Source organism: Schistocerca gregaria, chromosome 7 (assembly GCF_023897955.1).
Source record: "Schistocerca gregaria isolate iqSchGreg1 chromosome 7, iqSchGreg1.2, whole genome shotgun sequence".
Classification (NCBI taxonomy): Eukaryota; Metazoa; Arthropoda; class Insecta; order Orthoptera; family Acrididae; genus Schistocerca; species Schistocerca gregaria.
Genome location: NC_064926.1, coordinates 374,425,581 through 374,497,669, shown reverse-complemented (window position 1 = coordinate 374,497,669; position 72,089 = coordinate 374,425,581).

Genomic DNA, 72,089 nt, shown 5'->3' with positions numbered 1-72,089 from the left:
CGGAAGAGCTCTTTGGACGTGAGAATATCCGGCGAATTGACTGGCCTGCTGTTTTCTCCAGCTTAAATCCCATCGAGCGCATGTGGGATGAGCTGGAGAACCACGTATAGGAACACGTACACAGACACCAATGACCATCCAGCCGTTGTCAAACACACTGTTGGAAAAATCGAAGGCCCTACAACAAGGATTTCCTACTAACCATGTAGCTATCTATTAAGTACGTTGTAGAGTGGTCTCCGCCGTCCGTAATGATCACACACCCTGTTAAGAACCAAGTCCCACCTTTTCTAATGTCCAGCGGACTATAGTGAATAGCAATGACTTCAGTGCAGTTATTGTATCATGGTGTATTTTTGTCGGCTAGCTTCTGTAATACAATGTAGCAGTTCTTTCTACTTATGATACAATTTTCATCGAGCTGTGACACGCGGTAGCGACGAATCGGCGACGTATAGCGGCTCCAGACCGTGTGTGTGCGCGCGCGCCCAGTTCATTGCTTTTGACTGAGGAATCAGAGGCAGCAGCTTGGAAGGTGTGGCTGGCGAATATTAACGTGGAGTTGTTCCTGAGATTTCTGGCATTGAGGACGCGCTACTTCATTGCATCATCTGCATGTGAATGTGCGTAGCAAAATAGTACTTCGACAAGGCGCTGTAAGTTGATGTTTTTAATCATTCTGCCGTCTCTTCGCCAGATTAAATGAACTGTGTTGCTTTGTAGGATGAAAAGGTCGCTAGTTATGAGTTTGCATACCACAGAGCCGCCCGCTGTTGCCGAGCGGTTCTAGGCGCTTCAGTCCGGTACTGCTCTGCTGCTACGGTCGCAGGTTTGAATTCTGCCTCGGGCATGGATGTGTGTTATGTCCTTAGGTTTTAGTAGTTCTACTTCTAGGGGACTGATGATCTCAGATGTTAAGTCCCATAGTACTTAGAGCCATTTGAACCATTTCAACATGCCACAGAAGATATATTCACAATGGGCAGTGCGCACTGATATGCACCTATTACGTGTGAGCTTTGGGAGGGTTCCTGAAACTTTTGAGATCTTAGCAGCATCAGAGAGGCGTACGTTAAACTGATGTTAATGTGGTGTGAGATCTTATGTCTAATACTGGACTGTTTCAGGTAAACCTTTGAGTAACGGTTAATTTTTGTTTGAACTATATGCATGGATGATGACTGGTAGTTCAGTTAAGATGATAACTAGTCCGCATATGTAACGGAACCAGATGGATGTTTAATAGCAGCTCGGAACCATCGAAGCTGTTACTAAAGGAAGCTGTCTTTATTTAACATTTGTTTGTAAAGACTGTGCTGTATATCTGTGAGCTCCTGCAATCCTACTGAAGTTCTTTCTTAAAAACTGGTTCTACTACCATAAAGTTTTGGTTTTATACTCACGATTTTTTAAGTTGTTGAGTTAAATTGCTTAGGGGTCTTTTTACAGCTATTAATGCCTTTAATCTTGTTTCTGTTTGTGGGACATATTACAATACATAGTTGTTAATGTCTAAGTCTGAGCTCGAGATAAATTTTGAAACGGGCAAGTGTATTGCTGAGATCATTGGGATTTGTTATGACTTTAAAAGTTCTTTAAGTAAATACATAGATTTTGCAATTTTTAACTCATCTCAATCAACCGGTTCCAGCCTTTCCTCCTATTGTCCAGTAAAGCCACTGTGTGTGTGTGTGTGTGTGTGTGTGTGTGTGTGTGTGTGTGTGTGTGTCTTCAAAGTTTGTCCACTTTAAAAAAAAGTACGAGGAAGGGTCTTCCCGACTTACGCTCAAGTAAGCGAGGGCAGAAGACGAGGATAAAAATTTCATAATTAGAAGGAAGATTCCTCGGCTTCCAAATGAAGCGAGCGACTTTACGGTGCCTGCGGGGTTTCCTTCCGACCCGGCCGTCGGGGACAAGCAGTAGGAGGGCCATTCGGAGGAATTAAACATTTTCCGGCGGCAGTAATGGTGCGGCACCAGAAAGCCGCTTATGAGAGCTGGCCCCCGCCGGCGGACACTGCAGGGGGAACCCGAACAAGGGCGGGCTGTCGAGTTAAGGACCTGCCCGCAGCGGCGAGTCGAAAGTGGGCGCCCTTTTGTGCTCGGATTACGTATCCAGCAGTTCCGGGGCGAGCTGACGTGACTGGCAAGTGCTCTCCAGACACAATACATAAATGTGAGTTTGCTACAAGCCCGAGTAGTGAGATTTCTCGCCTTTTGTTAGCCTTTCCGCATCAGTCATCTGCTCCGTTCAATCTTATTTCGAAATAATTTCGAGGGCTTTTAAACGTCTCTGTTCTTAAATATGCAGAGTAGTCACAAAGGTCTAACTATTACCTCGACTAAATAAAGTTACGTAAACCACTTTTGTGGTACATTTCTGCAGGTGTGGTAGACATTGAAACCCCCATGCTCTAGTACCGTACCACTCCGCTAGAGGAGAGAAACAAAATGGTTGTGCCGATCTCCACTTTATAAGCTGTCTTCAAACTTTTTGTTTTACCTCCTGTAGCGGCGTTCTACGGTAGTATGGCAATGTGTACCACTACTGCAGACACGCACCTGCAAATACAGAAAATTAATTATGTAACTTTTTTTAGGAAATACCTGCCCTTCGTATGATGATGAAATAAGGTCAACAATGCCACTTGTTTATTAAAGCTGTAATACAATTGGTGCTGCTACGTCTTTCTTCACTCTATGACAAGTATTGACAATCTTGATGGATACAACTGGATGAAATTTATGAGAAAATCACGTTAGTACCGTATAGGACCTGCCGAATATCACCCCAAAGAATTAATTCTTTAACATTTGAACGGCGTCCCACAACCTTCGTAAAGTTAATGAACGACATGTCTATCCTATAAGTCCTGAGGCGCATTTTCTCCTATTTTTGATCAGATATTTGCAATTTAGTTGTCTGCAATGTGTCGCTGGAGCATCCCAGACACTGATCATCGCGTTTTCCATGAGCCAGGCAACCGTCATAATGTTTCCGTTACGAACAAAACGAGTTGTAAACAGGAGTTTTAGTGCCCTTTTGCTAGAGCTACCAAAATATTTGTTTTATCGGCATGTATTAACAAGGGCAGTAGACCACGAAGAATTAAAAGTACTGTAGCAGCTACTGAGCAGCGCTGCTGCTTGCAGAAGCAATCAGCGTAGACCTGCACGATGTTGTCGCTTCTGGAGTAGGCCTGCTGGTTATTCCAAACATTGTCTTTGTCTCCAAGCACGTCATGTCTTTTCCCAACATAAAAATAATCGCTTTCCCTTCCCAGAAGAACTCATGCCTGAAATGACTTTTCCTGCCAACCATTGCCTTCACTATTCCTCACAAATGAAGGCTCCAACCATCCTTTACTTGGCAATCTCGAACGCTAGAAATCTAATAACCACATCCATCCAATTAGTCCCTTCCATAGTACACTCCTGGAAATGGAAAAAAGAACACATTGACACCGGTGTGTCAGACCCACCATACTTGCTCCGGACACTGCGAGAGGGCTGTACAAGCAATGATCACACGCACGGCACATCGGACACACCAGGAACCGCGGTGTTGGCCGTCGAATGGCGCTAGCTGCGCAGCATTTGTGCACCGCCGCCGTCAGTGTCAGCCAGTTTGCCGTGGCATACGGAGCTCCATCGCAGTCTTTAACACTGGTAGCATGCCGCGACAGCGTGGACGTGAACCGTATGTGCAGTTGACGGACTTTGAGCGAGGGCGTATAGTGGGCATGCGGGAGGCCGGGTGGACGTACCGCCGAATTGCTCAACACGTGGGGCGTGAGGTCTCCACAGTACATCGATGTTGTCGCCAGTGGTCGGCGGAAGGTGCACGTGCCCGTCGACCTGGGACCGGACCGCAGCGACGCACGGATGCACGCCAAGACCGTAGAATCCTACGCAGTGCCGTAGGGGACCGCACCGCCATTTCCCAGCAAATTAGGGACACTGTTGCTCCTGGGGTATCGGCGAGGACCATTCGCAACCGTCTCCATGAAGCTGGGCTACGGTCCCGCACACCGTTAGGCCGTCTTCCGCTCACGCCCCAACATCGTGCAGCCCGCCTCCAGTGGTGTCGCGACAGGCGTGAATGGAGGGACGAATGGAGACGTGTCGTCTTCAGCGATGAGAGTCGCTTCTGCCTTGGTGCCAATGATGGTCGTATGCGTGTTTGGCGTCGTGCAGGTGAGCGCCACAATCAGGACTGCATACGACCAAGGCACACAGGGCCAACACCCGGCATCATGGTGTGGGGAGCGATCTCCTACACTGGCCGTACACCTCTGGTGATCGTCGAGGTGACACTGAATAGTGCACGGTACATCCAAACCGTCATCGAACCCATCGTTCTACCATTCCTAGACCGGCAAGGGAACTTGCTGTTCCAACAGGACAATGCACGTCCGCATGTATCCCGTGCCACCCAACGTGCTCTAGAAGGTGTAAGTCAACTACCCTGGCCAGCAAGATCTCCGGATCTGTCCCCCATTGAGCATGTTTGGGACTGGATGAAGTGTCGTCTCACGCGGTCTGCACGTCCAGCACGAACGCTGGTCCAACTGAGGCGCCAGGTGGAAATGGCATGGCAAGCCATTCCACAGGACTACATCCAGCATCTCTACAATCGTCTCCATGGGAGAATAGCAGCCTGCATTGCTGCAAAAGGTGGATATACACTGTAGTAGTGCCGACATTGTTCATGCTCTGTTGCCTGTGTCTATGTGCCTGTGGTTCTGTCAGTGTGATCATGTGATGTATCTGACCCCAGGAATGTGTCAATAAAGTTTCCCCTTCCTGGGACAATGAATTCACGGTGTTCTTATTTCAATTTCCAGAAGTGTAGATTCTATATAACATCATTCACGATGCTCTCCACAATCTACTCACCATCCATAGTTGCAGAAGCTACTATCATATCGAGTTCATAATAAAGGGAATATAAATCACATCACTTGCTCATAACCGTGATCATCTATTTAATCATCTTAAATATTTATTTTAAAACTGTAAATTTTACAATATAATGTTTGAAGAGAGACAATTTGGCATCTATCAGCCAGTGTTCAATAGTGGGAATGCAAATAAAAAATAAATGAAAAAGAAATTTAGCTGTCTAACCCCACATAAAAATATAAAAACTGTATCCACGTCTGCCCAGTGCAAATTCCTTTATCTCCACAAATACCGTTTTAACTTGAAACATTCTCTAAAATACTACCATAAGCGCAAAGCCCAGCTCCATCCAAATAATGCACTCCATATCCCCATCCGCTCAGTTAACATCCCAGGCCACTCCACCCACTCCCCCTATCACTACAGGTGAAAGTACAATCAGGTTTCGTGCAAAATGTCTCAAAACTTCTATTCTTTTGAACAGCCCCGAACTACAACTCATCACTTCGATTCCCAGTGTATATTCCAACATAATGCCAATGACACGTATTCCCACATCCAGACCCTCTTTGTCGCTTATCATTTATCAATCATAGTTTAACCTATGTACTTCCCTAACCTAATTTATGAACGCCAGATGGTCTGCTGCTGAGCTTATGTGAATATACCCCATGAATATACCCCACTTTCCCTCGAACGTGAAGCACTCCACGCCCTTTCCCACCGAAATGTCATTCTACTTCCCCTCCCAGTTCGTGTAGTCGTCACTGAAATCTACTTCTCCTTTCAACCATAGCTCTAGCGCAGCCTTCTCATCACAACACAAATGAAGGCTCCAAACACCCCTTCATTTACTAGCTGGCCTACCTTCCATCTCATAATATTTACATCCAAGTTTTAGGTTCCTTCTCAAACATCCATCCTACTTCGCTTTCCGTGTAAGAGCCCCTGCAACATTTCCCACACCCCAGTCATTACCTACAAGGAACCGCTATTATATTACCTTCATAATAAGGAAACGTACATCACAACAGCTTCGTCTTGTCATTAACACTATCACTTATATTCCATAAGGATTCAAGCTCAAAAGATGTCGAAATCTTGCCACGATATTTCGACTAACAACCAATCAGTCTTCTTAGGGTGCGTTTACACTGCAGATTTCCTGTGAACATCACTGAACTTATACAGAAAACTGGTTTGATAGCGGATGCGTGTAGGTTTTCATTGCATGACCGGCCTCTGCCGTATTTAGTGTTCTCTGTCGAATGCGGCTCCATCTAAAGCGCGCTAGTTAATGCTCGTTCGCGCTGGCCTACCTTGCGGTACACTGCTGCACAACCTGGTCCAACACGCCTGCTTGGCAGTTTTTGCACTGCAAATGCCGTTTCCGGCCACCTTGCTTTCACATTCCAGAACATTTCTCGGTTTCTTTTACGACAGGCTTCAACGTCAACATTAACAAACGCTATATCTCTGTAACTATCTTCTCAAGAGCTATCGAGTGCAGTTATAAAAAGTATACGATTCCACTGCGAAAAACGTACTTTCTTCAATATCTCCGTTAATACCAGTGCTAAGAACGTTAACCAAACAAAAAGCTACTTGCCCCTCGACGCTCTAACATTTGCCGAAAATCACGTTTCGATGTGTGTAACCATTCACGAAATGAAATGTGTGTTACGTCTTACGTGATCTACAACTTGTTAAGTGAATTGAAGCGCTCCGCTTTTACTACCGCCGATTTTTCTAGAGGTACAACTACATCTAAAAGACTTCTTTGCATTTCACGCTTAAGTGCCTGGCAGAGAGTTCAGCGAACCACTTTCGCACTAGTTCTCTAACATTATGATCTCCAATAGTGTCCGGGGAAAACGAACAGCTAAATTTTCATTGCAGCTCTGATTTCCGGTATTGTATTATGATGTATATTTATGTGTAGGTGGTGGTCAACATAAAATTTTGCACTCGGAGGAGAAAGTTAGTGCTTGAAATTTCCTGAAAATATCTCACCAGAAAGAGAAATGTTTTTGATTTAATGATTGCGATCCCAACTCGCGTATCACATCCATGACACCTTCTTAAGATGGTACAAAACGAGCTGCCTTCTTTTTTTAACTTTATCGAAGTTCTCCGTCAATTCTGTTTGGTAAAGATCTCATACTGCACACCAGTATTCTAGTGGAGGACGGACGAGCATAACAAAGGTAATAAACACCATTAGCAGATCTGTTGCATTTTCTAAGCGTTCTGCCAATAAAAGGACGTCTTTGGTTTACGTTACCCACAGCATTATCTACACGATCATTTTAATTTAAGTTCTTCAGAATTATAATCCCTAGGTATTTATTTGAATTGACAGCTTTCAGATATTCCTTTTGGTACTAATTTTAATGAGCTCACAAGTTTTAATACATAAGGTCAACTGTTATTTTTAGCACCATACAGATATCTTCTGAAAACCTTTTACAAGTGGTTTTGGTCTTCTGATGACTTTATTACATAGTAAATGACAGCATTATCTGCTAACAATCTAAGAGGGCTGCTGAAATAATGTCCTACATCATTTACATAGATTAGCAACAGCAAGAGCCAATGACACATTCTTGGGATACGGCAGATTTCACTTCTATTTTACTGAGTGACTTCCCATCTATTACTACGAACTGGTATCCTTGTGACAGGATGTCATGAATCAAGTTGCACAATGGAGACGCTTCTCAGTAGGCACGCAAGTTGATTAGATGCCGCTTTTGAGGACTGATGTCAGAAGTTTTCTGGAAATCTAGAAAAATGGGCTCATATCTGAGATTCCCAGTCGATAGCACTATCGTATGATAAAAAAGCTAGTTATGTTTCACAAGAACGATATTTTCTGAATCCGTGCTACGTAGTGTGTCAACAAATTTTCCTCAATGGAATTCATAATGTTTCAGAATCCTGCTGGAAACCGACGTATGTGATATGGACATGTAATTTAGAGGATTACTCCCAGTTCATTTCTTGTGTATTGGTGTGACCTGTGCAAATTCCAGTCATTTGATGAGCGGGCCGTTCTATATGGTTAATAAATCTGAAGCTGTTATATCAGCTAACTCTTAAAGGAACCTAATTTTTTGTATTATACAGGACAACGATACTGTACTTAAAATCTTACATCCAAAGCTTCCTTTTTAACTGTTTTAAAAACAAATACATATTTTATGATTTTAATTGAAAGAACTGTTTTTATAATTTATGAATTCTCTTGGCTACAGAAGTAAGGAAGAAATGGAGGAGGGCAGACGAAGGAGGGAAGAGAGACAGAGAGGAAGAGAGAGAGAGAAAGAGGGGCTGGGGGATAGTAGGGAAGCATAAATTTTTAAATTATCGGAAGCACAAAGAAGCCGAAGGCCATAGCAAAGTTGGCACGTGAACAATCTTGTAAGAATGTTTATTACGGTAGGCTGTGGCAAGCCAGCCACCACGTTCATTCCCAAAGCGGTGGTTTTCTGTGTGTGCTATGGATGAAGCTCCTCTTCTTACAAAAATTGGAAATACGTATTTATGCTCGTCACCTGGTATGTCTTCACATGGTCTTTGGAAACGCGGCTATGCAAATACCAGTATACTCATTTCTGAAATCTGTGCTCCAGTATGTTATAATGCTATAGAGTGGACCTTAATATCTAGTAAGCTTGAAAATGACAAAACTGCACTCGTAATTTAGAGTCATTTAGAGTCATAAGCGGTGTGACTTCATTCGGCCATGCAATCTACTTTACCTATGCTTAGTTTAGATATGCTTAGTTTAGTTAGGCTTTTAGTGCATCATTTGCATTATAGGTGAATGTTGTGGATGACGTTTTTGTTTTTACTCAAATGTGATGCTATCTTTGTGTTCGTCAACTGCCTTGTGCTCACATGGCATCTAGTATGCGTATACCACTATATGCATTTGTATTAAGACTGCTAAGACTGTTTAGCGGCAGGTCAAGACTTAACGTCGCACAGTGACCTTTAAAATACGACTATACGCGAAAATGAAATTGCAGTCGCAATAAAAATTTCCAATAGCCATAAACGAAATTAGTTCAGTCCATCTTACAATAGAGTTATGTTTAGTTTAGTTTCGTGTCCGTGTGTCATTTGCACACATATCATAGTCAGTGGTAACGTGTAAAGTCTCTGTCATCAACAGTAATCATCCTTATGGAAAGGTCGCGTATGCAAGCAATTCCGAGGCCGAAGGCTTGACAGAACAATAACAAACTGCTGAACTGGAGAGTTTTGGCCGGAGCCAAGTCATTAATAAATGCACTGCTATGAAATCAACAGGTGCTTCAACACAATTCACTCATTAAGACAAAGGTAAGACTTGTAACATTCTTTTGACTGTTTTGCTGCTCTCCTCTGCTGTTTCTGCTCTGTTCACTAACAGGGCAACAGTGCATCGTAGCCTAGTCGTAAAACGTGTGTCTAAAGAACGAGAGATCGCAGGGTCCATTCCCGGTTTCACCACGGATACTTTCAGTCTGTCTATAATCTGACCTTCACCGCGTAACGATGTGAGTAGTCAGCAGGAACAAGTGGATCGCATTACACGTTAAACTGTAGATCCGCTTTCCCCCGTTGGATAATTGGTGTGGATTAGGGACGCGCAGGTTTCCGGACTGGCGGCCAGCTGAAAGACTTTCGCCAGGCGCTTGAGTCGCACGAAATTAATTAATTACTGTCAGGGCTTGTAATTGGACAAGAGCTTCTCAGCTTCATGTCAATATGGAAATATCCATTCGAAAAGCAGAAGCACTAGAGCCTCACATCTATCAGAATCGCCTCTGCTCAGATCTCCGACGTTTCCAGTCGTTCCTTCACGTCAACAAATCAACGTTTCCATCTGGTCTCTGATTATACTTTCTTCTACAAAAGCAGCAGTCCTCAATGACACATGTAAGGAAAATAATATAAAAATGGCTCTGAGCACTATGTAACTAAACATCTGAGGTCATCAGTCCCCTAGAACTTAGAACTACTTAAACCTAACTGCCGAGGCAGGATTCGAACCTGCGACCGTAGCTACAGTCACGCGGCTTCGGACTGTAGCGCCTAGAACCGCTCAGCCTCTGCGGCCGGCTGGAAAGTAATACAACAAAAACTTATAATTCCTGTACAACATAAAACAAGCCACAGTTGATTAACCCAAGAGTAAATCGAGCAAACGCATAGTTGTGACGACCACGGCGGACAGAGCCATCACACCGACGTCATTTCAGACGCCGTCGCAATCTGTTCCACCGCGAGACCGTGGCGCGGGGCGCGGACGGCGGAGGGAGCGCGCCGCGGGTGGAGGGTATTTAAATCGGACGCCGCCGCGACCGAACCCTTCCCCCTGAGCAGCCATAGCGTACGGATCTCCGTGCCGGCACGTTCACACGAGCTCAGTCCGTCAGTTCACCTGATGATGGCGACATGTTTGATCGCCGAAATATTGTGCCCGTTGGACACTATAGACCGGCAGTACACCCGTGGATATTTTGATTATCAAATACGCCGGGAGAAACTCAAGAATCACAGTTGTTGTTGTTGTTTTCAGTCCTGATACTGGTTAGATGCAGCTCTCCATGCTACTCTATCCTGTGCAAGCTTCTCCATCTCCCAGTACCTACTGCAGCCTACATTCTTCTGAATCTGCTTACTGTATTCATCTCTTTGTCTCCCTCTACGATTTTTACCCTCCACGCTGCCCTCCAATACTAAATTGGTGATCCCTCGATGTCTCAGAACATGTGCTACCAAACGATCCCTTCTTCTAGTCAAGTTGTGCCACAAGCTCCTCTTCTCCCTAATTCTATTCAATACCTCCTCATTAGTTATGTGATCTACCCATCTAATCTTCAACATTCTCCTGTAGAACCTCATTTCGAAAGCTTATATTCTCTTCTTGTCTAAACTATTTATCGTCCATGTTTCACTTCCATACATTGCTACACTCCATACAAATACTTTCAGAAGCGACTTCCTGACACTTAAATCAATACTCAATGTTAACAAATTTCTCTTCTTCAGAAACGCTTTCCTTGCCGTTGCTAGTCTACGTTTTATATCCCGTCTACTTAGACCATCATCAGTTATTTTGCTCCCCAACTAGCAAAACTCCTTTACTACTTTAATTATCTCATTTCCTAATCTAATTCCCTCAGCATCACCCGACTTAATTCGACTACATTCCATTATCCTCGTTTTGCCTTTGATAATGTTCATCTTATACCCTCTAATGGAGACGGAAGTGCAAGTGTTAAGTCCTATAATTATTATCTGGATTTTGGAGGGCTGGATCTTCAGGAGCCATTGGTTACACCAGGAGGTGAAATTGAGATGGATTGGAAGGGATCATTGGGATGTGTGGAGTATTTGGTAGACATCAGCTTACTGAAGGCTGCTGGGTAGCGGAGATGGTTTGGGCATATTGGCAGTGTGAGAAGATAAGGCAGAGAATAGAGGATAAAGGGCAGAGCCTTGGGGCATTCCTACGGTGGAATGGAAGCTGGGGGTCTTGGTACTGTTAACAGTTACGATTAGATACGGAGGATGCAATAAGGCGGAATAGTTAATTGGAAGTGCGTATATTAGAGTTTGACAATGAGACGCGAATGCTACACATGGTCATAGGCTGTCTCTAGGCTACGAAAACTGAAATAAGTGTAATCATAAAGTGGGAAACCGTCAGAAAATTAAACGGTCAGTTTGTAACGGGGCGTTATTTGTTCAAATAAGTAGCATCCCTAATAGTGGCTGCTTGAAATATTTTCTTCTTTGCAAGAACCGACTCGTCGGAAGAGACTTGACTTATACTACTGCGCAACGTTAATCAACGGAACACAACTTAATTGTATTTCTGACAACGCCATCTATGCAGCGCACCGATAACTTTCCCGCTTGCTCCTGTGCTTACGGTAGCGCGGCAGTGCGCTTCGCCTGCAGCTAGGCAGCACACAATGCGCCCCGCTGCGGCTGGCGGCTGCCTTCCCGCTTCCTGCTGCCGCGCCGCCCGGCAGGCCAGCTTAATTAGCGGGAGGCGCGCATTCAGAACACAGCCCGCCGTGTTTCTGCCCCTGCCCTGCCCTGCGTCGGTAATTCGCCGCACTCCCTGCCGGCGACGAGGCCGACGCCGACGAGCTGCTGTCTGCAGCGTCCGTCCGCTCTGCTCTAGGTCCGGCTGCGGCCCGACTACTGCTAGTGACGTCACAGAGCACCTCGTGACGTCACAAATCGGAAGTTAATGCTGGTCATAGACCCAGTCCCTCGCAGATCCACGTTCAATTTCGAGGTCATGGGAGCAGGGTTTGGGTTGGGGTTGGGAGAGGGGGTGGGTGGGTGGGAGGAAGAAGGGGAAGTTCAGTGTTTGCTACAGATTAACGCCCCCTCCCTCCCCCCCCCCCCCCCCAGAATGCAAAACTTAAGGACGCAAGTAACTTTCACATGATGTGTCACTGCGAACAAGATAGCTTTGTGAAACTTCGACCAACTGTATTGTGGTATCACGTAGAGATGCCACCCCATAGATGTCGTTACGTTGTTACACCAGAATTACAAGTTCCACATTCGATGCCAATAGTGGTCGCTTGGGGGCTGGCAGACCCAATGCTGTGTGACTGCTGAGCAACATCAGCAGCAGCTCTGTACTCGAAGCGCCCTCTGCCGCATCCATTCATGCATCACATTGAAAGCTGGACTCTGTTTCTTGTTGCATTATTTGTCTTCACAAATTTGAAGGAATGCAAGTTAAGTGATCTCCTGTTTTTTGTGTTACTTGTTCGGTTGTGCTCCTATCCAGTTCTCCAAAGAAGACAGTTGCTGCCAACCTCTTCTTACTATTGTGTGCGAAACTCTACCCAACATATACTAAGATCTGCTACAGTATGGTACACAAAGTAACTGCAAGAAATGCCAGTGAGACAAACAGAAATGACAATTTTAGTCAAGGACAGTGATTACACTGAAGTCAGCACGATTCTCTGCACAATACAAATGGCCACGAGAAGGTATGCACTATGTCCAGGAACGAAATCGAACGTAATGCTTTTGGTGGCCCCTGTGTTATGGTGTGGGGAGGCATAATATCGCATGGGTTTATAATTTACTGATTTATTTATTTGTTTTTGAGTCCTCTTGACTTCTGACTGGTTTTATGCGGCCTGCCACGAATTCCTCTTCTGTGCCAACCCTTTCACCTCAGAGTTGTACAGGTTACAAACGTCCTGAGTTATTTGCTGGGTGTATTCTAATCTCTGTCTTTCTCTACACTTTTTACCCTCTACAGCTCTCTCTAGTACCATGGAAGTAATTTCCTGATGTCTTAACAGATGTATATCATTATCTCCCTTCTCCTTTTCGGTGTTTTCAATATGTTCTTTCCTCACCAATGCTGCAGAGAATCTGCTCATTCCTTACGACAACAGTCTACCTAATTATAAATATTCTACTCCAGAACCACATCTCAAATACATCGATTCTCTCCTTTTCTAATTTTCCCACAATTCATGTCACATTACTGCTCAATATTGTGCTCCAAATGTCCATCCCAAAAATTTCTTCCTCAAATTAAGACATTTGGTCTATACTAGTAGACTCCTCTTGGCCAGGAAAGGCCTTCTTGTGAGTGCTGCTCTGTTTATTATGTCCTCCTTGCTCCATCCATCATGGGTTATTTTGCAGTGTTTGTAGCAGACTTCCATAACTTCTACTTCGTGTTCTCATTTCTACTACTTCTCATCACTCTCGTCTCTCTTTGATTTACTCACAAGCCATATTCTGAACTCGTTAGACCGTTCATTCCATTTCTTCTTCATTTTCACTGAGGATAGCAATGTTATCAGATATTCTTATGATTGATATTCATTCATCCTGAATTTTAATCCCACTACTGAATCTTTCTTTAATTTCCGTCAATGCTTCTTCGATGTATAAATTGAACAACAGGGTGAAAGACTATATAATCGTATTACACTCTTTTTAATCCGACCACCTCGTTCTTGGTCTTCCAGTGAAATTGTTCCGTCTTGGTCCTTGTACATGTAGTGCATTACCCGCCTTTACCGATAGTTTACCCCTGTTCTCGTTAGAATTTCGATCAATTTGAACCATTTACATTGTCGAACGCTTTTTCCAGTTCGACAAATCCTATAAACTTGTTACGATTTTTCCACAGTCTCACTTCTATTATCAAGCCTAACGTAAAAAATGCCTCTCTGGTGCCCCTATCTGATTCTAAAGCCAAACTGGACGTCAGCTAACTGATTCTCAGCTTCCTTTTCCGTTCTTCTGTATTTCATTATTGCGAGCTACTTGAATGCATGAGCTGTTAAGCTGATTATTTGATAATTCTCATACTTATCGGCCCTTGCTATCATTGGAATTATCTGGATGACGTTTTTACGAAAATCTGATGGTATACCGCCAGTTCATACAGTATACGTACCAACGTTGATTGTCATTTTCTTGCTATTTCCCCTAATGATTTTAGACATTCCGATGGAGTGATACCTTTCCCTTCTGCCTTATTTATTCTTAAATCGTCCAAAGCTCTTTTAAATTCTGATTCTAATACTGGATTCCCTAAATCTTTTCTGTCGACGTATGTTTCTTTCTCTATAACGTCATTTGACGAGTTCTCTCTTCATAGAGGCCTTCAGTGTTCTTCCCTTTGCAGTTATCAGTGGAATCCCCGTCGCATTTTTGATGTTACTGTCCTTGCCTCTAATTACATCCAAGCCTTTTTTGACTTTTCTATGTTATCTATGATTAGTCATTCCTTTCGACAATCATTGCTATTTCGATTTCTTGATATTTTTGTTGCAGCCATTTAGCCTAAGATTCTCTGCACTTCCTATTTATTTCATTCTTAAGTGACTTCCATATTCCTGAATTTCACTGAACATTTTTGTACTTCCTTATTTCGTTGATAATCTGAAGTATTTCTTCTGTTACCCATGGTTCCTTTACATTTGCTCCCCACCTGCCTTTCCAACTTCTATGATTGACGTTTTTAGAGATGTACATTCCTCTTCGAATGAACTACCTACTGAGCTATTCATTATCAAAGTACACTACTGGCCATTAAAATTGCTACATCACGAAGATGGCGTTCTACAGATGCGAAATTAAACCGACGGGAAGAAGATGCTGTCATATGAAAATGATTGGCTTTTCAGAGCATTCACACAAGGTTGGCACCGGTTTCGATACTTACAACGTGCTGACATGAGGAAAGTTTCCAACCGATTTCTCATCCACAAAATCAGTTGACCGGTGTTGCCTGGTGAAACGTTGTTGTGATGCCTCGTGTAAGGAGGAGAAATGCGTACCATCACGTTTCCGACTTCGATAAACGTCGGATTGTAGCCTATCACGATTGCGGTTTATCGTATCGCGACACTGCTGCTCGCGTTGGTCGAGATCCAATGACTGTTAGCAGAATATGCAATCGGTGAGTTCAGTAGGGTAATACGAGACGCCGTGCTGGATCACAACGGCTTCGTATCACTAGCAGTCGAGATGACAGGCATCTTATCCGCATGGCTGTAACGGATCGTGCAGCCACGTCTCGATCCCTGAGTCAACAGATGGGGACGTTTGCAAGACCACAACCATCTACACGAACAGTTCGACGACGTTTGCAGCAGCATGGACTATCAGCTCGGAGATTATGGCTGCGGTTACCCTTGACGGTGCATCACGGACAGGAGCGCCTGCAATGGTGTACTTAACGTCGAACCTGGGTGCACGAATGGCAAAACGTAATTTTTTCGGATGAATCCAGGTTCTGTTTACAGCATCATGTCGTTCGCATCCGTGTTTGGCGACATCGCTGTGAATGCACATTGGAAGCGTGTATTCGTCATCGCCATACTGGCGTATCACCCGGCGTGACGGTATGGGGTGCCATTGGTTACACGTCTCGGTCACCTCTTGTTCGCATTGACGGCACTTTGAACAGTGGACGTTACATTTCAGATGTGTTACGGCCCGTGGCTCTACCCTTCATTCGATCCCTGCGAAACCCTACATTTCAGCAGGATAATGCACGACCGCATGTTGCAGGTCCTGTACAGGCCTTTCTGGATACAGAAAATGTTCGACTGCTGCCCTGGTCAGCACATTCTCCAGACCTCTCAGCAACTGAAAACGTCTCGTCAATGGTGGCCGAACAACCAGCTGCCACAATACGCCAGTCACTACTATTGATGAACTGTGGTATCGTGTTGAAGCTGCATGGGCATCTGAGCCTGTACATGCCATCCACGCACTGTTTCACTCAATTCCCAGGCGTATCAAGGTCGTTATTACGGCCAGAGTTCGTTGTTCTGGGTGCTGATTTACCAGAATCTAGGCACCCAAATTGCGATAAAATTTAATCACATGTCAGTTCAAGTATAATATATTTGCCCAATGAATACCCGTTTATCATCTGCATTTCTTCTTATTGTAGCAATTTTAATGGCCAGTAGTGTGTCTATAGCCGCAGAGCACTTCAAGCATATCTCTTAATTCCTTAGTACGTTGGTATCCCACTTCTTTGCGTGCGGATCACGCTGACGAGTGTCTTAAACTTAAGCCTTCTTTTCATAATTACTAAATAGTGATTTGAGTAGACGTCTGCTCCTGAGTACGCTCTACACCCCAATAGCTCATTTCGGTATCTGTGCGTGTCCATGATGGGCGTTCTGACCACCAAATCTATGAACGCTGTACACTGGAGAATCCACATTATTGTGAATCTCTAGTCCTTCCCCATGTGCATCTTTTCAGGGGTGCGTTCGGCTCAGACTTCATTATTTTGTTGGAGCATACGCGATTGCTTCTAACAGCACAGGTGGGGAAGCTCTTGAACCAAGTCGATACTCGACGAATGGCTTCGTTTGCTCCTTCCCCTGACTTAAATCCTGTCGTGCGAGTGTGGGACGCGCTGAGAAACTTATGGAAGCACGTCAGTACGTACCATTCACCATCCAGCAGTTGTCATCCACGTTAGTGGAGAAATGGAACGCCCTACTATAAGACCCACGGAGCATGTTGCGAACCATGCGACGATTATCGCTCACCATTTCAAGAACCACGTCCTGCCTTTTGTAATGTCGTCGCGACCATCTTGGCAGTGACTGTAGTGTCGTTATTGTCTTTCAATAAAAATGTCGCTCCTGATCGTATCATTGAAACCAGATTTTCAAGCCAAGTTGGGACAATAGTTCGACTGCAGCCGAGGTTGGCATCTACACGAGAGACACTGCTATGGCCGAGTATCGTCGGACATTTTACACCAGGGTCAGCGCCCCATGTAACCAGCAATGAATACTCAACGTAAAGACCCATATTTAGTGAGTACTGCCCCCACTGCAAACGGTATTAGCAACGCCGCTGATGGAGATGGCAAACAAAAACAGGGTATTTCAGCCGTAACTAATCGTCAGATTCTTCCACTGACTGAGAACGTCTGTTTTAACGAAGGTCAGTTCAGGGTTACACGACTTCTCGGAGGATAGTCCTTGTCTCTATCAACAACGTTATCCGCCATCCTAATGAAACCGATGCCTTTGGACATAAGCCCAATAAAAACAAGCAGCTGCAATTTCCCGTTTTTCATAATATGCCGTTGTGTGTCTCTCAGCTAACACCCAAACCTCCAGACGTCAGACACTCAGATCGGTACCAAACGTTGTATACGGATAATCGACCAAAATTCCGATTTAGTTCTGCTGTAGTCCAGCAGGACCGGCGTAAACATTAATTAAAAGTAACACCAGATTTACGGGGTACACGAAAAGCACGACTAAGAGTAAATAGTACGTATAGCTTTCGTGGGAAAAGAATGCAATAGACGAATCTTTTTTACTGTATCATGGATGAACGTGTTATATGCGTCTACATGTTTATGACATTTACAGGGGCTGTTTGGGGTTCACAGTAATTTTCTCTTGGCAGTTCGGTTTATCTTCATTTCTTTGAAACTAGTAAACCTATAGAGTACATGTTTAGTTTCACAGAACGCACAATCAAACGAGAAAAATAAAGTAACAGTTGCATCACACGTGCAGAAGTTATAATAATAATAATAATAATAATAATAATAATAATAATAATAATAATAATAATAATAATAACAGAAATAATAACAACCAAAGTAATAAGATCAACAATAAGAACATAACTTTCAGCTAACGAAGTAAAAGCAGACTGCCAAATGAACATTGCTACAAGTTCCGAAAAGTCCCTTTACATGGCAACAAAATGTTCTCCCGTAGAACGACCTCATGAATAAACAGTTAAAAAGGATTATCATCAGTGGTATTTCAATGCGAGAACTTTGGTAAAAAGACAGCACGCCCTACCAACTCACCCACGAGAGAGTTACAATACGATCATTGACAGGTAAGACTTCCCTATAGCTCGTAGTTTTGGTGTTTCATTTTATTACTGTTTATGCCTGTTTTACATGACGACAGCACACAGCACGAACTAAATTGGCATTTTAGTTTATACTCAGTCGACATCCAGCGATTGGTACCTACCTGAGGGTCTGAGATCTGGAGGTTTGGGTACAACGCTCCGCCACCACTGATTTTTCGGGTTGTTGTCACCTTCTGTGGCGGCGGTGATCTACACAACTATCCTCAATAATTCAAACATATGCTTTCCCACAGTGCCACAGAAATTATAAACTCCTGCCATCCTTAGCCCCAGGTCATCTTTAACAGAACACAAAAAGGCATTAATCTTGGCCAGTGACCGACACACAGTCTTGACGTTAGAGAGATTCCCTGATTTAGCTGACACTCTTCCATCACATGGAAGCAAAGCACCTGATATTATCTTGTTGTAGTTCCAGTGAGTCCGAAATAAAAGCGCAATGAGACTACTTACCGAATAATCCACTGCGTTGAAATAGAAACTTCAGGTATTCAATCTACAGTGGTAAATTTTACGCATCAGAAACGGTATACCCTTCCATAAGAACCCCAGGACATTAGAAAGGTGCTTGATACATAGTAGCATGCAGAAACCAGTCAGGGGTTAGGTTTGCCGATACTTCAATATTTAACGTGTAACCTAGGCTGAGGAATGAAATAAATAGGAAGTGCAGGGAAGCTAAGACGAAATGGCTGCAGGAAAAATGTGAAGACATCGAAAAAGATATGATTGTCGGAAGGACAGACTCAGCATACAGGAAAGTCAAAACAACCTTTGGTGACATTAAAAGCAACGGTGGTAACATTAAGAGTGCAACGGGAATTCCACTGTTAAATGCAGAGGAGAGAGCAGATAGGTGGAAAGAATACATTGAAAGCCTCTATGAGGGTGAAGATTTGTCTGATGTGATAGAAGAAGAAACAGGAGTCGATTTAGAAGAGATAGGGGATCCAGTATTAGAATCGGAATTTAAAAGAGCTTTGGAGGACTTACGGTCAAATAAGGCACAAGAGATAGATAACATTCCATCAGAATTTCTAAAATCATTAGGGGAAGTGGCAACAAAACGACTATTCACGTTGGTGTGTAGAATATATGAATCTGGCGACATACCATGTGACTTTCGGAAAAGCTTCATCCACACAATTCCGAAGACGGCAAGAGCTGACAATTAGAGAATTATCGCACAATCGAAGCTGCTTACAAGAATGATATACAGAAGAATGGAAAAGAAAATTGAGAATGCGCTAGGTGACGATCAGTTTGACTTTAGGGAAAGTAAAGGCACGAGAGAGGCAATTCTGACGTTACGGCTAATAATGGAAACAAGGCTAAAGAAAAATCAAGACACGTTCATAGGATTTGTCGACCAGGAAAAAGCGTTCGACAATATAAAATGGTGCAAGCTGCTCGAGATTCTGAAAAAAGTTGGGGTAAGCTATAGGGAGAGACGGGTCATATACAATATGTACAACAACCAAGAGGGAATAATAAGAGTGGACGATCAAGAACGAAGTGCTCGTATTAAGAAGGGTGTAAGACGAGGCTGTAGCCTTTCGCCCCTGCTCTTCAATCTGTACATCGAGGAAACAATGACGGAAATAAAAGAAAGGTTCAGGAGTGGAATTAAAATACAAGGTGAAAGGATATCAATGATACAATTCGCTGATGACATTGCTATCCTGAGTGAAAGTGAAGAAGAATTAAATGATCTGCTGAACGGAATGAACAGTCTAATGAGTACACAGTATGGTTTGAGAGTAAATCGGAGAAACACGAAGGTAATGAGAAGTAGTAGAAATGAGAACAGCGAGAAACTTAACATCAGGATTGATGGTCAGGAAGTCAATGCAGTTAAGGAATTCTGCTACCTAGGCAGTAAAATAACCAATAACGGACGGAGCAAGGAGGACATCAAAAGCAGACTCGCTATGGCAAAAAAGGCATTTCTGGCCAAGACAAGTCTACTAATATCAAATACCGGCCTTAATTTGAGGAAGAAATTTCTGAGGATGTACGTCTGGAGTACAGCATTGTATGGTAGTGAAACATGGACTGAGGAAAAACCGGAACAGAAGAGAATAGAAGCATTTGAGATGTGGTGCTATAGACGAATGTTGAAAATTAGGTGGACTGGTAAGGTAAGGAATGAGGAGCTTCTACTCAGAATCGGAGAGGAAAGGAATATGTGGAAAACACTGATAAGGAGAAGGGACAGGATGATAGGACATCTGCTAAGACATGAGGGAATGACTTCCATGGTACTAGAGGGAGCTGTAGAGGGCAAAAACTGTAGAGGAAGACAGAGATTGGAATACGTCAAGCAAATAATTGAGGACGTAGGTTGCAAGTGCTACTCTGAGATGAAGAGGTTAGCACAGGAAAGGAATTCGTGGCGGGCCGCATCAAACCAGTCAGTAGACTGATGACCCAAACAAAAAAAAAAAAAACAAAAAAAAAACCTAGGCCAAGTGTTTTGATAATAATAATAATTTTACGCAACCATGAAGGAAATCAAGGAGAAATTTGGAAAGGGAATTAAAATTCAGGGAGAAGAAAACTTTGAGGTTCTCAGGTGACACTTGAATCCTCTCAGAGATGGCGAAGGACTTGTCAGAGCAGTTGAATGGAATGGTTATTGTTTTGAGAAGATGGTGTTAGATGAACTTCAACAAAAGTAGGACTCTACTTGGCTGTTTGTCTCCCTCCTCTCCATTAATAAACTAACGTGCCTTGTATCAGAACGTGTCCTGTCAACTAGTCTCTTCTTTTAGTCAATCAGTGCCACAACATTCTTTTGTCCCCAGTGCTCTTCAGTAGTTCCTCATTAGTTACATGATATACATTTAATTTTCAGTTTTCTTCTGTAGCACAACATTTCAAAAGCCTCTATACTATTCTTGTCTGAACTGCTTCTCGTCAGCCTTCGTAGAAGACTACAATCCATGCAAACGCATTGAGAAGGCGCTCCCCAATACTTACATTTATAATCGATGTTAACATACTTCTCTTCTTTGAAAACTCTTTTTTGCTTCCCATTGCCAGTCTGCAGGTTACATCCTCCCTACTTCGGCCATCGTAAATTATGTTACTGCCAAAACAGCAAAACTCTACTAATTTGAGTGTCTCGATTCTTAATCTAATTGTCAGCATCGCCTGATTTAACTCCATTACATCCCATTACCCTTGTTTCGCTTTTATTAATGTTCACCCTGTATCCGCCTTTCAAGACATTGTTCATTCCATTCAGCTTCGCTTCCAAATCCTTAGCCGTCTCTGACAGAATTATAGTGTTGTTGAGAAACGGCAAATGTTTTTTCTTCTCCCTGAATTTTATTTCGTTTTCCCAATTTCTCCTTGCTTCACAGATTGCTCAAACTACACATTGAATAAAACTGCAGACAGGCTATAATTCTGTCTCAATTTCTTCTCAACCACTGCTTCCCTTTTGTGCGTATCGACCTTTCATAACAGCCGTCTGGTTCCTGTAAAAGTTGTACCAAAATAACATTTCGCTACCTGAAATTTGCCATACTAACTTTTAAAAGATGAAAAGAGTGATCAATTATATTGACTGTATAACTCAGCACTTAGCTGAAGTGTTTCACGGACAATTGGGAATAAATCCTCCCAACCATCATGTTGTACTGCCCATGTCCCAGTGATGTTGCCAGTGGGCGAGCATTCAGTTCTTTAATTGATTCTTCTCAGTGATATTCTGGGCAGTAGAGTCTTGTACTTTTATTAGATTACCTGAGCGCAAGCAATGACAAGTTCCTAGACATCGTACTTTTATGTCTATGACGAAAATCCCTAATAACGCCAGAAGTGCTTCGACAGGCGTTATACTACAAGCGCCTGCCAACCTGACCAATAGTCTTCCCTGGATGATGCCCAATTTGACTGTCACATGTTGATTTCGTAATGTGGAAGAAGATCATAGGTGTCAAAATGACTTAATATACTTTAAAGTCAGACACTTGTAGCCGGTAACCGTTTGAAAATAGTGTTACAATCTTCTGAACAGCACTAGTTACATTACAACGTAAGTTAGCTGCATTGCGATATGTGTAAATATATATGTTTAAAAGAGATTTAATATGGTGAGAATGGGTAGGGCAGACCAGTGACCTCTGTTCTCCAAGTCCAGCCCACGGAGCTGATGATCCTAGGCCGGAGGGCTCTCCTACCTGATGGGGGACACCTGGTAATCCGGCACTCCAGGCCTCTCTCTCTCTCTCTCTCTCTCTCTCTCTCTCTCTCTCTCTCTCTCTCTCTCTCTCTCCGTGTGTGTGTGTGTGTGGGGGGGGGTTGGTGGGGGGGGAGGGAGGAAGGGGAGAGGGAATGGTCGTCTTCCCCCCCCCCTCTCCCCCGCAGCGGCCACAGGCTCTCTGCCGCCATTAGTGGCCACTGCAGAATTGCTGCCGCAAACCTCCCTCCCCATCCCCTCCCCGTCGCCAGTGCTTCCTCTCGAACTGAACTCAGCTGAGCTGATACACATACCGACTATGCAGGCTCGGACTACCGCCGGCTTCGCCACGAAATTCACCAAGTTGCGGGGGGCAGCCCGGCGGCATGAAGCCCTCATTTTCCACCTGAGGTCAGCTTCTCCATTTGGGGCGCGGCTGTGGATTCCCACCCTGCCTCCATACCGCTCACTTGTTGCGCCATGCGCTGTGCCGGCCGACGTACGGGTCAACTCACAACTGCTCCATCTCTTCGCCTAAGCAGTTACACGCTTTTTAAGACGTTAGGTTAGAGCCAACAGTTGTACTCAGGACGTATTTTTTACAGGAGAGGTTGTCTCAGTCACGATTCTCCTTCGTCCTTCGATTACCCCTGATGTGTGAAATGTAATTCTCTCGGGGGTAAAAACAAACGAATTCAAAGACTGAAATATTGATTACATAAGTTATCAATAACTACATTTTTTTTTCAATACGTGACGCGATTAGGTTCAGGTTACAGCACGCGAAACGATGGCAGCAACATCTTCCTCACACAAGCTACACATTACACACGTACTTTGTACTCTGGTCTATGACAATGAAAATGAGAGATACGGGGTGCAACGGTTATAAATGCCGTTATTTATGTTGGACACCGAGGGCGGTGTACTGAACAATATTACACCAAAATGAGATTTTCACTCTGCAGCGGAGTGTGCGCTGACACGAAACTTCCTGGCAGATTAAAACTGTGTGCCCGACCGAGACTAGAACTCGGGACCTTTGCCTTTCGCGGGCAAGTGCTCTACCATCTGAGCTACCGAAGCACGACTCACGCCCTGTCCTCACAGCTTTACTTCTGCCACTATCTCGTCTCCCACCTTCCAAACTTTACAGAAGCTCGCCTGTGAGGACCGGGCGTGAGTCGTGCTTCGGTATCAGAGGTAGAGCACTTGCCCGCGAAAGGCAAAGGTCCCAAGTTCGAGTCTCCGTCGGGCACACAGTTTTAATCTGCCAGGAAGATTCATATTACACCAGTTTTTACTTCCTTTGCAGACTAATATTATTAGAGCTATTAGGAGTTGTACGTCGTTACGTTGGTTAGTACCTCCAATTACAGCAAACCATTAATGCTTATTTGCCCCTGAGCATCAGATAAGGTGCTGAAGTGTGGAAACGTGGACGCGAAACGCTTAGTCTTTGCAGACAGGCGCAGTCCGCTTAGTGGTATAGTTAACCCGACTGTGCAGAAAAAAAAATCAGTTCATAAAGTCTGTGCCGTGTTTGTGTCAGGACTGCTCAACTCAGAGAAGGAACAACCAACAGACTGGCATGTTTACATACTTTCCACATATAAAAATATCTGCTCTTAAACGCGTTACAACCTGTTTATACCACACGTCTTTGAATAGCTCCCGAAAATATATTCTCCAAGTTGTAGGTAGTTCCTGAAATAAAACATAACGGCTTTGTTGCTGGCTACGAAACAACAAATAGGCACAACGTGCATCGAACTATGTAACTGTTGCTGCGCAGCTGTAGGGTCTAAATACTCTTATTCTTATTATTGTTAATAATATCATTAGCATTTATGGACTCCTCCTTTACTTCCTGGTAGAACAATTCCATATTTAAGGCTCAATAACAAACACAGTGTCCTCCTTCCACTGAGTTTTGTTTATTTCAAACTAGTATTCGGCTAATTACACCACCTTCAGGAAATAAGTGACTAGCGTCTGAAAGGGCACTACTACTTACGTAACCAAACATTATACGCATATGTATGATTTACTTGCATGTAGTTTTGTGCATCAGGCTTGTTTCTTAACGTTGAAATTACAGTTTACACAATGAACAATGTTAATCACAGTAGATAATTACAGTTTAAATGGTCATAGTGCTACATTTTGTTAGGTCTTGAAACATGCTGAGAAACTGTTAAACTGAGCACTCTTCATTTATGTCGTGCATCGAACATTTTTCTTAACATTGGAAATTAAACTTAATACACAAGAATTAAAATAAACAATCTTTCAGTGTTACAGGTTATATGGTTATGATGCCATAGTTTGTGAGGTAGTGGCACTGGTTGAGAACCATATAACTGAGAACCAGTAACTTACATTCTACAACAAACGTCTTTACATTGTAATTTACATTTTCATGCAATAGGAAGTATTGAACACAGTATATGGTTAAAATACAAAGTGTTACAAGTAGTGCAAGTTATATTGTTGAAGTTTGTGGGGTAAGAAATAGGAAATCCTTCTGAATTGTATTTTTATGCAGTTGTATGTGTCATTATGGCGGTTTGTGGGTATTTGGCAGGTTGAGTGAATTACGTGAAGCCTAAAAATGGGCATGTGCTCAATGTAATTAAACATTTAAAACAAGTTGGGGATTTTCAGCTAAATGTCTGTTTACAAATGCTTCTAATAGGCTCGGTTTTCTTCCTTTGTTAGCTAAATGTACCCTGTGATTATGGCGGTTTATGGTTATCTGCTCAGTTGACTGAATCATGTGAAACGTAAAAGTGAGGATGTGTTCAGGTGTAATTGATCATTTAAAACCAGTTGGTGGTTTTTCAGCTATATGTCTGTTTACATCAAGCGCTTCTACCAGAGCTAATTTTCTTCCTTTGTTGGCTATACGTACTATAAGATCTACTTCATCCTTTTCAAAAATTGTCTCCAAAATTCAGGTGCGTCTTATACTCGAAATTAATGTAAAAATGTCCAGTGTTTAATATCAAATTCCCGGTAGCCTTAAAAATGGCCGTATATCGTTGCCGCGGGAAACCTATCTGTATCTGGCGACACTGGCTACAACTGGCTGCAGCAGCGCACCGATGCGACGAACATGAGTTGCGTGCACTCACGACCTCTCTAGCACTGTCTCCCTCCCACCCCAGCGTGACGAATCCAGAACACTGTGTAGCCTAGGATGCGCCATTGCAGTGTACAGTGCCAGTGAACTTTAACTGATAGTGATTTGTGTTATCGGTAACAGTAAAATATTTTTGTTAGCAGCAAACAATCCTGTTGGAAGAACATCCGCAACTGAGCTTTGTAGCAGAGATCAAAAATACCGCTTCAGTTGTAAATTACTTTATTTTCACACGGCCGGTTTCGGGCTGTTATCAGCCTATCCTCAGGTGTCGTAGCTGTGCTGTGGTTCCCGAGCGCCGCGTGTACCAGACGCGGTGTGCTGCCTATGAAGGCCAAACAGGGAGTCTGCGCTCATAGGCAGCACACCGCGTCTGGTACACGCGGCGCTCGGGAACCACAGCACAGCTACGACACCTGAGGATGGGCTGATAACAGTCCGAAACCGGCCGTGTGAAAATAAAGTAATTTGCAACTGAAGCAGTATTTTCAACCTCTGCTGTTAGCAGCTAGTTTTGCCACGTAAAAAAAAAAAATGAAAGCTCTTCACATGATGAGGGATATAAATTGAAAGTAATAGTGTATGCAGAAGAAGTTGGGAGCAGCTGGGCGGCATTTCAGCCCTCCACCAACAGAAAAACCATTCGCGATTGGCGAGTTAGTAAGAAGAAACGGAAAAAAATAAGGAAAACTAAATGTGAAGACAGAGGATTGGATGCAAAATGGCCCAAAATAGAAGATGAAGTATTGAAATGGATTCAAGAACACCCTCAAAATGGCACTGAAATTAATACAAAAAGATTCAAATACACGCTCGTAAGCTAGGACTAGAATGGAACTTAGCAGACTTTAATTGTGGAGGTGGATGGTGCTATAGGTTTATCGAGTGCCATGGACTTAGCATGCGAACGAAAACCCAGATATCTCTGAAAATGCCACAGGAGTATGAAGAGAAAATATCTTCACATAGCTTTATTATTCAGCGTCGAAAGAGAACCAGTGTGTAACTAAACCAAACAGTCAGTAAAGACGAAACTGCTGACATTTGATGTGCCGAGTAACAGAACTGTTGCCATTAAAGATACTAAATTGTCACTAAAAAAAAATGGACATGAAAAAGTGCACTACTCTGTTTTCCTTCCATGTTGTGTTGACGGTACTAAACGTAATGCAATGATCATTTTCAAGCGCAAAACAATACTAAAACCTTCCGAAATACCACTAGATGTTCTTGTTCACGTATACTACAAGGGTTGGACGGACGAGGCTGGTATGTAGTAATACATTAACAGACTATGGGAGAGAAGGGGAAGTGCTTTACTGAAGAAGAGTTCTCTTCTTGTGCTAGATCGGTTTAGCAGCCATTTGAAAAATTCTGTGAAAGAGAAATTGAGACAAGGAAATACAGAGATTGGTGTTATTCCAGGAGGACTTACTTCATAATTGCAACCTCATCATGCCTCGATAAATAAACCATTTAAATTCTAAGTGAGAGAGGAATGTACACTCCTGGAAATGGAAAAAAGAACACATTGACACCCGTGTGTCAGACCCACCATACTTGCTCCGGACACTGCGAGAGGGCTGTACAAGCAATGATCACCCGCACGGCACAGCGGACACACCAGGAACCGCGGTGTTGGCCGTCGAATGGCGCTAGCTGCGCAGCATTTGTGCACCGCCGCCGTCAGTGTCAGCCAGTTTGCCGTGGCATACGGAGCTCCATCGCAGTCTTTAACACTGGTAGCATGCCGCGACAGCGTGGACGTGAACCGTATGTGCTGTTGACGGACTTTGAGCGAGGGCGTATAGTGGGCATGCGGGAGGCCGGGTGGACGTACCGCCGAATTGCTCAACACGTGGGGCGTGAGGTCTCCACAGTACATCGATGTCGCCAGTGGTCGGCGGAAGGTGCATGTGCCCGTCGACCTGTGACCGGACCGCAGCGACGCACGGATGCACGCCAAGGCCGTAGGATACTATGCAGTGCCGTAGGGGACCACACCGCCACTTCCCAGCAAATTAGGGACACTGTTGCTCCTGGGGTATCGGCGAGGTCCATTCGCAACCGTCTCCATGAAGCTGGGCTACGGTCCCGCACACCGTTGGGCCGTCTTCCGCTCACGCCCCAACATCGTGCAGCCCGCCTTCAGTGGTGTCGCGACAGGCGTGAATGGAGGGACGAATGGAGACGTGTCGTCTTCAGCGATGAGAGTCGCCTCTGCCTTGGTGCCAATGATGGTCGTATGCGTGTTTGGCGCCGTGCAGGTGAGCGCCACAATCAGGACTGCATACGACTGAGGCCCACAGGGCCAACACCTGGCATCATGGTGTGGGGAGCGATCTCCTACACTGGCCGTACACCTCTGGTGATCGTCGAGGGGACACTGAATAGTGCACAGTACATCCAAACCGTCTTCGAACCCATCGTTCTACCATTCCTAGACCGGCAAGGGAACTTGATGTTCCAATAGGACAATGCACGTCCGCATGTATCCCGTGCCACCAAACGTGCTCTAGAAGGTGTAAGTCAACTACCCTGACCAGCAAGATCTCGGGATCTGTCCCCCATTGAGCATGTTTGGGACTGGATGAAGCGTCGTCTCACGCGGTCTGCACGTCCAGCACGACCGCTGGTCCAACTGAGGCGCCAGGTGGAAATGGCATGGCAAGCCGTTCCACAGGACTACATCCAGCATCTCTACGATCGTCTCCATGGGAGAATAGCAGCCTGAATTGCTGCGAAAGGTGGATATACACTGTACTAGTGCCGACATTGTGCATGCTCTGTTGCCTATGTCTATGTGCCTGTGAAAATGGGTGATGGATGAAACCCAACTTGAAATGAAGCCGAAGGGAGCTTTAAAATACCTACAGTCAAACAAGTGTGTCATTGGATAAACTGTCGTCGTCTAGAGTGAGAAAAGACATTATTGTTAAATCGTTCAGGAAATGCGGAGTAAGTAAGGCTCTCGATGGCGGTGAAGACCATCTTATAATATGAAGAGGACACTGATGACGACGAAGAGAAAGAAGAAGAAGAGGAAGAAGAAGAAAGATCAGAAAAAAGCTCAGATGACGATTTTCACGGATTTTAAAGATCGGTTCGGTTTTATAAACTAGGAATTTTTTACTCTGTCTTCTCTGTCTAACGGTAAAAATGGTAAAAACGTTATTTCTATAATAAATTATTTAAAAATTAAGGTACGTCTTATAGTTCGTAGTGTACAATAGTCAGTAAAATAGGGTAGTACTTCTGAGTGGACTTCGTATCTGCGGCCTTCCTTCCGTAAATGTTTCGCAAAGTCGGAGTCTTACTTCAGCGGCGTTCGTGTTCAGTCAGCCTAATAGTTATGGACCTGCCTTCTTGACCAGCATGCTGTTTGTTGCTGTCACTGCAAGTGATTTTGTGAACGCAGCTGTTTTGTTCTTGGAGTTGAATAAGGTATCACCTGTAGTGCCCCTTACATAAAATGAAGATACGTTATTGCAGGAAAGTGAGTGCTTTGGCTAATTTGTCGGATAGTATTCCTAAATATTGGATAGTACACCAGTTGGTTTTAGATATTACTGCTGCTGCCGAGGGGGCATACCCTTAGGGCAACAGTTTTCCTATTTGGTTTTTGTGTAAAATGTTGTCAGTTAACTCAGGGGAATATTCATTGTTTGATGCAGTATATTAACTAGTATATAATTCCAGATGAAAATTCGGTTTTGACATTAGTATGGATGTAAGACGATGTACCATGGAATGGAAGGAAGATTGTTTGTGTGATAGTGGGTGTAGAGAACATAACGGTATTATTATTATTATTACTGTTGTTGTTATTACACTTATTAATGGCACAATTCAGAAATAAAGAGTTCAGCAGTTAAATGATTTGCACACAGTAGGCCTAACTACAATGCAAATTTTTTAACTGGGTTGACTTTAAGACGGGGTGTAGGATGTGGGTGAACCAAGTGTCTCTACGGACGTGAGTGGTGCAGAAGAAACATGTTTCGCAAAAAATGTCTACTCTCAATGTTGATGGTTAACTCAATGTTGATGATGTAGGTCGCACTCTCGATGCACTGCAAATTCCTTAATCGGTTTATATAAAAAAAAAGTTGTTACACACAATGAAGAGCCAAAGAAATTGGTATAGGCATGCGTATACAAATACGGAGATACGTAAAATGGCAGAATACGGCGCTGCGGTCGGAGACGCTTAAGTAAGACCACAAGCGCCTAGCCCAGTTGTTAGATTTGTTACTTCTACTACAATGGCAGACTACCAAGATTTAAGTGACCTTTAAAGTGTTGTTATAATCGGTGCACGAACGATGGGACAGAGTATCTCTGAGGTAGCTATAAAGTGGGGATTTTCCTTTGCGACCATTTCACGAGTGTACCGTGAATATCAGGAATCCGGTAAAACATCAGATCTCCGATATGGCTGCGGCTGAAAAAGATCCTGCAAGAATGGGACCAACGATGACAGAAAAGACTCGTTCAACGTGTCAGATGTGCAACACGTCCGCAAATTGCTGCAGATTTCAATGCTGGACCATCATCAAGTGCCAGCGTCCGAAACATTCAACGAAACATTATCAATATGGGCTTTCGGTGGCATAGGCCCACTCATGCATCCTTGATGACTGCATCACAGTAGGATTTACGCCTCTCCTGGGCCCTTCAAAACCGACACTGGACTGTTAATGACTGAAAACATGTTGCCTGGTCGGAGGAGTGTCGTTTCAAATTGTATCGAGCGAATGGACGGGTACCGGTATGGACACAATCTCATGAATCCATGGATCCTGCATGTCAGCAGAGGACTGTTCAATCTAGTGTAAGCTCTGTAATGATGTGGAGAGAGTGCAGTTTGAGTGGTATGGGCCCCTGATAGGTCATGGTACGACTCTGACAGGTGATACGTACGTAGCCTCCTGTCTGATCACTTGTATTCATACATGTCCATCGTGCATTCCGACGGACTTGGGCAATTCCACTTGGATATTGCGACACCCCACACGTCCAGAATTTCTACAGATTGGCTGCAAGAACACTCTTCTGAGTTTAAACACTTACGCTGGCCACCAAACACTCTCCGACATAAACATTATTGAGCATATCTGGGATGCATTGCAACGTGCTGTTCGGAAGAGACTTCCACCCTTTCGTACTACCTCCACCCTTTCGCATTCTTACCGATTTATGGACGGCCCTACAGAATTCATGGTATCAATTTCCTCCAGCATTACCTCAGCCATTAGTCCAGTCCATGCCAAGTCGTGTCGCGGCATTTCTGCGTGCTCGTGGGGGCCCTACACGGTAGTAGGCAGGTGTACCACTTCCTTTGGCTCATCAGTGTATAAGCTGTGTGAATTGCCTCATTGAGTCATTAGTTCGTGGTTTAATAAACATCTAAAATTAAATTTCATTTATTTTTAGTTATTACAAAAAACGAAAGTGTTGAAAGAAAATACTTTTTGATCCTGCAGTTTAGTTAGGAGCTAATGTTGATGATGGTGGCGCAGGAATAGTTCGCTAATACCTGATAGCACTCACGGTTAATGGTTTCAGAAAGGTTGGGAACCACTGGTTTAGGTCTACTGATAGTGTCTCAGTATCCATTCTCCGTAAATCTACAGTTCATCCGAACAATTATTTAATGCTGCATATGATTACATGTCGTCTTTTTTGTGTTACAGATCTCTCTCTCTCTCTTTCACAGTCGCGTTTTACAAGTAACAGGAGGCTTATGACGTCTTCTGCGATTATCTGGACAAGTTCCGCTTTTTCTCAAAAGGTAGTCAGTGGTCAATGTAACACTAGTGTGTTTACGTAAAATAATTTAACGATGTCATAAACAGTTCTCGTATTTAAAATTATTTTTATTACTAACGTTTCCTTGGCTCTTATGTTATTTCCAATCGTCCTTATATACTCTTTTTATGATCTCGCTAAACAGACCTGTGAGCAAATCCTCAACTGTTACTGTGACCACTAATGATGTTTTAAATCAAAGCGAAACGAATCTGTTTTAGATAGTGCAAAAGAGAGAATACCTTCCAAATACTAAAATAAGTTTAGTTCATTCCTCATATCAACATTTCTGATTTTGTCTGTTCTTTTTCACCTCACCGAAACTTCTTACTAAACTCTTTATCGTTCACTGGATGTATATTTCTCACTTGCCGTTTACCAACTATAACCACTTCAGTGTAATAGTGCTAATATCGTAAGTTTCAAGATTTTTTTCACTTACCTGCTGATCGTTCCGAAAATATTCCTGAACTTCCTTACTCATACACACCAACGAAGCTATTCACAAACAAGTATCAATGTAAACGCAGTGGTGGAGCTGAACTGTTTGTCAGTATTAGAAACACTTCTTTATAATGGCTTTGCAGCGATTTTTAAGGAAGGAAATGAGCTGCAGGCACTTGTTCAACAACTGGCTAAAATATGTTGCAGAAACAACCTTCTAATTTTGATGCAAGGAACTAAACCAAAGACTTACATATATACACAAGCAAACCGGTCAAAAATTGTCATCGAGAATAAAATTACAGAACAAATCAAGTATTTCGGCTCTCGTAAAGCAGCATCTGTGAGGCAATGATCTGTGGTCAATAACATTCTTGAAATGGAGTGGCCTTTTCAACATCCCGAGTTGAGCGCAATGGAACATCTTTGTGATGATTTAGAGCGTTGGCTTCGCTCCAGACCCGTGCTCAACATCACTACCTCCTCTGGTTCTTGCTCTTGAAGAAGAATGGGCTGCAGTTTCTCAGCATACATTCTCATACCCCGCTGAAAGTATTTCCAGCAGAGTTCAGTCCTTCACAAAGGCGACGAGCGGACACACTCCATACACTAAAAGGTATCCAAATACGTGTGATCAGATAGTGTATGTATCTTGGGATTGTTAGAGATACTATTACTGTTCCTTAGGGTACATTCGATTTTGCTTTAGTTTCTGCGGAATATTCGCTGTCCTGTGTAGCGTACTGGTTTCTGTTAGCAAATAAGTCATCGAACCACTTCGATACACCAGAAGACAATTGTTAGTGCATAACACTACAATACATTATTTGTTATATTGCGAAATGATATTCTTGCAATCTATTAAAATATAGGGGCCATTCGGAAAGTAAGTTTCGATCTGTCGCAAAATGGAAACCACCTTGAAAATCAAAGCTGTTTTATTTGCTGCAGCTACTTCTCTACATAGTCGCCACTCTGACTTAGACACTTATTGTAGCGTTGTACCATCTTTCCAACACCCTCATCATAAAAGGCACCTGCCAGTATTTCCGTCAATATTCATCGCTCGTCAACAGCTCGTTGTCTGTGTGAAAATGTTGCGTTCAAACCCAGCGGCTCATGTGGGCAGAGATGAAATTCAGGACGAGATTGTTCGGGCTGTGTCATGGATGATCAAACATTTCCCGTCGAAAACGCTGCAGAAGCATTTTGATTGCCCTGCAGAGTGCGGCCGAAAAATGTTACGAAGAATGGAACGCATGACAGTTACGTTGTGTGGGCTGCACGACATCAGGTGAAATCTCTCATCAGGCCCTCATGTTTGGAGGGAGACCATATCTTTTAGATATTTTTACGTGCTCACTGTGCGTCCAGAACTGAAACGAGCGATGTGCCGCAATCGATGGGCCTACTATGAACACTACCCAGCATATCTGTGCAAAACTTTCCGAGTAGCCGTTGTCTGTTTTGTAAATGTTGTAAGTAGAAAAACTAGCAATGTCAGCGACTTTGCATTGTATAGTATCCAAAGAGAAACCCTGAATTGTACTGACATCTGGGAGACACGAGAGAGCGAGTTAGGAATCGGAAGATGACAGTGAAAAAGGATGGACGCGAATTTACTGCAAGAGAACCGCACAAATATAAGTGTATACACGACGGCGAAAAGCTTGTGTGTCCACGCGTCTTAAAATTCATCTAAAACTGGAAGAAGAGTCTTTGTCCACATAATTGCTGTTGCTAAGCCGTTACATCACGCCAACGTAAGCTCGACCACAAAGTAAGACTGTACCATTTCTGACAGTTAGAAATGATGAATACTTCTCTGTATATTAGAATCAGTTACTGAATAACGCAGTGCTTGTAAACTTTAATCCTTATCCAGTGCTAATGGTTTTCCTGTGCCGCTATTAACAATAGTAGGATTCTTTTCCTATCAATAAAATAACTGACTGTCATATTATTAATGGAAAATAAATTTTAATATGGAAATCTTGAATTAACCACAAAGCAAATCTTGAATTTTACTCTTCCAGTGAAAAGATCAGTTTGACCAAGTAACTGACAGAATTACATAAGTTTTGCAGTTTCACTACATTCGTTGTAATTTGAGACAGAAATTCACTAAATGCTAAAGACATTTATTTTGGAAAATGCAGAAAAAGTTTGCACTATTACTCGTATGTATTATTCAGTTATATGAAACTACCGATTTTCTGTGTCGATCTTGGCTTTCGTATTTTCGATGTCGGCTCATCTAACAGCTGCCAATTGTGACGTCATTTAAACATAACAATTATGTTTTCTGGCAAAGAATTTTTATCTCGATACAGAAATGGTTAGTAAAAACACAGTGACAGTGAACCTTAGCTTTGTTTGGGATAATTCTAAAGTGTTCTGTGCAACAGTAAGTTACTATTCAAAATCACAGCCCGTTTAGTTTCTCAGTTAACCCTTTGTGAGCGAGTAAATAGGAGAATGCGAGTGTTTTGAAGTTCGCACCAGAATAGCTAGTGTTCTCGTAGAGTGGTTGAATTCTAGCGCCGTCTTAACTTGTGGATGGTCAATGATGAAGCCACAGGTTGGTCAACGGTCTGGGGGCCGAGTACAGCTAAGAAACGGCTCAGGTTGACAAATGGTAACGGAAACTTCCCTTCCCGCGCCGTGCGACGGGAAGGTCGCCCAAGAACAAGGTAAGGAGACATTCTTCCGCTGGGCTTCGTAAGTGTTGAAAGCTTTTTCTTCCTAGTGCTGCACTGTTATCCTAAACAAAGGTATTCAGCTAATTTAGTTCAGACTTACGTTACAGTTAATTCCTTTCATTTCTTTGCAGAAGTTGGGGAAATGCTTTGAGATTCCCCTTTCTTTATTTTAATTTTTGTTTTATTTTGCAAAATTCTTCATCTCGGAGTACCAATTGCTACATACCTCCTCAATAATTTGCTGGCTGTATTCCAGTCACTGTCTTCCTCTAAACTTTTTTACCTTCTACATCTCCCTCTAGTACCATGGAAGTCACTGAATGACGTCTTAACAAATATCCTATAATCCTATTCCGTCTTGTCAGTTTTTTTCATATATTGCATTCCTCTCCTATTTTACGCAGAACCTCCCAATTACTTACCTTACCAGTTCAGACGATTTTCAACATTCTTTTGTAGCACCGCATCTCAAATGCTTCGATTCTCTTCTCTTCCGGTTCCCCCACAGTCCGTGTTTCACTACCACGTAACGCTGTGCTTCAAACGTCAATTCTCAAAAAAAAATTTTCGTGAAGTTAAGGCCTATGTTTCGTACTAGTAGACTTCTGTTGGCCAGGAATGCCCTTTTTGCCAGTGCTAGTCTCCTTTTTATGTCCTCGTTGCTCCATCCGTCATGGGTTATTTTACTGCCTAGGTAGCTGAATTCATCTACTTGGCAACCGTCAATCCTGATATCTAGTTTCTCGCCGTTCTCATTTCTAGTACTTCTCAGCACTTTTACCTTTCTTCTATTTACTCTCAATGCGTATTCTGTACTCAGTGTTCATTCCAGTGAGCTAGCTTCTAACTCTTCTTCACTTTCACTGAGGAAAGCAATGTTATTAGCGAATCTTATCATTGATATCCTTCCACCTTTAATTTTAATTCCACTCTTGTACCTTTCTTTTATTTCCACCGTTGCTTCTTCGATGAGTAGATTGTACAGTAGGGGCCAAAGTCTACATCACTGTCTTAGACCTTTTTTTCTCCGAGGACTTCTTTCTTGACCATTTTCTCTTATTATTCCCTCATGCCTCTAGTACATGTTATGTACTACCCGCCTCCCCTTATAGCTTAAATTTTTTTTAGAATTTCGAACATTTCGCATCATATGACATTGTCTTACAACGCTCTTTTGAGTTCTGATACTTGATCACCCATGTCTTCTATGTCGACTCCTGTTCCTTCTCTTATCTCATCAATAAAGTCTTCCCCCTCATAGAGACCTTCAATATACTCTTTCCACCTATCCGCTCTATCCTCTGCATTTAAAAGTGGAATTCTCATTCAAGTCTTACTGTTGCCTCCCTTACTTTTGACTTTTCTATATGCTGAGTCAGTACTTCCGATAATAATTTCTTTTTAGATCTCGTCCCATTTTTCATGTAGCCATTTCGTCTCAGCTTCCCTACACTTTATGATTATTTCATTCCTATTTGACTTTTATTACTCTATTCCCGAATTTCCTTGAACATTTTTGTGCCTTCTTTCACTAATCAACTGAAGCATATCTTGTGTCACACATGGTTTCTTTGCAGGTACCTTCATTGTACTTACGTTTTCGTTCCCAACTTCTGTAATTGTCCGTTTCAGAGATGGCCATTCCTCTTCAACGAAATGCCCACCGAACTATCCCTTATTTCATTATCTATAGCCTTAGAAAACCTCAAGCCTATTTCCTCATTGCTTAGTACTTCCGTATCCCACTTTTTTGTGTATTGATGCTTTGTGACTAGTCTCCTAAAAAAAAAAAAATGTTCAAACGGTTCTGAGCAGTATGGGACTCAACTTCTGAGGTCATCAGTCCCCTAGAACTTAGAACAACTTAAACCTAACTAACCTAAGGACATCACACACATCTATGCCCGAGGCAGGATTCGAACCTGCGACCGTAGCGGTCACGTGGTTCCAGACTGTAGCGCCTAGAACCGCTCGGTCGGCAATAGTCTCCTAAACTTCAGCTTATTTTTCATCATTAATAAATTGGGATTGAGTCTTTATCTGGTCCTAGGTATGCCTGACAGTCCAGTATCTGGTTTCAGAATCTCTGCCCTATCATGATGTAATTTACTGAAATCTCCCCGTATTTCCTTGTCTTTTCCAAGTATACCTCCTCTTCTTGTGATTCCTCAACAGAGTATTCGCTACTATTAGCTTATATTTATTGCAGAACTCTTTCAGATTTTCTTCCCTTTCATTTCTAGTACCAACACCATATTCTCCCGTAACCCTTTTTATTTTAATTTTCTTACATAAACTGAGGCGACATAAATCAGTATCTTGTCGGATTCCTTTCCCGGCGTAATGTCGCAGTTCGACATGGAATAGAATTAATAAGAAGTTGGAAGCCTCCTGAAGAAGTATTTAGCCATCCTGTCCATATGGCCGTCCAAAATTGCGAAGGTGTTGCTAGTGCAGGGATTCATACACGAACTGACCATTTGATTATGTCCCATAAACGACCGATGCGAATGATGTCTTCAAACCAATCACGAACAGCTGCTCCCAGTGACATGGTGCACTATCATCAATAAAAATTTCGTTGTTGATTTGTTACATGACGCCCATGAATGGCTGAAAATGGTTTCCAAGTAGTCGAGCATCCAGAGGAGCGAGCGCGGTGCATGTAAACACAGTCTGCACCACTTTGGGGCCGCCAACAGCTTGCAGAGCGCTTTGTTGACAGCTTTTGTCCATGGCTTCGTAGGGTCCGCGTCACACTGGAACCCAACCATCAGTTCTTACCAACTGCAGTTGGGACTCATCTGACCTGGTGGTCTGGATTCAAACCAAATTGTCACGAGCCCGGGAGAGGCCCTGCGGGTGATGTTCTGCTGTTAGCAAAGGCACTCGGGCCGGTTGTCTACTGCCATTGTCCATTAACGTCAAATTTCGTAACTGATACGTTCGCCGTACGTCCCTCACCGATTTCTGCGGTTATTTCGCTTTAGTATTCCTTGTCTTTTAATACTGATAACCCTACACAAACGCCACTGTTCTCAGTCGTTAAGTGAAGGCCGTGGGCCTTTGCGTTGTCCGTAGTGACAGATAATGCCTGAAATGTGATATTCTCGGCACACAGCGGATCGCTGAGTGTTGACTTTTCTATCGATTTCCGAAATCGAACGTCTCATGAGTCTATCTCGAACAACCAGTCTGCGTTCAAATTCTGTTAATTCCCGTCGTACGGCCATAATCACGTCGGAAATGTGTCGTATGAATCACGTGAGTCCGAACGACAGCTTTTCCCACGCACTTCAATTTTATACCTTGTGCATACGATACTAGAGCTCTCTGTATATGTGCCTATCGCTATTCCACGACACTTATTACCTCGATGTATACCGATGCGGTTGATGTAGGTTTGTGTGTAGCGCTTTGTATCATTAGGGACTTTTATGCTTGTGAATATAATGTTGAAGTATTGTGAACAGTTGTATTTGCAATGTGTTGCTACCTTTCAGTCATTTGCGTGCCAAACCTCTCATCTCAGAGTAGCTCTTGCACCTACATCCAACATGCTCAGTTATTTGCTGTGTGTATTCAAATCTTTGTCTTCTACCTACCGTTTGTACTCTCTACAACTCCCTTTAGTACAATGGAAGTAATTCGCTCATGTCATAACGTCCTGTAATCCGTCTTCTTCCATAAATTCCTTTCCTCTCAGATTCTGCGGAGAACCTCCTCCTCCCTAATCTTTCGGCCAGTGCTAGTCTGCTTTTTATCCTCCTTACTCTGACCGTCGTTGGTTGTTTTGCTGCCTACTTAGCAGAGTTTCTTAACTTGGTCTACTTCGTGATCCCCAATTTGGATGTTCAGTTTCTTGCTGTTCTCATTATTGCTATTTGTCACTACTTTCGTCTTTGTTCGAGGTACTCGCAATCCATACTCGCTCATCAGACAGTATTTCTTCTTCACTTTCACTCAGAATAGCGATATCATCAGTAGATCGTGTAACTGATATATTTTCACCTTGAGTTTAATTCCCCCACTTGAATTTTTCTTTCATTTGCATCATTGCTCCTTCGGTGTTCTTCGGATATACTTCAGACAAGAATTTTCTACACTTTCTTCACATTTTTCATGTAACAATTTCGCCTTTCCTTCCCAGCACTTCCCATGCAGTTTATTCCTAAGCGACTAGTATTTCTGTACTTCCGTGAACGTATTTATACTTCCGTCTTTCATCGATCAACTGAAGTATCTCTTCTGTTATCTACGGTTACCTTCCTTGTACCATTGTCTTTCTTTCCAACTTCTGTAATTGGCCTTTTCAAAGATGTTCAGTCTTCTTCAACTGAACTTCCTACTGAGCTTTTCACTATAGCCACAGAGAACTTCAAGCGTATGTCTTCATTCCTTAGTACTTCGGATGCCACTTCTTTGCGTATTGATTCTTTCTGACTAATCTCTTAAACTTCAGCCTACACTTCAGTATTGCTAAATACTGTACTGAGTCGATGTCTACTCGTGGCCACATCTTACAGGCTAATATGTGATTTCGGAATCGGTGTCTGACAACGAAGTCATCTAACTGTAATATTCCTGTATCTCCCGCCCTTTTCCCAGGGTACCTCCCCCTCTTGTGATTCTTGAATAGACTATTTCCTATTACTAGGTGATTTCTATTACAGAACTCAATTAGACATTTTCCTTTCTCAAACCTGCTACCTAGCTCATATTCTCCCGAAACCTTTCTTCTACTCCTTCCCCTTAGTATAAGTATACAGATAAAATATTCATTCATTTCACAGTTCTTTGTAATAGTCTGTCTTTTCACTCTGATACAACCACTCTCACTGAACATGATCATCGCCACACTCCAAAGACGTAGAGTTTGAAACTGATCAATTGTGAATGTAACGCCCACCGATAAGTGTAGAAAATTTCTTTTGGTTACCAGTTTATGTAGATTTGTTCCAATTTATGTTATAACTGTAGATACAACTTATCCAGCGATGTGCATGACACTGTCATTTCCACTCACTCTGACTCTTACTAGTAAATGTACAGTGGAACTGGTGTTGTGGAATATTGGTGCGTCAGTGCATAAATTAGTGAAGATTTTCCGTTTCCTGTATCGGTTTTTAATCCTTAAATGACAGACTATGTTGCATCATGGCAGCATTTGTGTTCTTTGTATTTCGTCAATCGAGTGTTCATTTATAAATCATAGGATAATAGTATTTTCTTATTTTATCCACGTATGATGTGACTCTTCCCATGTCTTGTATTGAGTGATAAGAGATGAATGAAGTCAATCTCAAATGGCTGAAATGGCTCTGAGAACTATAGGACTTAACATCTGAGGTTATCAGTCCTCTAGCACTTAGAACTACTTAAACCTAACTAACCTAAGGACATCACACACACCCATGCCCGAGCTAGGATTCGAACCTGCGACAGTTCACGCGCGCAGTTCCAGACTGAAGCGCCTAGAGCCGATCGGCCACTCCGGCCGGCGAAGCTAATCTCATCCCTAATGAAACTGCTGGTAATTACTCAGATCCCAGTGATCCAGATACTCTCATCCCAGCTATTTGTGACCCCAGCGCACAAATATAAAGATGGCACAAAAAATTTCAAGTCAAGTTCCTTCCTCCCCCCCCCCCCCCACCCCGCGCCGAAACATGTCTGTCGTGTATTCAGAAGGTAGCCATGCTACCTTATAAATTGGACATTGGGCATGAAATTTAGTAAATGTTACCTTATTTATTGGGCCAGTCCCTCTGTCTGAATGTGCCTTGTCTGAAGGGCTTGCCTATAAAGCGCGTGAAGAAAATTCGATCAATTCCACATGGTCCAAACCACAAGTACAAGTTTTGTAGGTGTTCTCTTTTATGGGCACGTACGTTTCATTAAATCGTAGGTAAGTTGAGTTTCTATCCAAGACATTTAATATCAGAAGTATTGTCCTTAAACTAACTGACGACCATAGTACACTGAAGAGCAAATGAAACTAGTACATCTGACTAGTATCGTGTAAGGCGTCCGCGAGCTTGCAGAAGTGCCGCAACAAGATGTGGCATGGACTATACTAATGTCTGAAGTAGTGCTGGAGGGACAGTTCCCATGAATCCTGCAGGGCTGTCCATAAATCCGTAACAGTACGAGAGGTTGGAGATCTCGTCCGAATAGCACGTTGCAAGGCTTCCCAGATTTGTTCAATAATGTTCATGTATGGGGAGTTTGGTGGCAGTGAAAGTGTTTAAACTCGAAGAGTGTTTCTAGAGCCACTCTGTAGCAATTCTGGACGTGTGGGGTGTGGCATTGTCCTGCTGGAATTGTCCAAGTTCATCGGAATGCACGATGGACATGAATGGATGCAAGTGAACAGACAGGTGGCTTACGTACGGGACACCTGACAGAGTCGTATCCACACTCCTGGAAATTGAAATAAGAACACCGTGAAACTTTATTGACACATTCCTGGGGTCAGATACATCACATGAACACACTGACAGAACCACAGGCACATAGACATAGGCAACAGAGCATGCACAATGTCGGCACTAGTACAGTGTATATCCACCTTTCGCAGCAATGCAGGCTGCTATTCTCCCATGGAGACGATCGTAGAGATTCGGGATGTAGTCCTGTGGAACGGCTTGCCATGCCATTTCCACCTGGCGCCTCAGTTGGACCAGCGGTCGTGCTGGGCGTGCAGACCGCGTGAGACGACGCTTCATCCAGTCCCAAACATGCTCAATGGGGGACAGATCCAGAGATCTTGCTGACCAGGGTAGTTGACTTACACCTTCTAGAGCACGTTGGGTGGCACGGGATACATGCGGACATGCATTGTCCTGTTGGAACAGCAAGTTCCCTTGCCGGTCTAGGAATGGTAGAACGATGGGTTCGATGACGGTTTGGATGTACCGTGCACTATTCAGTGTCCCCTCGACGATCACCAGAGGTGTACGGCCAGTGTAGGAGATCGCTCCCCACACCATGATGCCAGGTGTTGGCCCTGTGTGCCTCGGTCGTATGCAGTCCTGATTGTGGCGCTCACCTGCACGGCGCCAAACACGCATATGACCATCATTGGCACCAAGGCAGAAGCGACTCTCATCGCTGAAGACGACACGTCTCCATTCGTCCCTCCATTCACGCCTGTCGCGACACCACTGGAGGCGGGCTGTACGATGTTGGGGCGTGAGCGGAAGACGGCCTAACGGTGTGCGGGACCGTAGCCCAGCTTCATGGAGACGGTTGCGAATGGTCCTCGCCGATACCCCAGGAGCAACAGTGTCCCTAATTTGCTGGGAAGTGGCGGTGTGGTCTCCTACGGCACTGCGTAGTATCCTACGGTCTTGACGTGCATCCGTGCGTCGCTGCGGTCCGGTCCCAGGTCGACGGGCACGTGCACCTTCCGCCGACCACTGGCGACAACATCGATGTACTGTGGAGACCTCACGCCCCACGTGTTGAGCAATTCGGCGGTACGTCCACCCGGCCTCCCGCATGCCCACTATACGCCCTCGCTCAAAGTCCGTCAACTGCACATACGGTTCACGTCCACGCTGTCGCGGCATGCTACCAGTGTTAAAGACTGCGATGGAGCTCCGTATGCCACGGCAAAGTGGCTGACACTGACGGCGGTGGTGCACAAATTCTGAGCAGCTAGCGCCATTCGACGGCCAACACCGCGGTTCCTGGTGTGTCCGCTGTGCCGTGCGTGTGATCATTGCTTGTACAGCCCTCTCGCAGTGTCCGGAGCAAGTATGGTGGGTCTGACACACCGGTGTCAATGTGTTTATTTTTTCCATTTCCAGGAGTGTAGATATATCAGGGGTCCCATGTCACTGAAACTGCACACCCCTCATACTATTGCAGAGCCTCTGTCAGCTTGAAGAATACCCTGCTGACATGCAGGATCCATGGATTCATGATGATGTCTCCATACCCGTAACGTCCATCTGCTAGATACAATTTGAGAGTCCCATGGCGGTGTTGAGGGGCCAGGGCGAGGCATAAAGCTTTGTGTCGTGCTTTCGTCAAGGGTACACGGGTGGCCTTCAGCTCCGAAAGCCCATATCGATGACGTTTGGTTGAATGGTTCGCACGCTGATACTAGCTGATGACCAAGCACTGAAGTCTGCAGCAATTTGCGGAAGGGTTGCACCTCTGTCACGCTGAACGGTTCTCTTCAGTCTTCGTTGGTCCTGTTCTTGCATAATCTTTTTCCGGCGGCCGCAATGTCAGTGTTTTTTATGTTTTGCCGAATTCTTGATATTCACGGTACGCTTGTGAAATGGTCATACTGGAAAATCCCAGCTTCATCGCTACCTCCCATCGCTAGTGCATCGACTGTAACACTACGTTCAGACTCAGTTAAATCTGTTAACCTGCCATTGTAGCAACTGTAAGAATTGCGCCAAGCACTTTTTGTCTTGTATAGGCGTTGCCGACAGCAGTTCCGTATTCTGCCTGTTTACATGTCTCTGTGCATGTACCAGTTGCTTTGGCGCCTCGGTGTATTTCATTTAACAATTACAGTCCCAATAAATTTCAGTTTCATAATAACTAAAGAAATCAACAAACTAAGGGAAACTACTCAACAAACTAAGCGAAACTAATTAACATAATCTCACACTTCTTGCGTATCGTTGTTAGTGCAACATATTTTTCTGTCATTGTAACAGTAGGTGTAGTCTCGTCTGCCTACTTTAGTTAATATTCTTCGGCACAGATACCTTATCCGAAAATTAGGTACACAGTGACATACTACAATCGACTGAAAATACATTGTATGTTGCTTAATAATTGACTATGAAATTCGTGGTCGCGCGTTTTTCGGAAATCTGGAAAGATGGGATATGCTTGATCACCTGCAGCTGTTGTTTAGATGATATCATGCATAGATAAAGAGAGCTGCGTATCATATGATGGATTCGTCCCAATTCCGTCCTGAAACGCTGAAGAAAGATTCCTCTCTTCTAGAAAAAGATACATCAGAACGTTTTAGCTCAGACCTTATCTACAAGTATCTGGCCCGCAATAAATTCCGCATTAATGACAAGGATCTAAAAGATGGAATTAAGCACTCAGTACTATGTAGAGTTCTTGTCGGTGTTAAAGAAATAAATTTAAAAAACTGAACTATTATTTTTTTAAAATTCTGAGTATGTCAAGTGAAGATTTAATCTGTATGTCAATGATGACACGCAAACTTAATTCTCGTTCTACCGGAATGCGAATGCAGTGCCTTAAACACTGAGACGCCTCGTTCATATGACACATACCACACACTATTGGTACCAGGTAGTTGAATTCCAAATATTACGCCCTATTACTGTCACTTCGAACTTATCTTCTCTTTCTTCACATACTTAAAGGTTAAATAAATATGTTGTTGTTGTTTTACTTATATAGTACTTACCTTCGTCCGAGCAGATGAGAATATCTGCGGAAGCTTGTTATTAAATATGACACATGTTCTTGATGTGTTTGGTTAACTTCCAGTCACATACCTGAAAATATAAAAAAAGTTATGTAAGTATAATGCAGCAACATTGAAGCAGGAAGCGATTATAATACTGGAAAAAAAAGATGCACACTGCCAGCAAAAGCGTGAAGGACTCAGAAGGCATGAGGAAAATAAACGGAACTTTAAGCGGCGAGAGAGCATGTGATGATGTTTCCAGGATTAGACAATCAACTCAGATTCACAATGAACTTGGCATTAAAAGCCCATGTATCAACATAATGTTTCACTGTGTCTGGTCTTGGTGTATGTACTGATATGGTTGGGAAGGCAGTTGCATCCTCTGCTCTGACGACCTGGTACCACATCTGCTGCACCTGGTCCTTGACATCCTGCATATTGGTACTGAGACGTCCTATCTGGTCCCACACATGTCGCACTGGGGACACTGCTGGCACTCAGCACGCAGAGAGTCCATACAGACATGCGCCACGTGTGGACGAAAATTACCCTGTTGAAAAATGGCACCCCCATACGGTTGCGTGAGAGTTAACACACGAAGATGCAAGATTTCTGTGATGTACGAGTGTGCTGCCAGAGTTCTCTCAATCACTATAAGACCTAGCGTGAATTCATCTCTGGCAGCTCCCCACAACATACCTCCAGGAGGAACCCTGCTGTGCTGCACCATACCCACAGGAGTGACACTGCTGTGCCGCCAGAGTTCTCTCAGTCACTACAGGCCCTAGCCTTATGTCATGTGTGGAGGCTCTTCACACCATACCTCCAGAAGTAACACTGCTGTGCACTGCTGTGCCGCCCGAGTTCTCCCAGTCACTACATGCCCTAACCTGAATTCATCTCTGGTGGCTCCACACAGCATACCTTCAGGAGTAACACTGCTGTGCCACCAGAGTTCTCTCAGTCACTACAAGCCCTAGCCTGGAGTCATCTCTGGCGGTTCCCCAACCATACCTCCATGAGCAACCCTGCTGTGCCTCACCATACCTCCACAAGTAATATTGCTGTGCCTCACCATACCTCCAGAGTAACACTGCTGTGCCTCTCCAAAAACATCATCAGATCGTTCACATACTCTGCGACGAAAATTACCTGGGGAACTTCAAAATCCCGATGCCTCTCTGAACTCAATGCCTTTCTTCATCAGGCCACGCTTCCCGGTCAATGCAACAGTCCAAATGCAGCCAGCTCTATTGTATTTTTTGTATTGCGATGATAACGGCAGCCTACGCTTGTGCTGGTATTAGTCTCTAACTAAGGATGTATGACGAAGCAGAATATGTTTTCTCGAATGGCTGACGCAGATGCGAAGTGTTAAGATGTGTTAAGTGCACAATGCAGCGAAGCTCCCATGTTGTCCACTAGACCTCTGACGTCGAGTGTGCCTCTTCTCACGTTCCCAAATTGCCTATCATTCGGTCACTACGTTATCTGAAAACCCCAAGAATCGGGGTATTGCGCCATTCCATTAATCGACCAAATGGAAACCCATAGTGAAATCCCTTTCAAACTCTGTATTGCTAATAACGTTATTTTACATGAGTAAGTGGCATCTCCAGGCCTCTGACAGTGATCACTTATCAGCTGACGCTGTTTACGTTCTTTATATTCCTTACGATGACAGGTAACAATACTAAACACGAACAACACTAATGCAGTATTTTGGTCTTTTTACCTGTCACAGCCGGCTTGAGTGGCCGTGCGGTTCTCGGCGCTACAGTCTGGAACCGAATGACCGCTACGGTCGCAGGTTCGAATCCTGCCCCTGGTATGGATGTGTGTGATGTCCTTAGGTTAGTTACGTTTAGGTAGTTCTAAGTTCTAGGCCTCAGAAGTTAAGTCGCATAGTGCTCAGAGCCATTTGAACCATTTCTTACCTGTAACAGACAATCGCACCTCTAATCATTTACATATCCTCTGATGTCTACGTGTACGAACTGACATTGACATCTGATCTTGTCTTTCAGATGTTTCACTTTTTTCTTTTTTTTTTGTCTGGCAATGTGGAACAGCTTTTCTCTCTTTCAGTGCAAACATTTTAAGTTTGGCTTATCCGTTACGGTTATGGATACCGTTAGAGATTATTTGTGGTCACACCAATCTTTTACTTATTTTGTATGCAGTAGAAGTCATATGGGAGCACATAATTCAGCAACATATATTATTCTGGTTTGTATCCTCCAGAAGTAAAACTTCACCTAAGTCACATCTCCGTTCGAGGTAGGAATTGATCTGTGCCTCCACTGTACCAGGCAGTGATGCTACTCGTATCTATAGACCGCGAACGCCTACACTGTGAGTACCCCAAGTGCAACACAAAACTGAAAGGCAAAATATCGAGCACATGGCAATTTCACCTTCATTGCAATGTAAACATTGAATGAAGAGGCTGAAGCCCGTATGAGAACTAACATGAGTTTCAAAATTAGCATTATTCGCAGCCCATTTTGGCAGCGTTTCTCTGCATTAAGTTACTAGATTATTTTTTGACCGGTTAAAAAGAGTCATACAAAAACGAAAAAATGAAATAAGTGATCTGTGGCTTTCTCGGTGTGTATATTGCTTCCAAGGTTCTCGGCTGTACTACCGGATGCAATTTCCGATGGTCCACGATGTCTCGCGGAATAACAGTTCCGCCGTCAGACACGATAAGGAGGTCACTTTCATACCGTTCGCTGGCAATGTGTCGTCAAAAATTCGCTGACTACTGCGGAGGCGACCACATAACTCCGGTTTAGACAAATTACGACCTTTGGGAGAGACAGTGATAGACTACCTTGCTCTCAAGAAAGCGGGATTGTATCAATTTCCGTGTTAATGCGTAAAAACTTTTATTGGACAAACGATTCGGCTGTCGAAGATCGATTTACAGAACATGAGGGCCATACCCTCTTACTGCAGTCCAACAAGTCTGCAATTGCAGAAAACTACACTAAAAATGAACATACAATGAATTACCACCAAAGGGAAGTCCTAGCTACCGTCGATAAATTTTTCAAAGACGCCATTGAAATCCATGTGACTGGTAATTTAATCAACAGCGCCACGGGCTTTCAATTAAGCATGACGCGGAAGGCAATACTAATTTTCATCAAAGCACAACGTGACATCCGCACGCATGACGCGACAGGACAGAGACGGTGGGCGGAAGATAACAAACCCTTTCACCGCTAAAATATCGTAGACCTACGGCGACTGGATCCGGCAACACACCTGAGAAACTAGGAAGCGAAAGAAAGTATTTAAAAGTGCCCACAGCAGACTCTCAGTTGAGTCAAATCAGCTCGATACATTAATTATTTAATGTTGCCCACCAAGAACCAAACATCATGTCTACGGAAGATGATCTCATACCCAAAAACCGTTTTACATTTTACTGTTATATACTTGGCAATCTGGCTGCAGCATTCCTCCATGTGACTCTGTGAAGCAATAGTTTCTGCATCGTTTGTATCTAAAGATGACTACAGAGTGCATTAGTATGTGAGGAATGAATTATCTCCAGCCCTGCAGAGTCAAGAGACGTATGTTGTGTCTGTCAGGGGATGATTTACACCCAGCATGTGGTGTGCAGAAACTGCCTAATGGTAAAATAGGTAGCCTAGGTTTAAATTTCTAAAGAGTGGGATACAAAAAATTTGGAGAAGGCTGCTACGGCTTGTGAGGGGGTCAATAAAAGGTGGAAACCTGATCTAGTAACGAATATTTGAAAGAGAAGTCCAAATAATAATCTCCCTATGGTTAAATCTGGAATCTCACATGAAGAAACAACTGAAAAGCAAGATAGGTATGTGGATTTCCATTTTGAAAGCAGTTGTAAGGAAGGATTAAACAAACTTTTAACGAAACAGAAATTAGGAACCATTAGTGTTTTCGTAGTGCATTAGATGTTAAGTAGTGCATAAAGCAGAAAAAAATTAGAAGCTTAACTGTTCTGATGTATTTAAGGAAATGTAGTGAATGCAAACAGATAAATGTGGATCACACGGGAACATGTGAACAACAGTGAACACACTACAACGACGTTTAGTGTCCAAAAAAAGAACTGAAGGGAATAGAGTAAGGGACATATATCATAATTTGGTTATGCAATTCTGCTAAAATCAAAAGTTGCTGAATTTTTTAACCTGCACCTCATGCTAATTAACTTGTATTAATCCACACTTCAGGAAACTTATCAATGATTTTCTGTTTTTCGAAACTTTTCTACAGTTGATACAACCTAATACGTTAGACTGTAAAAAATCTTCTGAGTGTGTTGCTCATGCTGTACAAGTTTGGTTCTACACTGAGACGACGAGTGATCCTGTTTTGCCACTTGAGTGACTCTCGATTTAGGTAGCCTTTTGGCAAGTACTCACCGTCAGCGATAACGAACTGGGCTCAATTTGTAAGAAATAATTCGAGTTTATCATACGCATGTTGCTTCAGTTGTCACTAACACTGGTATTTATGCAATGCATTCAAAAATCATGCGGGAGGTTTTCCTTTTCTCTTGCTCACTATAAGCAAACTGTTCATCTTACAGAAGAAATGAACAATTCCTTCTCGTAAGAACATTTTTTTCCTGGGATACGTTTTTGCTTGGGACTGTGGTGTTCAAAACTCGTCTGAAGGCCACGCTTGAAATTTTTTCTTGGATAAATAAAAAACTGAAGCCTCTAGCGCAAATGTATTCAAGTACAAAATTTAACTACATTATGTTTCCTAGAAAAGGGACCTGTTCATTCTCTGTAGGACTAATAGTCTGCATAGAGCGAGTGAGAGAATATGAAAATTTAGCACTTCATATTTGAAGGTGTTGTGAGTTGTATAAAACCCTTTGGCAGTCGCAGCTGAATCAGCTTATATTTACGAAGCTACTTTCCTTGTTTATATCTTTGTTATCAACTAAGATAACTCTACGACGTCAAATGACTTCCATGAATCTAGAAATACACTGTCTGCCCGTTTGACTAAGCGTAAGATCTGCGAGTGTTTTGTAACCGCATCATTGGAGTACTGCCCTTTGGAGCAATACTTTTATCTTTGTGAACGTCAGAGTTCAGAATATTTTTTAGCATCAGGCACACACTACTGCTAATGGTTCCTAAAATGAACAACATAGGGTGATTAATATCAAGTATGCTCTGTTTCACGTAATGTGTTGAAACAAAGACCTATCGGGCAATGTAACAACCTTCAGTTTTCGACGCAATGAAAAACAAAGGAAGACTAGGATTAAGCTTCCATCGGAGACGATGTTAACAGATATGGAGCCAAAGCTCGGACTGAGGATGAGGAGGGACCTTTGCATAAAGCCACTTAGGGAACTCATTGGAAACCTAGATCTAGATATCGTCACAGAGACTTCAACCACCATCTTCGCAAATATGAGTCAGTGTCTCACCACTGCTCTCCCCGGTATGTCCCAGTCTATGATGTACATGATCTTCAGATCAAATGACCTTCTGGTTACTGACACTTGACATGGTAGTAACAGCAAGTGGTCAGACTTCAGTAATACAGTATACTGTTTCATTTGCACATATGTTGAATGTAACTTAGAAACACATACTTGGCATGCGAAATCGGTAGTAGTTGTGCCAGTTCTTGTGTCACGAGTGAGTGTGGACCACTTCATCTACTGCAGCATCATAACTGTAATAATTTCCGACTCAGAAAACCATATATAAATATCGAGGTGTGTGTGTGTGTGTGTGTGTGTGTGTGTGTGTGTGTGTGTGTGTGTGTGAAACCCGCCAGGTTAGCCGAGAACGCTAATGCGCTGCTTCCTGGACTCGGGTAGGCTGGCCGGGCCCGGAGCGAATAAGACCAGCGGCTTAACGACGGAGGTCGGTGTGCCGGCCAGCCTGGATGTGGTTTTGTGCAGTTTCCCACATCCCACTAGTAGGTGAAAACTGGGCTGGTCCTCATGCCCCGCCTCAGTTACACGGCTCGCAGACATCGGAACACACTCGCACTATTCCATGGATTACACTAGACACAAACAGTTGGTGTCCACTAATTCCTTCTCTGGGGGTATGGGGTGGCGGCAGGAAGGGCATCCAGCCACCCCTTCAATTAACCTTGCCAAATACGATTAGGCATACCGACCCTGCGTCATTGTGGGAAAAAGGCACAAGCAAAAGAAAGAAAGTGTAAGTGTAAGTGTAAGTGTGTGTGTGTGTGTGTGTGTGTGTGTGTGTGTGTGTGTGTGTGTGTGTTGGACGATAAAGGTATATGACATTGGACCCATACCGTACACAATTTGGTTAAGAATTTCATTCTTATTTCTATTCAGATTCAGACTCATATATTCCCGATTTAAATTCTACAGAGCGTTTGAACAGCTACACTGTTTAATGCAATACACAACACGCCCACATCCTTAAATGACGTAAGGCATAGTAAGGTTACCACAGCACGTGGCCCATTCCAGATACCATGCAAAATCCATGCTACTTGAGATACATAGTAACAAGAAAGCAGGAGAAGGTCCAGCAAATTAATAAGTGGGAGGATACAGTTCTGTCCTTGCCCCATGTAGCGTTTGTGCACTGTGCTTTATTACTTATTCTAACTCTTTTATATTTCCTTAAGTATTTAGCTTCCGAATAATAATAAATAGGAGAAATTTTCATTTATTCTGAAGTTTTCTACAGCTGATTCTGAATAATAATTGCAGTTACGATTTCATTCTCAAATAGCAAGAAGTAAGTTTTTTAATTAAGCTTTACTTTTAATTCCCAAAGAGAATATAATTACTTCATTTACTTCATTTTTATTTTGTTTTCTACTCGTTTCCCTTTTATAAATGGCTGGACCCGACAGGTTCACCGTCAGTCGGATGTTCACGTTCATATCCCCATTTAGCTTATGCTGAACATGTGATGCTGGCTGTCTTCCGTTCTCAAGGTATCTATATTCGTTTCTTATTGTTAGGTAGAATCACAAACAATAGTACATTTTCTTATATTGTTTTGTTACGGCATAACAAAACCACTGCAAGGAATTTTCCCCACAACGAAAATCTACCAACACTTCTTCTTCAGCACAAGCTAAACGTAATTAAAGCAGAGACTAGGCGTCTGATGATGAACCTGTCAGTCAGAAACCGGATATGAAGCTACTTAGTTTTAATAAATTGAATTATTAATAGGATCTGCCAATTGTTTTTACTTTTCTGTAAGAGAGAATGTGTTTTGCTTTTTTCACATATCCATGACCTGACGTGTTAAATATAACTCCTACAACCATCGCAGTTGGCAGTTTCATGAATACATTAAATTCTTCGCACGACCACATATCAAGACAGCGAAATGAAATATAAGTTTTGACACTAAGATAGCACACTTACCAATAACTTCTGGCTTCTACTTAGATGTGTCAAGAGTTTCCAAAACTGGATGTGTTGCTAAAATATCTTCGTTCTAATTTTTGAAATTTGTGATAATGTTGCAGGCAACAACTGTGTTTAAAAACTCTATCTGTATTTAATTTACTTTAGGGACTGAAAACCCTTAAGTCTAAATCGCACTTGAAATCTTCTGTATTTGGGTGGATTACTAGTTTCAGCTAACAATCTAGCCATCTTCAGATCATAAAACATTCTTCATTGGTGTTGGTGGCATTAAAATCCTTCATAAAATGATAACATCAATACATGGTATAGTTCAAAACTCTTCATCGTTAGAGGCCAGCGTAAATTAGCGATGGTCATGTAACAAAAGCGACATACAGTTAACATTACTAACTGACACAATTAGTACTTATATCAACAGTGAGACTCCGTATGTTTGTTTTAACGATGTAATGGGTTTGTTTGTTAACATGATTCATTTACAAAGTCCACGAACGATGAAAACCTGTTTACAACTTCGTAACATGTGGATATTGTCATTTCAAGAAAGATTTTAACCATGTCTGGAGCCATAATGAAACCAACACTAATCAAGTTCTGAAGATCTGAAGATGGTTAGATTGTTAGCCGAAACTAGTAATCCATCCAAATAAAGATGATTTCATGTGTGATCTTGACTTCAAGGGTTTTCTGTTCAAAATGGCTCTGAGCACTATGGGACTTAACTGCTGAGGTCATCAGTCCCCTAGAACTTAGAACTACTTAAACCTAACTAACCTAAGAACGTCACACACATCCATGTCCGAGGCAGGATTCGAACCTGCGACCGTAGCGGCCAAGGGTTTTCTGTCTCTAACATAAATAAAATACGTACAACAGAGAGCGTTTCCCCTAGCTGACTTGACAAAAAATTTGACTATATTTATTGTTAAATGTTTATTTAGGTCTTGTCTTTTTTTATTTATTATTCTTATTGTGTTCCGTCAGTTTGCTCTACTTCATATGGATCTGTCCATTTGGAATAGTATTTTAAAGTCATTTTCACTTGAAACACAAGGCTGAACAACATTTTCTTTTTTACCGTTGCTTGCTTGCGATGTGCGTTAATTTATGAGCCACAGCTGGTGCGCAGTTCAGTTCGTGTCCTGTGTCCATTAGTGTAACCCCAGAGTTTACAGCGTACTGGTTATTACTGTCATTAGGTCTGTCGCAGAAGTCTCGCAGAAAATAACACCGTAATAACGCTGTTCGTATGTACAGCAAACTTCACGTCTGCGCACTTCTTACATTCACTCTGACAACAATGAGTGCATTGATTTTCATTATAAGAACTTTTAGCTTAGACATTACTAGGCAAAGAAATAGGCACCTGCAACGTTCTCCAAAATCTTAGCGTCAAAGTAAATCAGATAGCAGACGGCAGACGAAGCAAACAAACGGTCGGAAATAAGCACTTCATGGGACACGAGATTCTGAATGTGCAATGAGTATGTGCTACGGTTTGTAGGCTACCTATTTTTCGTAACAAGCAACATTATGGCTTATCATAGATAGTAATGCTGCTTAAAAAGCAGAACAGATTCGTCTATAAAATTTGCGATTGATAGCTCATGACATCATTCAAGACGAAATATTCCTCGTTACAGGAACTTGTTTATATGCATTAAATTTTAATGTATGCAGCAGTAGGAAAAAGTGCTCAGAGAGTAAAACGAGTATAAAGGTATACTTTTCGTAACAAACGGTATCCTTACTGAAGGACGTTTACCGCAGAAGAAAAGCAAAATTACGTGTAACTTATGTGCTAATGGGTGGTTCAAGCACCAGAGAACTGGCCAAGGATCCCGGAAAACTATCACGCACACGGCAGAAATCGAGGATTTGGTGTCGGAAAGTGGGGGTAAAGGTTAATCAATAATTACCCGTTAACTTTGAAAGAAAATGCACTTTCAGGAGAGCACAGCGAGAAGGTGAAGCAGCTGGTACTACCTATTCATAAACAACGTCTGAAAGCAGTCACCCCAATATTCACGCCGACATTCAAGTAAGATAGTAAAAAGCAAGCCACTGAATTACAGGCCCATATCATTAATGTCCATGCGGTGCAGGATTTTGGAACATATATTGTGTTCGGCCATTATGAATTACCTCGAAGAGAACGGTCTATTGCCAGCCTAGTGGCCGAGCGGTTCAAGGCGCTTAAGTCTGGAACCACGCGACCGCTACGGTCGCAGGGTCAAATCCTGCCTCGGGCATGGATGTGTGTGATGTCCTTAGGTTAGTTAGGTTTAAGTAGTTCTTAGTTCTAGGGGACTGATGACCCGAGCAGTTAAGTTCCATAGTGCTCAGTCATTTGAACCATTAGAAGGGTCTATTGATATAGTCAACACGAATTTTGAAAACATCGTTCTTCTGAAACAAAACCAGGCCTTTATTCGTACGAAGAGTGCTATTGACAAGAGGATTTCGAACTGATTCTGTGTTTCTGGATTTCCAGATGGCTTTCGACAGTGTACCATACGAGCGACTTGTAATGAAATGGCATTCTTATGGAATATCGTGTCAGTTACGTGACTGGATTCGTGATTTTCTGTCACAGAAGTCACAGTTCGTAGTAATTGGCAGAATGTCATCGGATAAAACAGAAGTGATTTCTGGCGTTCCCGATGTTAGTGTTACAGGCCCTCTGCTGTTCCTGATCTACATAAGCGAATTAAGAGACAATCTTAGCAGCCGTCTTAGGTTGTTTGCAGGTGACTCTGTAATTTATCCTCTAGTAAAGTCATCAGATGATCAACACTAATTGCAAAACGATTTCTAAGTGGTACCTGTAAGGTGCGAAGAATGGCAGTTGATGACCCTAAATTATGAAAAGTGTTAGGTCATCCATGTGGGTGCTAAAAGAAATCCGATAAACTTCGGTTACACGATAAATCAGACATATATAAAGGCCGTAAGCTCAACTAAATACCTTTGAATTACAGCTACGAAAAACGTAAAGGAAAATAACACATAGAAAATGTAGTGGGAAAGGCAAACCAAAGACTGCATTTATTGGTAGAACACTTAGAAAATGTAACAGATCTACCAAAGAGACTGCCTACACCACACTTCTCTGCCCTACTTTGGAGTACTGTTGCGCGGTTTGGGATCCTTACCACTTAGGATCAACGGAGTATATCGAGAAAGTTCGAAGAGCAGCAGCATGTTTCGTATTACCGCGAAGTAGGGGACTTGGGGTAGACATAATGAAAACAAAGGCGTTTTTCTTTGCTGAAGAATCTTCAAGAAATTTAGCAACTTTCTCCTCCAGTGATAAAGTATTTTGTTGAGACCGACCTACATATGGAGAAACCATCATCGTAATAAAATAAGGGAAATCAGTAGCCACTGCGATTCACCATGGATCCATCAAACTGCTCGCTGATAAAGGGGAGTAACAGTCTGTAATCCTCGTGGTGATTTGTGTCATTGTCTACCTGCCCTCATTATTATTTTCTGGTTTGTACCCGACCCTCAGAGTTTTACTCGGTTGGCTCTTTGGTCCTAAATATAGGCTGATAGGCTGTATTACTGTACTAAGACACTGGTTGTCACTTAAAAATTTGTTCCGCTGTAATATTGCCTTTCCTTTCTAGTTTATATCCGATCATTAATGTTCTAATCAATCAGCTCCTGGTTGTAGATACAGCTAGAACGACTGTACTAAGGCACAGGTTGCCATTAAACAAAAAATTGACCTTGTGGTTAGATTCAGATGTTAACCAGTTCAGTTCTTTGATTGTAATTGCATTTCTCAGCCATTATTTATAATCTGAACAACCTTTTGTACTAAGGAGTTCGTTGCTGTGTTTGAAAGACCAGGTCATTATTGGTGTTTACTATCAAAAAAACATTCTTGATCACCACAAATTAGTTATTCCGGTGACCGGTTTCGACCACAACTGTGGTCATCTTCAGGCCAATGAGCAGGAACCTCCTCCTGGTGGTGAGTACTGATCAAATAATTTGGGATCAAGAATGTTTCTGATAGTAAATATTAGTAATAATCACTGATAACTGGCTGCTGCCACAATGTATTCAAAAGTCTACATCTACATCTACATGACTACTCTGCAATTCACATTTAAGTGCTTGGCAGAGGCTTCATCGAACCACAATCATACAATCTCTCTACTATTCCACTCCCGAACAGCGAGCGGGAAAAACGAACACCTAAACCTTTCTGTTCGAGCTCTGATTTCTCTTATTTTATTTTGATGATCATTCCTACCTATGTAGGTTGGGCTCAACAAAATATTTTCGCATTCGGAAGAAAAAGTTGGTGACTGAAATTTCGTAAAAAGGTCTCGCCGCGACGAAAAACGTCTATGCTGTAATGACTTCCATCCCAACTCGTGTATCATATCTGCCACACTCTCTCCCCTATAACGCGATAATACAAAACGAGCTGCCCTTCTTTGCACCCTCTCGATGTCCTCCGTCAATCTCACCTGGTAAGGATCCCACACCGCGCAGCAATATTCTAACAGAGGACGAACGAGTGTAGTGTAAGCTGCCTCTTTAGTGGACTTGTTGCATCTTCTAAGTGTCGTGCCAATGAAACGCAACCTTTGGCTCGCCTTCCCGACAATATTATCTATGTGGTCCTTCCAACTGAAGTTGTTCGTAATTTTAACACCCAGGTACTTAGTTAAATTGACAGCCTTGAGAATTGTACTATTTATCGAGTAATCGAATTCCAACGGATTTCTTTTGGAACTTATGTGGATAATCTCACACTTTTCGTTATTTAGCGTCAACTGCCATCTGCCACACCATACAGCAATCTTTTCTAAATCGCTTTGCAGCTGATACTGGTCTTCGGATGACCTTACTAGACGGTAAATTACAGCATCATCTGCGAACAGTCTAAGAGAACTGCTCAGATTGTCACCCAGGTCATTTATATAGATCAGGAACAGTAGAGGTCCCAGGACGCTTCCCTGGGGAACACCTGATATCACTTCAGCTTTACTCGATGATTTGCCGTCTATTACTACGAACTGCGACCTTCCTGACAGGAAATCACGAATCCAGTCGCACAACTGAGACGATACCCCATAGCTCCGCAGCTTGATTAGAAGTCGCTTGTGAGGAACGGTGTCAAAAGCTTTCCGGAAATCTAGAAATACGGAATCAACTTGAGATCCCCTGTCGATAGCGGCCATTACTTCGTGCGAATATAGAGCTAGCTGCGTTGCACAAGAGCGATGTTTTCTGAAGCCATGCTGATTACGTGTCAATAGATCGTTCCCTTCGAGGTGATTCATAATGTTTGAATACAGTATATGCTCCAAAACCCTACTGCAAACCGACGTCAATGATATAGGTCTGTAGTTAAATGGATTACTCCTACTACCCTTCTTGAACACTGGTGCGACCTGCGCAATTTTCCAATCTGTAGGTACAGATCTATCGGTGAGCGAGCGGTTGTATATGAGTGCTAAGTAGGGAGCTATAGTATCAGCGTAATCTGAAAGGAACCTAATCGGTATACAATCTGGACCTGAAGACTTGCCCGTATCAAGCGATTTGAGTTGCTTCGCAACCCCTAAGGTATCTACTTCTAAGAAACTCATGCTAGCAGATGTTCGTGTTTCAAATTCTGGAATATTCCATTCGTCTTCCCTGGTGAAGGAATTTCGGAAAACTGCGTTCAATAACTCCGCTTTAGCGGCACAGTCGTCGATAACAGTACCATCGGCACTGCGCAGCGAAGGTATTGACTGCGTCTTGCCGCTTGTGTACTTTACATACGACCAGAATTTCTTCGGATTTTCTACCAAATTTCGAGACAATGTTTCGTTGTGGAACCTATTAAAGTCATCTCGCATCGAAGTACGTGCCAAATTTCGCGCGTCTGTAAATTTTAGCCCATCTTCAGGATTTCGCGTTCTTCTGAACTTCGCATGCTTTTTCCGTTGCCTCTGCAACAGCGTTCGGACCTTTTTTGTGTACCACGGGGGATCCGTTCCATCTCTTACCAATTTGTGAGGTATGAATATCTCAATTGCTGTTGCTACTATATCTTTGAATTTGAGCCACATCTCGTCTACATTCGCATAGTCAGTTCGGAAGTGGTGTATTTTAGCTGGATCTTGAGGTTCAGCCAAGTAAGTTCTCTTGTAGTAAGTGTTCGCTCGCCCGGTTAGACATGCGATCTAACACATGGGTTTCCAGATTGGGAAGGAGCGCCTGGTCCCTGGGACGAATCCGCCCGGCGGATCCGGTGAGCCGGCCAGTCTGTGGATGGTTCTTAGGCGGTTTTCCGTCTGCCTCAGCGAATGCGGGCTGGTTCCCCTTATTCCGCCTCAGCTACAATATGTCGGCGATTGCTGTGAAAACAAGTCCTCCACGTATGCGTACACCAGAATTACTCTACCACGCAATCATAGGGGTTACACTCGTTTGGTGTGTGACGTTCCGGGGGAGGTGGGGGGGGGGGGGATCACTGGGGGTAGAACAGCACAAAAACCCTGAAAGAGTAGTTCGGCAGTGTGTGCAGCTGTCTAAATATCGTCTGTCGTCAAAGACATCACCAAGCTCCATTCCCGTAAGTCGTTAGAACATTTTATGAGCTGGGGGAAACTCATACCTCACATGACAACATACACTGCACATGAGCAGTGAATAGAAGTAACAACAAAAAGCAGTTTTAACGTTATATTCTTGTCTACTGTTAGTATTACACCTGGTTATCAAATATGATAGAAGAGAAAAAGGAAAACAGAAATGAACAGAGGTTCATCAACTGCAACCTAGGAATATGTGCACAGAATGATTTACGGTAGACTGAAATAAAACAAAGCGTAGCAAAGCCATTTATCAGACTGAAATTCAGTGCAAGAATCCTCAGGAGGTGTAGTCCAACCAGGACTTGATACTTGAGTATTAGTCGTTACTCTGGCATCTTTACAAGGTATGACTGGTAGTGTCATGTAGGGGTACGATCATGGTTATGCTTTTTTCACTGCAGTGGCAATCGCTTCAAGAGCAAGGCAGTGTGGTTAACCATTTAAATCTAGGGAGTATGTGTTCCTAGAAGAGAAATACAGTATGTTGTGTTATAACCCAACCAAGCTTCATTCATCTGGCCATAACTGTGGTTTCTTTGGTTTGCTCTGGGCAATGACTCATTGGAACTACAACATATGAATTAATAAAAAGATTTGCTATCTTGATACGATCCTTAGCCACAGGAGAGCTTGATAATTTACTTCACGAACTTCTAAAGCATCAGTTGGTTCATATAATTACAAACTCTTCCCTTGAAGTTCAATGTTCAATATTTACAAAGTGACATTTTTATGAGAAACTTCAGTAACTACATAGTCCTACTCGATGACGTTGACTGCTTCTGCTGAGCTCACAAACTCGGTGAAGCACTGTCTTGCTCATTTCTATATAGACCGTGGGGTGAGGGCCTGAGAAGGAGAGGGCATGTTTTATACAGCCTCTCCCATTCGTCGTTGCGGACAGTAGTGAGTCATAGATAATATCTGTGGCATCGATGCGTGTCGCCAGCTTTGGTATGGGTCGCGATCTTTCGACGATACCACATGCTGTCTCCTACTAATCCCCGAAAAATACAATAACTATACAAGTAGAGAGATTCAAGCGTACCGCCAATCGCTTTTTCGCGTAACATCACGACAGGAATAGAAAGGATAGGGAGGGGTGTGACAATGGTAAAAAAGTAAGAAAACACAAAACCAAAAGTCTGCCTACAGGATCCGATGGGCCATTCAGGACCTACTGACCACTGCATCATCCTCTGTCATCGGTGCCCCTGGACGCAGTATGGAGGGGCGTGGGTTAACCTCACCCCCCTCCCGGCCGTTGCTGGCTTTCTAAGAACTTTTAGTCGATACTTCTCATTCAAGTAGCTCCTCAGTTGAAATCATAAACCTTAGTGCACCACCATTCCCTCCTTCCCATTGCGGAAAAATCTCTGGCATTATCGGGAATCGAACCCTGGAACCCTTCATATCAGCCAGAGACACTGATAAATTTCTTTCTGTTTTTCGATCATTTTCTTCGTCGTTTTCTCGGCAGTGTTTCTGTATGCGGGTGTCATATGACATTCTTCACATTCCATGGGTGAGAAGCTTCACGCTCTTTTACTTTATTAGAGAGGGTGGTCAGTCTGCTGATCAAATATGCTGAGCTACCGTTTCAGCTACTGAGTACAGAGAGAGACTAAACAAGGCAGGTTCCACCGAAAACCAAAAGATAGCTTGTTACACACAGATGCAAGTCAGATGTGCAACTATGATGAACTACCGGAAGGTTATAACGTGCAGCTTCTCACAGAGGTCTAGTGTGAACTATAATTATCGTATTTAAGTGAACCTTGGTGGTTATTCTAATGCATCAATGCGTAATCGATTTACGCTGGAAAAAATTTATTCCAATTTTGGTCACCAAGTGATAATCTGGCGCTGTAAATGCTAGCAAGACGTACAGAAATGTTACCAACGGGACATGGACAGGAGAAGTCAAAGAAGTGAGTTGTACATAATACAAATTTTATTTTTAACAGTCGCTTACACAATTTGTTCAGTATGAGCATCAGACGTCGACGAGACACTGCATTTGTAAAACGACAACATCATCAGTTGCTCGCAGCAATTCCGGCGGAATCTAAGTTCATGCTCCTGCATACTGGCCTTCAGATCAGGTAGAGACCGAATGTGTCCCTGCTAAACGGGTTCTTTTAGATATCACAGAGCCAAAAATCACGTGAAACCAGATTACGTGATCGTGCATTAATGTGGTATTTACAGGTAATCACGCTGTAACAGCATGCGTTCTCAGAAATGATAAGTTCACAGAGGCACATGTATCACATTGGAACAACAGAAATAAAAGGTTCAAACGTACCTATGTTCTGGATTTTAATTTAAAAAACCTACCTATTACCAAATGTTCCTCTAAAATTGTGAACCATATGTTTGTGACTATTACAGCGCCATCTATCACAAAGCGAAAAAAGTGGTTCGAGTGAAACATTCATATTTCTTTACGTACTACACGAATATGTAATAAAAATGGGGGTTCCTGTTTTAAAAAACGCAGTTGATATCCGTTTGACCTATGGCAGCGCCATCTAGCGGGCCAACCATAGCGCCATCTGGTTTCCCCCTTCAAGCTAGACGAGTTTCGTTCTTTGTAACTTTTTCGTTTGATACTTATTTCGTGAGATATTTGGGCCGGTCACTATCATTGGACCACCCTGTACATGTGGAGAAACCTCTGGACATAACACGTTCATGAAAGGTTGCTTTAAAAAGGATTTTCACCGGGCGAGCGACATGAGGTCTTGCCCGATTTTGCAAAAAAAGAGTAGTTTCCACGCAGCCGCGCTCATCCAAGGTAGGAATCACATCCTGTACAAGAAAGTGTAGATGGCATCGAGACGTCACAGTGCATCTTTGGGCGCATTATCTTCAAAGAAGAACGGGCCGAGAATTAGGACGCCTGTGAATCCACACTACAAAGTCACATACAGAGAGCTCAATGGGTTGACGTGTACAATACGCAGTTTAACAGTACCCGAAATTCGCCAGTGCTGTCTACTCACTACATCTTGTAATGTAAAATGTACCTCGTCACTCCACAGAATATTTCTCGTGCACAAGTCATGAACTTCAATCCGTGCCAGAAACTCAAGAGCAAATTCAGGAAGTTGGAGCAGATCATGAGGTTTCAGTTGCTGCAACGTCTGGATCGTGACCGGTGCCAGTGTAAAATAGCCTTCAGAACTTTTCGTACGGTCGACCATATGAAGGACAATTCTAGTGACAGTGCACGATCAGTAGCACTAACCGTGGCACGTACTGCATGGTGAGTTACAGCAACAGCAAACTCATCAATAACTTGAAACTTCCTGGCAAATTACAACTGTGTGCCGGACCGAGACTCGAACTCGGGACCTTTGCCTTTATTGGCAGAATTGAAGCTGTAAGGGCGGGGCGTGAGTCGTGCTTGGGTAGCTCAGTTGGTAGAGTACTTGAGCGCAAAAGGCAAAGGTCCCGAGTTCGAGTCAAGGCCCGGCACACAGTTTTAATCTGCCAGGAAGTTTCACATCAGCGCACACTCCGCTGCAGAGTGAAAATGTCATTCTGGAATCATCGAATGTTCGAATGTGTGTGAAATCTTATGGGACTTAACTGCTAAGGTCATCAGTCCCTAAGCTTCAATATTTAACCTAAACTATCCTAAGGAGAAACACACACCCATGGCCGAGGGAGGACTCGAACCTCCGCCGGGTTGAGTCGAACAGTCCATGACTGCAGCGCCCTAGACTTGGAATCATCAATAACTTCTTCGGAGAGAGGACGCCTTCCTCTTTCAGGTGTCCACACCAAGCTCACCAGTGCTCCCGGATTTCATTGTCATCTTATTGAATCCAATTAATAACGTCGGGCCTCTAATCAGATCTTTCAGTCACCGATACTCTTTCAATGGAACACTGTAGCAGCTGCCGTTCACAGAAAACAGTTTCAATAACCTTGCATGGTCTCTCTTCTCGATAACCATACTGTTTACTCACGTTATCGCTCGTCAGATAACAAGTATGACTGCCATATAGTCACAAAAACAATTCACAACACCAGATATGCACCTGGTGGCCACTATTGGAACTGATTTGTTTTTCAGCGTAAATTGGTTCCTCATAAATGCATTAGTATATCTACCAATTTTAGCTGCCAAGAGATAATTACAGCCCACATTGGAACTCTGTTAGTACTGAACTTTAATTATAGCCGCAGGGTACCGCAGCCACACATCAAAAGGTGTCTTGCTAAGTGTAATTGTAGATGTAGATGCAGTCGTGGCTGCTATTGGCAACAGCCACTCCATGAACTTAATTAGCACGAAACGGTGGCTAAAGTGCTGGAAAAGCAATCACTAAAAAAGTAAAGAACAAAGTTACCGATTTCAGATATTCTCGTAAATCTCGATAGCAATGCAAATAATAGCAATCTAGTAAAAAGGAACATATTATAAATCTGAAAGGAAAATTTAGGAGTTAGGAAGGAGCGATAACGAGCGACAAAGTGGAACAAGCTGAAGTGGCAAAAGTGAGAGACACTATGAAAAATGTACCAGACCCTGTGTGGGATCTGGATGACAGCGTAGGCGACAAGTCATACCTGTGTCTCTCCTATTGCTGTTCACGCGCATTCGTGTAAATGCAATCAACTCTAAACTCACAGAGAGATGAAATCTGAAAATATTGTCACACATAGATTCTACGTGTTCGTTACTGGATAAAAGCTGTCGAAGGAGTGGTACGAAATATGCACAGTCTGCTTGTGCGAAATCTGAACAGCTCAGAGCACGTGATATTCTAAAACTCTAACCGTCCTGGAGTCTTAAATAAGCTCGAGTCAGACCATAGAAAATACACTATGTGATCAAAAGTATCCGGACACCCCCAAAAACATACGTTTTTCATATTAGGAGCATTGTGCTGCCACCTACTGCCAGGTACTCCGTATCAGCGGCCTCAGTAGACATCGTGAGAGAGCAGAATAGGACGCCCCGCGGAACTCACGGACATCGAACGTGGTCAGGTGATTGGGTGTAGGTTATTCCATACGTCTGTACACGAGATTTCCACACTCCTAAACATACCTAGGTCCATTGTTTCAGATGTGATAGTGAAGTGGAAAAGTGAAACGGCACAAAAGCGTCTTTTTCCTGACAGAGACCACCGACATGTGTAATAGGCAGACATCTGTCCAAACCATCACGCAGGAGTTCCAAACTGCATCAGAATCCACAGCAAATACACTCCTGGAAATTGAAATAAGAACACCGTGAATTCATTGTCCCAGGAAGGGGAAACTTTATTGACACATTCCTGGGGTCAGATACATCACATGATCACACTGACAGAACCACAGGCACATAGACACAGGCAACAGAGCATGAACAATGTCGGCACTAGTACAGTGTATATCCACCTTTCGCAGTAATGCAGGCTACTATTCTCCCATGGAGACGATCGTAGAGATTCGGGATGTAGTCCTGTGGAACGGCTTGCCATGCCATTTCCACCTGGAGCCTCAGTTGGACCAGCGTTCGTGCTGGACGTGCAGACCGCGTGAGCCGACGCTTCATCCAGTCCCAAACATGCTCAATGGGGGACAGATCCGGAGATCCTGCTGGCCAGGGTAGTTGACTTACACCTTCTAGAGCACGTTGGGTGGCACGGGATGCATGCGGACGTGCATTGTCCTGTTGGAACAGCAAGTTCCCTTGCCGGTCTAGGAATGGTAGAACGAAGGGTTCGATGACGGTTAGGATGTACCGTCACTATTCAGTGTCCCCTCGACGATCACCAGAGGTGTACAGCCAGTGTAGGAGATCGCTCCCCACACCATGATGCCAGGTGTTGGCCCTGTGTGACTCGGTCATATGCAGTCCTGATTGTGGCGCTCACCTGCACGGCGCCAAACACGCATACGACCATCATTGGCACCAAGGCAGAAGCGACTCTCATCGCTGAAGACGACACGTCTCCATTCGTCCCTCCATTCACGCCTGTCGCGACACCACTGGAGGCGGGCTGCACGATGTTGGGGCGTGAGCGGAAGACGGCCTAACGGTGTGCGGGACCGTAGCCCAGCTTCATGGAGACGGTTGCGAATGGACCTCGCCGATACCCCAGGAGCAACAGTGTCCCTAATTTTCTGGGAAGTGGCGGTGCGGTCCCCTACGGCACTGCGTAGGATCCTACGGTCTTGGCGTGCATCCGTGCGTCGCTGCGGTCCGGTCCCAGGTCGACGGGCAGGTGCACCTTCCGCCGACCACTGGCGACAACATCGATGTACTGTGGAGACCTCACGCCCCACGTGTTGAGCAATTCGGCGGTATGTCCACCTGGCCTCCCGCATGCCCACTATACGCCCTCGCTCAAAGTCCGTCAACTGCACATACGGTTCACGTCCACGCTGTCGCGGCATGCTACCAGTGTTAAAGAGTGCGATGGAGCTCCGTATGCCACGGCAAACTGGCTGACACTGACGGCGGCGGTGCACAAATGGTGCGCAGCTAGCGCCATTCGACGGCCAACACCGCGGTTCCTGGTGTGTCCGCTGTGCCGTGCGTGTGATAATTGCTTGTACAGCCCTCTCGCAGTGTCCGGAGCAAGTATGGTGGGTCTGACACACCGGTGTCAATGTGTTCTTTTTTCTATTTCCAGGAGTGTACTATGACAGTTAGGCGGGAGGTGAGAAAACTTGGATTTCATGGTCGAGCGGCTGCTCATAAGCTAGACATCATGCTGGTAAATGACAAATGACGCTCGCTTCGTGTAAGGACGACTGAACAGTTGAAAAACTTTGTGTTGAGTGACGAATCTCAGTGCACAATGTGGCGATCCGATAGCAGTGTGTGGGTATGGCGAATACCCGTGAACGTCATCTGCTAGAGGTTGTAGCGCCAACAGTACAATTCGGAAGTGGTGGTGTTATGGTATGGTCGTGTTTTTCATGGAGGGAGCTTGCACTATTTGTTGTTCTGCGTGGCACTAACACAGCACTGGTCTACATTGATGTTTTAAGCACCTTCTTGCTTTCCACTGTTGAAGAGCAATTCGGGGATGGCGATTGAATCTTTCAATACGATCGAACACCTGTTCTTAATGCACGGCCTGTGGCGGAGTGGTTACACGAAAATAACATCTATGTAATGGACTGCCTGCACAGAGTCCTGACCGGAATCCTGCATAACACCTTTGGGATGTTATGAAACGCCGACTTCGTGCCAGACCTTGCTGACCGACATTGATAGCTCTCCTCATCGCAGCACTCCGTGAAGAATGGGCTGCCACTCCCCAAGAAACCTTCCAGCACCTGACTGAACGTATGCCTGCTAGAGCGGAAGCTGTCATCAAGGCTAAGGATGGGCCAACACCATACTGAATTCCAGCATTAGCGATGGAGGGTGCCACGAACTTTTAAGTCATTTTCAGCCAGGTGTCCGGATACTTTTGATCACTTAGTGGATATGTTGGGTAAAAGTACTGCTTGGTTCTGGTTCCAACATTAAACTAGATGCCTGAGAAACTTGCCCCTACACCAGCAGTGGCTCCACAAAAAGAGACAATAATTCGAAAGTTGTTGCTTTCTGATTCGCCTAACCACCAAAAATGTATTACTGCTTTTGTGCCCTCCTTGTAGCGGAAAGACGGCTAAGAAAAAATGTTGGCTGTTCGACGTTTTCACAAAAACTGTAATTTCTAGTCATGGAATTAAATTACAAATGTAAATGTGTCGAAAATTTGACGAATGCTGAATGAATTTGGTGGTACCTGTTTCATACCCTCCTGCTCCTTTAGGATGTAAAGTAATCTCATAATTTAACGATGTATTAAATTAATCTGAATTTTACATACGCCACATAGTTCGTCAGGACAAAAAAAAAATGGTTCAAATGGCACTGAGCCCTATGGGACTTAACATCTGTGGTCATCAGTCCCCTAGAACTTAGAAATACTTAAACCTAACTAACCTAAGGACATCACTGCGACCGTAGCGGCCACGCGGTTCCAGATTGATGCGCATAGAACCGCACGGCCACACCGGCCGGCTCGTCAGGACAGATTATGTCTCAAACTACTATTTATGTTGATAACCTGTGTAAAGAGTACCGCCTACTCTAACAACGGCAATTTTTAGAAGTTGTTGATAATTGTTCTTGAGCCACGCCGCATTTTCACTCTGTTCCTTTTAAAGATTTTTGTCTAGAAGCACAACTGAAAGTGCTGCTTTGGGAACATCAAAATTAAAAAATTCGGGAAAACAGAACCTATCAACTTCACAAAATCTTAATTTTGCATTAAATTCGTTTATTTATCTAGGCAGGATGTTAACTTCCGCCTCTTCAACTCAGTGCGTTCTCATCTTACAGTTCACTTTGACCAAATGTGTAACTTATCAGTGACCCTGAGATAGAAACAGGGAACAGGGTGAACCAGACGAGTTTTCGTATTTGTAAGCTAACACGGACCATTCCCGACGTCTTTAATTTTCTAGGGAAGTTACCAGTCATTGCAAGAAGAATGTTTTCACCTTCTGTTCCTTTACGGGAAATAATTTGTTTGCTTGCGTTTACTGGTTTGAGTTCTTGATGGAATATCACAGGAAATTAAAAGTGGAATGAGTGGTTTCCAGAAGCGTCAGAGTTCATGCCTGTATTCGACCATCGGTTATCTGCCAGAGAGACGTATTTTGTGGGGAACAGATGCAGCTGTGATGGAGCACAAGTGAAAGGAATATGAAATTCAAAAATTAGATAATTTTTGAACTTACGTATTTTATAACTTACAGAGATAAATATAAAAATAAAATTATCGAGCATTCACAAGTTACGAAAAACTTTATTTTGTAGATTTCAGTCGACGGACAGGGTATCCAAAGAAATTCAGAAGCCAACGGCCACACGTTACGTATATTTGCCTTTGTACAGGACCGATGTAGACATATAAAATAGTGTCTGACGTCAGCTTTGTACACAGTGAAATGTGTATAACGTGTGGCCGTTGGCAACTAAATTCCTGGACAGCTCGTATGCGACGAGTGAAACAGGTAAAATAAAGGAAAGTTTTATGCGACCTGCGTCTGCTTCGCAGTTTTGGTTTCTAACAGTCACAGCTCTCTCTGCAGGCAATGCCAGCGTTCACTAAACATAAATATATTTGAAATTGAAATAAAATTAAAAACAATTACTCGTTCAATTCTGATAATTTTCGCATATATCAACCATTTAATGTAATATAAAAAAAAGCAGGATTAATTATTCTACGAAATTCTCGCTCTAATGGGATTTTGCGTCATATGTCAAAACATTAATTTTTAAAACATCAGCATTAAAATGAGATACTTTTGATGTTTGGGCGTTCTGATTAAGAGATTTGTGGTAAAAAAGACCTCTTGTATTTAACTCGCACATGCGAGATATATGAAATCACTCACATTAGTTTTTTTTAAAACATGCGCTGATTTTAATAGATTTCAAAATGGAATTCAACATGGAACGGTCAAGGAATTTTTCGATCCCGTCTAAGTCAACGGTGAGGGCCATGCATTGTTTGCTTATACCTTGAAAATGCATATATATCACTATGAATTTCAATTACGACATCAATAAAAAAATTCTTCAAATCTGTGTGAATCCTTAAAGGACCTAATTGCGGAGGTCATTGGTCCCTAGACTTACACACTACTTAAACTAACTTAAAATAACTAGTGCTAAAAACAATACACACAACCATGCCCAAGGGAGGACTCGAATTTTAGGCGGGAGGAGCCGCGCAGTCCGTGACATGACGCCTCAATCAGCGCGTACACTCCGCGCGATTTCACTTGGGGTTTATTTACGATGCTTGTGTTTTAGTTATCACTTTGGACAACGAAGGTCTATTCTGGGTGTCTTCTGAACGGAAGCACCTTATTAGATATTCAGCATTTTTACAATACTTTATAAATATTAGGCTATCGAGTATGATGTATCTCGCGTGGCCCCCAAAAAATTTAAAATAATTTTTTGTGCCCTCCTCTTGTTCTGTCGCCTTGGCCCTACTTTATCACAATCTGTCCACTGAATCGGAGAGTAAAATATGCAATGAATCGTGAGACAGAACCATCAGAAAGAAATATTTAAAAAAATCAAGTAGTAATCGATCAAATTCCAGAAATTGTCAATAATGGTACTAAACGGTTTGTCTCTTATGAGAAACGAGTATGTTTACCCACGTCTGACTTCAGTGGTGAGTTCCGTAAGCCGATCCACCGCATGAAACAAACAATGAAGATACTGCCAACGGTCTATGCCTAGTTACTACACTTAAAGTTTTAAATCATACGGGTGAAAGAAACATCAAACTCATAGAGGACTACAACAAACAATTTGGAAAAACTAAAAACTAGAAATGAGATCCGTGTAAGCTTCAGGCTACAACTGAGCATTACTGTAAATTTTCATCCCATACAGAGAATTCTTGTCAGATAATAAGAACTTTAAAAGCTAATTTTTAAGAGCTAATTTTTCTCACCGTATTTGTATTATTAACACTGCACGAAGTATATTTACGGTTTGGGGCACATCGTCTTGTATCACACCTATGTAGACCCTCGGTAGTGAGGAGGCACATACAAAAAATGGTTCAAATTTCTCTGAGCACTATGCGACTTAACTCCTGAGGTCATCAGTACCTTAGAACTTAGAACTACTTAAACCTAACTAACCTAAGGACATCACACACATCCATGCCCGAGGCAGGATTCAAACCTGCGACCGTAGCGGTCGCGCAGTTCCAGATTGGAACACCTAGAACCGCTCGACCACCCCGGCCGGCCTGATTATTGACATTGCTGTTAACTTTGTATACCTTAGCGTGAGAATTGTATCAGTTCAAACGGAGAAGACCATACTCCCATGGATATGTAGTGAACAGAAGCTAACCAGTTAATGGTACTGGGAAAACCAGAAACATTTTACGATTATTGAGTTATTTAAAGAGGGAATTCTTTTAATATGGGTCACTATAAGAAACTATTAAGCTGTGATTTTTCAAATGATAAAGACATGGGATTGAGCAGTTTAGTACTAATATCGAACTGGATATGGTGTATATCACCCAGAAAGCGGTATATTCGAGCGTTTTATTTTTGTACTGAGAGGATTAATTTGCGACGTCTAAAGTAGTTCGGAGTTCAGTCTTCATGGTATTCGGAAGCGTCTGCATGGAGCTCTAAGTAAATAAGACGATTTTGCAGAATTATGAGTTAAACTTGATCGTGGAGTGGCGCAAATCTGGGAGAGACGAACTCCCGAAATTCCGGTTTTCGAATGTAAGCTGTGGCCTTTGAACTAACTAAACTTCGGGTAGCAGTTTTCCAAAATCAGGACCGAGAACTGAAGACGCAGTGGGACCGAGCTGTGGAGTATTAGAGCGAGCATTCTGTCGTAGACAATCCGTTTTATAATGTTTCCGGTCACAGGTCTGGGTTACCTGCCATAAGCTGGCCATTACGAGTGAGTGTGATTGCGAGTGAATAATGAAACCATAACTTCCGAGTAGCATCGACTTCTCGGTAGTTGTGTATCATACAAGTAACAATCACAAAGTGTCTGTCCTTTAATAGCTCAGTAATCCTGAAACCAGAAATCGTTTGTTGCACCCTGTAGATACCGAGAATGCTTGCAGCTGGCTCCACTAAAGGTGGTGTTATGCGTTAAATAGTCTGTAATTGTTCCCTGCTTTCCAATCACTGAAGCACAATATTACTCATAAAAAAAATATCTGAGGGGTGTTATCGGTGGAATGGAATGCCTAATGAGTTTTTCTGGCCAGATCTGCTTAGCCTGCTAACGTAGTTTCTAATCAGTTTATTGTTTTTAGGCACATGAAACGGGTGAACGTTGCACGTAATGAGTTACTAGTGATTTTTCCGTGATACATTACACAGTTTCTCTGACTCGTTTGTTCACTCAGGATAGAGTACAGATACAAATGTCATAAACGCTAAATTAAACTCTATATTTGTAATATCGTCAAAACTAAACGTTTGCACATGGTGCTTTTTTTATATTCGAATCCCTACACAGCTTTCTATGTATAACATTAGCACCAGTAACAATGCACAACATATAGAACTACCCGTCCAGCGACTTCTGAAGGAGACGTGACATTCACGGCTTGATTGTGATAATGCTGCATCACATTTCCTTGTCAAGTGTTTACATTGAGCAGGTACACACATTTATGAAGGCATACCGTTTTACTCTAACGAAATGACCAATATTGGTCTTACACATAGCCAGTATTTTATTTTTAAACTTAAATATATAATTTCAGACACAAAAGATAGGCAAATTGTTTTCGGAACGATAATAATTGCCGAAAGCAACCGCTCTCTTCCCTAGCAACATAACACTGAGTCGTCTGCTCTAGCCCAAACGTGGCGGTTCCATAATGATCATTGGTGTCCAGACCTTCCCTATGTAGACCTTGGTCTGCTGCCATAGCCCCCTAACTCCATATTTCGCTGCCCTGTCCTAACTCATTGTTGCTTGTCTCTTAACGCAACATACAAGCCGATGCTCCCTGTAGTTAAGTGAAAGTTTTGTCCGTGGTAAGAAGTAATGCTTGAAATATGGTATTCGCGCCACACTTTTGAGATTGTGTTTCTCGGAATATTGAATTCCCTAAACGTTTTATAAATGGAATGTCGCAATCGTCTAGCTGCAACTAGCATTCCGTGTTCTAACTCTGTTAATTCCCGTCGTGTGGCCATAATCACTTCGGAAATCTTTCCACATGAATCACCTGAGCACGAATGACGACTCTGCCAATGCACTGCACTTTCATACCTTGTGTATGCGGTACTATCGCCCTTTGTACACGAGAACGTCGCTGTGCCATGACTTTTCTCACCTCGGTGAAGTTTGTGTGACTGGCTTACAGAAAAAATGTTCACAAGCTGCGACATCGTCGCGAAAATAGGACAGTCGCGACGGTCCTAACCGGGCCGGAAGGTCTTCACATATCCGCTGCTTGCTCTCCCACGCGGCAGTAGGAAGTGCGTAGCGTCCGCGTGGGCGCGCACCTTCCCATCAGCTGGGCTAGCCGTGCGTGCGTGTCGGTTGCGTCAGCACCGGCGCCTCACGTCACGCACGCACCGTAACTGTAGCTCTGTCCGCCTCCGCGCTGCCCTAATTAGACCGACACGCACAATTTCCGGGCGGCACACAAAAAAGAAAGGAAGGAAGCGCGAAGGAGGGGGGGGGGGGGGAGAGGGGAGTGCTGAATGGGGGCGGCGGCCGACGCGCCCTGTGGTCTGACTGCAGCGGCGGCCCTAATAGCCTGCGTTACTGGAGCGTACGCAGCTATTACGGCACACGTTAGCGTCAGTGTAATTTATTGTAATTTTCCCAAGCATTTGTTTTCATTCTACTTCAAGCCTTCTCCCTCTATAGTACACCTCAAACAGGAAATGAACTGCTGCTGACACTTTTAAGAATCAATATTGTTTGGGATACACGTGCACTTTCAAGGTAGTAGTCGGACGAGAATAATACTGAGTGATTCGGCTGCCCCTACCGATGTCGTTTTATGCAACCCGCAATGTCAAATCTGCCTTTCAAAAACCAAGCGTGAGGTTTACATATTCTATTGTTATTAGAAAAAATTGGCCAGGTGCGACTGGAACTGGTGCACTGAGTTCCGTACGAATTTATATATGTTTACAAACAGTTTTTAACAGTCCAACCTTTCCAGAATCAAGAATATCGACGAGTTTTGCCTATTTCGACACTGATACTGGCAAGGGAATCCATGAGTTTCGAGAGTGTTTTATTTCCAGTCTGCAGTCGGACAACAAATTGAAAAAGGAATATAAATTAACAATTTTCTTATTATTTCCGTCACTTGTGCCATGATACCTTACCTACTTCTAGTTAATTTTCGTGGTTGTATATCAACGGGGAGTACCCTAAAAACTTAAATGACCGAGTTGTGACATCAAATGGCGTATCTTTTGGTTTCACCGACTTAGAAGTTTA